General features: G+C 38.1%; 1 pseudogene; it reads right to left on the minus strand.

Moving 5' to 3' along the window:
* Positions 1-8097: 8097 nt before the first annotated feature.
* On the minus strand, positions 8098-23443 carry LOC118660700 (annotated as a pseudogene).
* Positions 23444-72089: the final 48646 nt, after the last annotated feature.

Raw genomic sequence — 72089 nt, forward strand, 5'->3', positions numbered from 1 at the left:
CATTGACTGTTTCTTTTTGCCATATGCCTATATTATACTTTTTTCTTTTTTTTTGCAATAATTGTTAGAATGTGTAATGATATCATTATTTGTGTGATTATTTGTCTATGGTTATTTCTTCCTCTGAACTGTGAGTTTCCAGGGGAAAGAGATCTTTGATCATCATTGGATCCCCAGTAATATGCTCAGTGTCTGACATTTAATAGACACTTGATTGCATGTAAAATAATAATTTAAAATGCAAATATAACATAACTTAAAAAAATATAAATATATCTGCATAGTAATTGTGGACCATGACCATATGCTAGATTCCATTAGAACAGTTAAATAAAGTTGCTCTTCTGCTAGAATTTATAATCTAACTAGAGGCCCAGTGCACGAAATTCGTGCACAGAGTGGGAGTCCCCTCAGCCCAGCATGCACCCTCTCCAATCCGGGACCCCTCGGGGAATGTCCGACTGCTAGGCCCCCACAGCCAGCCTGATCGCCCCTCACTGCCTCTGCATGCCGGCTTGATCAGACCTAACTGACCCCCTGCCGGCCTGGTCACCCCTTACTGCCCCCCCCCCGCTGGCCTAGTTACCCCAAACTGCCCCTCTCTGCCAGCCTGGTTGCCCTAACTGCCCCCCCCCACCAGCCTGGTTGCCCCTCATGGTCCCCCACTGGCCTGGTCGCCCCACACAGCCTGCTTGTTCAGTCTTTTGGCCATCCCTCACTAACCCCCCTGCCGGCCTGGTTGCCCCACACAGCCTGCTTGTTCAGTCTTTTGGCCATCCCTCACTAACCCCCCTGCTGGCCTGGTCACCCCACACAGCCTGCTTTTCATTCTTTTGGTCGTCCCTCACTAACCCCCCTGCCAGGCTGGTTGTAAGCAGCCATCTTGTGAGGGTGTGAGGGTTAATTTGCATATTACCTCTTTATTATATAGGATGATGAGTAGTACAAACTTATTAGGTAGAGGCCTAGCTCTGCCTGGTGTATTATGACATTTATAGGCACATAAGCTCCCTCTGGAGCAATAAGTCTGTTTTTGTTAATTAAAAATGAAAGATGTAAGAAAGAGCATATAACTGGCATTATGAGAAATTCCATTAAGAAAAGGGTGAAGAAAATGTGTATAAATTTTATCTTGTAACTAATAGGAACACAATGAAGAACTTAAAGAAGAGATATGGTGTGTGTGTGTGTGTGTGTGTGTGTGTGTGTGTGTGTGTGCGCACGCGAGCTTTAGAAAGACATTTCTGAGAAAAGGATAACGTCTTATTAATGCAAGTTTGGGCCACATACCTGCAACATGAGGTGCGTAGAAGTTGGATAGAATAGCTTATCTCAGGCCTACCCAGAATTATTGAGTGGGAATGCACATTTTAGGAATACCCCAGTTTATTTTTATACCTCTAAAGCTTGAGAAGCACTGTTATAGAGGATGGTCTAAAGATAAGAAAAAAATTATAGATATTTAGAATAATCACTGAAGATTTGAGTTTCTTGTTGGAGAAAGTGTGATCATGTGTCCATTTGTACACAAAAGTTAGTTAAAACTTCCTAGATGCATGCATTGTTTTATTGTTGTGGTTCAGAAGTTAGATACAGGTAGGAAGGAGTTTATTGATAACAATAAAGGAGTGTACTCTATCATATTATCTTGGGAAGTTTTGAATTCCCCTTTTTATACCATTTTTCTAAAAAGCATGAGAGAAGCTAGAAAATCACAGTCCCTAAATTGTTTTGTGAGCAGTTGCAACTGTGATTTTGCCAGTGAGAGGTATTTGTGGAAGATTTGAAAGACAGAATAGAAGTTGAAAGGATCCTTAGATGAGAGCTGGAGACAACTGCATGGAAAGTTGGTGAAATGCAGTTTGTCGTTGCTTCTGGGCAAACATCCAGATCAATTCTCTGTTACAGTCTGGGAGAGTCCGTGCTTCTGGATTTCCTGATTTAACACTGTTTCAGTACTGTGCTCTTCAGCCTACCAGTCATTGCAAAAGTCTCCACTGCCCTGTGTTAAATTCTTTATTACTGAGGTAACTGAAACTAATTTCAATTTTTCTGGTAGATCCTTGCCTGATCCAACACAAAAACAACATATGTCAGAAAATGGTAGTAGCATTTACAATTCATGAGGATATCAGTGATAGTTTCCATTATAACTTTTTCTCAGGTCGATCCAAAAGGCTTAGGACATGCAATTGACACATAATTAAACAACACAAAGTAATGTGAATATAAAAATAAGCTCATCTGAAAAATCTCAACATTTTTGTCTATTCTCTATTCATACAATTCTTTTTTACCTATATTCCCCTTTTACTTCTTCCAAATGCCTTTTATTTTATTAAATTTATTGGGGTGACATTGGTCAACATGATCATATAGGTTTGAAGTGTGGATTTCTATGTTACAAGATCTGTGTATTTCATCATGTGCCAATGCCTCTTTTTAGCTAAATGAATATAGGTGTACATTAATTCCTTAAGTAAATTTTAATCTAGTTTTATATAATTAAGGCATTTGTATTTGTAATTACATACCCTTGAAATACCTTATTTAGTTTCTAGAATATGAAATATATGCATACACATATTTTTCTGTGAGGACAAACTACGTAATTTTTATAGAAATAAAATGCATGATGGAGGATTAAAGTTCCTGAGAATCTTACATCAACTATCCCATGACAACTTTGCTCCAGCAGTGTCCCCAAACTGTTTTTGGTAAAGAAATTCTGCTAAACAATTCATCTTAGAAAAGGCTTACACAGAATGTTTGATCAGAGCTGTCAAGCATTCTAAATAATTAACAGAAGAGATTCATTTATTTTCATTTTTTAACTGATGTCGACACTATCCAAAGTCATCACATAATCATTGTGCTGTGAAAATAAAGTCAAATGCATCATTAAATGTGTGGATCAGCCACTGTTAGTGTGAGAAAAAGGAAGCGTTGTAGGGAGAAAGACCAGCTGCTTTCTCAGACAGAGAGAGATGCAGAGAGAAATCAAGAGGAAGAGTGACAGAGAATGAGGGAGCAAGGGAGAGGGAAAAAACAGGTCTATTTATTGGACACGCGGAATTCCCACAAGGAAACTAAAAACATATCTTAAAATGCAAATATTCTAATATGTGTAAGTATCCTAATAAAATTACCATTTACATAGTGCATATAAAATGTTAATTTGATATCAAAGCTATTCCTTAACCTAATGAAGTTATTAAAGTATGAAATTTCATAATCATATTCAGAGTCTCACATTCTCTGAATATGATTATGAAATAACAGCCCAAGATTCATTAACTTACAATTCTGCTACTCATTTTCATCAATTTGAAGTCTCAATTGAGAGATGATATTTCACTCCTGCTACTATGTCAATCTGGAATCTTTTCAGAAATAAATTAAATTAAAATTACAAAGCCTTATTGAATAAAATAATTTATGGTATATTAATTAGTATCAAATTAAAATTAAACTATCTTTGTCTTTTGCAAATATTAATTATAACTGATCCTTCTTTACTCAAGATTTTAAAAATCAAAATTGTTCCTGTACTTCAAAACCAGAACAGGAAAGAGAAATGTTAGCAAAGTGTTACAGGATGAAATAAAATCTTATTTGGGGGAGAAAACTGATGGTGTCCCTTGCTAACCTGATGCACTTCACATTAAAATAATTTATTGTTAAATACAGTGTTTTATCCCATAAAACAATATTCTATCTTGGTGTTCAAAATTCTTCCCAAATGTCAATCTTATTTGGTAGTCTGACAGAGATGATGTTGTGCATTCAACAAGTCATTTCCTTTTTCCCCTGGCCATACAGAAAAAGTACCTTGCCTACTCTTCAGGACTGTCAGGACTATTTGACAATTCTGGACATTTGCATGTACATATAAATCATGTTTACCAATTCTATGCCCTAAAATGTCTATAGAATTCTCCACGCTCCTGTCCAGCTTACTCACTTTTTTCAGATAGATGATATCAGGGTAACCTTGAAGTCATGTGCTGACAATGGTAGATTGAAGTATAGATGACACCTGTTCCTTGAATAATAGCCTGGAGCAGAGCCATCTTTTCCTTTCCCCCACTCACCACAATGGGCTATGTGGTAAATAAGTAAAACATGTTCATTGGGCAAAGAACCTTGAAATGCATCTATCAGGTGGAGTAACTCATATTAAATACTTTACTACAAGGTTCCTAATTAGAACTTATGTTGACAGATATTTGCTATCACTCTTTATGGTAATAATATAATTGATTGGCCATACTTTAAAATAAAACATTGATATAGTAATAGTAACAAATTTATGTATCAAAGTTACATTTTCTTGAAATTATGATAAGTTCCTTAATAAAGAGAACGCATCTTGATTTAACCAGCAACAGAAATGATTTTCAGAAGAAGATAAGAACTATTTCAATGTCAATAAAATATATTTTTATTGATTTCAGAGAGGAAGAGAGAGGGAGAGAGATAGAAACATCAATGATGAGAGAGAATCATTGATCGGCTGCCTCCTGCATGCTCCCTACTTTGGATTGAGCCCACAACCTAGGCATGTGCCCTGACCTGGAATTGAACTGTGACCTCCTGGTTCCTAGGCTGATGCTCAACAACTGAGCTACATGGCTGGACTCAAGGTCACATTTTGCAATAAGGCATACCTCATTTGATTGCACTTTGCTATGTTCTTCACAGATATAGCATTTTTCCCAAATTGAAGGTTTGTGGCAACCTTGCATTCAGCAAGTCTACTGGCACCATTTTTTCCAACACACTTGCTTATTTCATGTCTCTGTGTCACATTTTGGTAGTTCTCACACTATTCCAATTTTTCATTATTATTATATTTCTTATGGTTATCTGTGATCAGTGATCTTTGATGTTATTATTGTCATTGATTTGGGGTACCACAAACCGTGACCAAATAGGAGGGTGAACTTAATTGATGAATGTAGTGTATGTTCTGAATGCTCAACCAACTCTCTGTTCCCCCTTCTCTTTCCCTCTCCTATGGCCTCCTTATTTTCTGGGGTACCATAATATTGAAATTAGGCCAATTATTAACCCTATAATAGCCTCTAAGTGTTCAAGTGAATGGAAGGTTACATGACTCTCAATTTAAATCAAAAGCTATAAATGCTTAAGCTTCACGAGGAAGGCATGTGGAAAGCTGAATCATGCCCAACGCTAGGCCCCTTACACCATAGACTTAGCCAAGTCGTGGATACAAAGAAAAAGTTATTGAAGGATATTAAAAGTCCTAACTCTAGTGAACACACCAATGATAGAAGATCAAACCAACCACAACATTTCGCTAAAGTCATGGTTTAATTCAGAGCAAGGGTCTAACCAGGGGTCCTCAAACTTTTTAAAGAGGGGGCCAGTTCACTGCCCCTCAGACCATTGGAGGGCCAGACTATAGTTTAAAAAAAAACTATGAACAAATTCCTATGCACACTGCACATATCTTATTTTGAAGTAAAAAAAACAAAATGGGAACAAATACAATATTTGTATTTGCATGTGGCCCGCGGGCCATAGTTTGAGGACCCCTGGAACTCTCTTCAATTCTATGATGGCTGCAGAAGGAAAGGTTGATTTATGAGGTTTAAGGAAAGAAGCCATCTCTATAACATAACTGTGCAAGGTGAAGCAACAAATACAGATGTAGAAGCTGCAATAGGTTACCCAGAAGATCTAGCTAAAATAATTAACAATTATACCAAATCATTTTTGCTTGAGCTCACCAGGGCCTGTATGTGAAGGGGCTTTTGAAGGTGTGCCTATGCATGAGGGCTTCTGTTTGTGTTTATGTGGGAGTGGGTGGGGCATATGACATGCCCTGCAGAGTTTCCAGTCTGAGCAAGAGTGCCCCCCCCCCCAACCATTGCTAACCCCAGGGAGATTTTGCTGAGAAGCAGTTGAACTTAGTGTGTTTTAAAGTGGGGGCCTTGGATGGATCCACAGGCCAGGGAGATCTCACCCTGTGTTGTGACCAAATGCTAAATGACCAAATACATGTCACCTGTGCATGGATGACAGCCCTCATCTGTTTGGCTGAAGTGCCCCTGTGGAGCATTTCATAGTGAAAGCTGCTTCTGAGTTTTGTGTTCAAACTACATTTTGAATGGGCAATTTAATATAACTTTGTGGCATGTAAAACAATTTGAATAAAGCAAACTTGATTTATTTTTTTCCCCACCGTTAAGGTTTCACACAATGTTGAACCTCCACAAATGGTTGAAGGGGTAAAAAGTTACAAAATTCCAATTATGAAATAAATAAATCCTGGGGATGTGATGTAGAGCCTGGTGACTATATGTAATGATACTGTATTTTACATTTGGAAGTTGCTAAGAGAGTAGATCTTGAAAGTTCTCATCCTAAGCAAAATAATAATAACTATTTATGGTGACAGGTGTTAAATAGACTTATTGTGGTGATCATTTCCTAATATATACAAATACTAAATCATTATGTTGTACACCCAAAACCAACATAATGTTATATGTCAATAATATCTCAATTTAAAAAAGAGGATTTTCACACATCTATTTAATTGCTGTACAGCCTTCAACTATTAAAATTAATATCATTATGGACACATAATGGGAAAATGTTCCTCAAAAGAGGAAGGTGAATGTTGACCTGAATCAATAGCACAAAGCTATCTTCAAATATAGAGATGTGGGAAATCATTTCAGTTAGGTTTATGAGTACCTGAGGAGAGAGGTTATTATGATACTAGTGCACATTGAAAGGAAATTAATTATATGAAATATTTTAATATCGCTGTCCACCCTTTCTCTATAATAGAAGTGTCAAAGATGAAAGAACATTAGTAAAATATATATGAAAATAATATATAAATTGATTAATAAATTAACAATAACAACATGATATAACAACAAAGACATAATATAAAAACAACAAAAACATGTATATTAAAACAACATTGATAAAAACAATGACTGATAAATTGATTAAACTTATTCTAATACTCCCTGTACACCACATTAAGAGTAAAAACACTTTCAGAGTGCTTGACTAATTTCCCTTGTGATGAAGTATTTACAACTTTAACTTTAACATCTCACACTCTTTGAACTCGAGAGAAAGGAACATATAACTGACCATGACCGACAACGGGTTCAGGTAGGAATATTCCTACTCTGTCTAGAGTTTGTCCTTATGATTTATTAATAGTCATTGCAAATGGGGGCATCACAGGAAACTGTCTTCAAATTATTTAAATGGGAAGCCAGTGTCAGATGGGGACAAATCAATTCTTGGAATCAGAACAACCTCTCCTTTTGCAGATCCTGTTAATACTTCAGCTCCAAATATGTTAGGTCGTAATATTTTGATAATAAATCTAGTACCATTACGAAGACCCTATTTACTGTTAAGATTTCTCAGTAGCATGATGATGGCACCCACTTTCAATTTTAATTTATGAATTGCCATTCAGACATATTGGTCTTCAGACATATTCTGTAGAGGATGCTGCTCTCTTTCAGCTTGAAAATGTCAACAAAAACAACCAAATTCACAATCAACAATGTCAGATCAAAACACACACATGTGATTGGCACCAGCAAGTGCTTTATATGTATCACACATGCACGAATCAATGTTTATTTTTAAATTGTCAGTGCACATCATATGTACCGGCCCATCTGTTGGACTTCTGGTTGTTCACTTAGCCTTTTTTATATATAGACTAGAGGCCCAGTGCATGAAATTCATGCACTCAGGGTGGGGGTGTGGAGTCCCTCAGCTTGGCCTATGCCCTGTCACAGTCCAGGAGCCCTTGGGGGATTTCCAACTGATGGCTTAGGCCCGCTCCCCGTGGGGAGCGGGCCTAAGCCATCAGTTGGACATCCTTAGTGCTGCCGTGGAGGTGAGAGAGGCTCCTGCCACCACTGCTATGCTCGCCAGCCATGTGCCCAGCTTCTGGATGAGCATTGCTTCCCCTGTGGGAACGCACTGACCACCAGGGGAGAGCTCCTGCATTAAGCGTCTGACCCGTGGTGGTCAGTGTGCATCACAGCGACTGGTCGTTCTGCTGTTTGGTTGATTTGCATATTAGCCTTTTATTATATAGGGTATGTACCAACAGATACAAGATTTTGGATGAGGAGCCTCAGGAATATCTACAGTGGCACCATCATTTTGCACATGGTACACCAACTTTGGCAAGTCAAGCCCTGTTTCTGGATTTCCTTCTAAGTATTCTTCTAAATATAGCATTTTCCCACTGTATCTCTGGGTATGGCATGAGCAGCATGAGAGTCCCACTCAAAAGAGGTGTCTTCTGAAAAGATGGGAATGTCAACAAGACCTTGGACAATGCAAAGGCTCCGGTAAAGAGCCCTGGCTGCCTGGAATATGCTATCTCCACACACACGTGAAAATGAGACTTTGATAGTCTCCTTTTCAATTGTACTAATGATCCCTGGAAGCTGGTGGGCAAATTCTACCTCAGAACTAGTGTTTTCAGTTAGTTGGGTCCGTGTTTCATTGCTGTTTCTTTTAGAGTGGAAAATTGAAATGCATGGATATTGGCTCCCATACAGGAAAGGCCCCAGTAGAAAAGTCCTTTCAGCTGAGGGTTTTTAGGTCATGTGACTCAAAAGGTTGTTAATGACTCCCTTCAGGGGCAACCTTGTCTGTATCTCATGGACACCAATTAGAATGGTGACTGACTGAAGTCCACATCAGAAGATGCCTTGGTTGGATTCAGTGTCAGCAGAACCTTTTAGTTATATACTAACTAGAAGCCCAGTGCACAAAAATTTGTGCACTTGAGGGGGTCCCTCAGCTTGGCCTGCACCCTCTCACAATCTGGGACCCCTCAGGCAGGGTCCCTAGGCCTGGCCTGAGATCAGGGCCTATTGGGGTTTTCCTTTCCCAGGCTGCAGGCAGCTGGCCCACTGCTTGCCATCTGTGCAGTGCTGCCCCCCCCCCCACCTCTGCAGGCAACAGGTGTAGGTGTGATGGCTTGGTTAGTCTGGGCCTCCCTCTGGGAGGTGATTGCTGGCCAGCTGCTCACCTGCCTCAGAGTCACTGCCAGTGGCCTGGGCCTCCCTCTTTCTTTGCTGAGGGGCATGGCCAGTCCTGTGAGGTGTCGTCTGCCTACCTGATCACCCTTAACCACTCTGCCTGCCTACCTGATCACCCCTGACCCCTTGTTTGGGGGTGGAGCCAGCCTGGTGAGGGGCCATCTGCCTACCTGATTGCCCCTCACCACTTGCCTGCATACCTGATCACCCCTAACCACTTGCCTACCTATCTGATAACCTCTAACTGCTGGTCTGCCTACCTGATCACCCATAACTGCTGGTCTGCCTACCTGACCCCCCTAACCTCTGGCCTGCCTGCCTGATTGCCCCTAACTGCTTGCTTGGGGGCAACGCCAGCCTGGCGAAAGGCCATGGTGGTTCTGATCTCTGGTTGTTCTGGTCATTATGCTTATGGTGGCTGGCCTTTTATTATATAGGATAACTTGAGGTGTGGGATCCACCCAAATTCCACCAAATGTCCTGTGGAATGGTGGTCTCTATTTAATCCAGAGTTGAGTCAGTAAAGGTGATATCCTGATGAATAATCTTGGCTAGTACTCATACAGTTAAGAACTTTGCTAAGAAACTCTACTGTTTCTTTCCCTGTTGGACACAGTTTCAAGATAACCTTTATCCCTAAATTGTTAGTAAACTCATTGGGTTCTTATCCCAAAATATTGTTTTCCAAGCCTGGATACTATTCTCTATATTCTCTTTCATAACTTTCTATACTAGTATATCACTCAGGATTTTGAAATCAACAGTGAACTTGTTTATTTCTCCCTCTTCCTATGATGGCAAATCTCTCAGAGACAGGCAGCAGCTCTTGGAGGTTATCTGACATTTCTGAATTTTGCTTTTCAGTTGATCCTGCTTGTGGAGTTGGAACCTGCCTCTGGGTCTTTAGAATTCTGGAACCTAGAAGTCCAAAACTAAGATGTCAGGCTATTTGGTTTCTCTTGAAGCCACTTTCCTTGGCTGGTGGACAGTTGCCTTCTTGCGGTGTCATTATATGGTTGTTCCTCTGTGCACGCCTTTTTAAAAATCATTCTTTGTTTTGTTCTTTATTTTCTATTTATTAATAATAAATTAATAAATCGTTTTCCATTTTACTTTGTAAATTAATTATTAATTTATAATTAATAAAATTAGAAGTATAAAAATAACAAAGAAAAAATCTCCAAGCCATATAATAAAAACTTGGATGTGTAGGTAGGGGTGTGTGTCTGTGTTTTGGGGAAGGGGGAGTAGACAGATGATTGGCCATCAAGGATAAAGTGTAAGTGTTGAAGTTGTCCTCAGTAATGAAAGAACACTATGATTCTCATTGTAACATTGTATAAATTAGTTTTTAAAAATTGTAAGGTTTTGATGATACTTCCAAAATTTTAAGAATATCAAATAGATATTCCAGGTAAATAAATTATTTAAAATATCCCTATACTAATTTAATTTTAGCATTTTCATGACATGTATAGAGATCAGAGAAAATATTATTTGTATATTACATATACTTTGTTCTCAAAGTTGTAAGTAAAACATACAGGGAATTAATTGTTATGACAATCAGTTTGTAACAATTATTTTATTCAAGTAGAAGTTGAAATAGTAAATAGAACTATTGTAACAAATGTAATTTTTAATTAGAAAATAAGTAATGATAATAAATAATAAATGAGCTGAATCTTAACATGATGAATATTAAACATTATTGTCTAAGAAGATTAATTCTGGAAGTAAATGATATATTCTAAGTTATGATCAGAATATGCTAAATCTTGGATATAAATACAAGGAAATAGAAAATATATATATATATGTTTTTTTTAAAAAAAAAAAAAAAAGCTTACCATACTCACAAGTCACATGTTTTAAAATGGATTAGGGAGGAACTAGGCAAAGAGGAAAAACATGCTGTGTGTATAAAATTAAATATTCTTATTTGGTATGCTTTCCTAAGAAAAGTTATAATCTGCTAACTATATCATTGTGATATTTTAAATCACACTTATTGATGCTATGCAAATCATAAGAACCTAACTTCCATAAAACATAGCAGCAGGAGTCAGTCAAACATTTTATAAAACATCTTCCCAATATTCCCAATTAAAGATGGTTGCTAAGAAAACAAAGGCAATGAATTAATAAAACAACAAATCTGACTTCATAGAATTTAAGTTTAAATTTCAAAGTGAATACTATTTTTTGGCATCATATAATAAAGTTCAGACATTTAAACTGTCATTGAATAAAATTAGTGTAACTATAATCAACTTCACCTCTCCCTGGCTAGGTATTCTAATAAAAAAGGGATTGCATTGTACCAGCTTTCAATGTTCTTAAAAAGGTTAGAAACCAATTGGGATACATAATTATTAGAAATTTAATGAAAATATATGGATGGAATAATAAATTATTTAGTTATTCTCCTAATTAACAAAATTAATATCTCTCTATATAAAAGCCTAAGTGATCATCTGACTATTCGACCATTTGCCTGGTAGCTGTGATGCACAATGACTACCAGGGGGCAGACACTCTGATCAGTAGAGGAGGGAGCCTGATTCCTCACGGAATTGACCCTGGGTTAGGTTGCTGCTGGGGCACTGTTGGCCCCAAATCTGCTTCACCCGCACCCTGGACCCAGAGATCGGTTTTGGCTCAATCCCCACAAGCCAGGCCAAGGGACCCCACTGCTGCACAAATCCATGCACCACGCCTCTAGTATTATATAAATAACAAATGAAAGGACCAATACAGAAGCTATGTACATATAGAAGTTATATGTTAAGGACTTTACATTCACTGAAAGATTAGCAGTAATAAGAAACTAAAATATGATTTAACTTTCTCATTCTTGATTTATTTCATTGTAAATTCAAAAACCAGGTAAAATGCACTACACAGAGAAGAGAAAACAAAATAGTATATATTAAAGAAGTATATAACAACAATAACAACATTTGATTAAGCCATATTATTATAAAACTAGAGGCCCAGTGCACAGATTTGTGCACCAGTGAGGTCCCTTGGCCTGGCCTGCACCCTCTTGCAATCTGGGACCCCTTGGGGGATGTCAGAGAGCCAGTTTGGGCCTGATCCCTGCAGGCTGGTTGCTTAGGCTTTTATATATATAGATTCATCCAACACATGTACATTTAGACCCAACAAGGATGGTTAAAGTCAGTTCAAATTAAATGTTATAGAATTACTAGAATAAAAAGGATTATAAACAAAACTGTATATTATGAGGGTTAAATTTAACCAGATAATAAAATACTTTGAATGTCATACAAAGAAATTTTTACTTCCTTTAGAAGGTGATAAGGTAACAAAATTATTTTAATGATTTGAAATACTCATTTAAATTTTGAAAATTATTTTTTGTATAGGTGATTAATACATTGAAGTGGTAAGGGAAATGACAGATATAGATATGTCTTTTAAAAGAATAGTGCAATAGTGTAAATCTGACTTATGTGAGGTTAAAAAATTCAGGATAACTGAAAACTAATAGTCAAATGTGCATATGCTTCTGCCAAAAGTGCCATTTATTAACTCATCAAACACTTGAGCAGGTACTCTTTCCAGAAAATGTACTATGTTTTGCATATGCAATGAGACAGCATTTCCTTTGCCCAAAATTTCCTTACAGAAAAGGGAAAAATAATATCCTGATTGCCATTTTCTTGACACTGGGAAATGTTTTGGTAAAGTACTACACGTGAGTAGCTTTCTTGTGTAATGAAATGATACAACTAATTGGGCTAAAACTATAGAATATTCCATAAATTATAGGGACCATTTGCAGTGTAGGATTTTTCTAGAAATGTAAAGGAGTTAGAAACCCTAGTTATCATACTTCCTATAGTAGGGAAGTATTTGTACATCCTAAGAAAAAATACTAGCTCTCCAATATTGCAGAGGTAGGGAGAAGATACTTGAAATACTAATAACAATTATAATAATAACAATGCAATCATTAATGATGCTATAAAATAGTTGTTCTCAAATTATTTGCTCTTAGGAGCTCTTCACAATCTTAGTATTGAGTGTCCAAAGTATTTTTATTCATATGGTAGATGTATTAACATTTATATTAGTAACTAAATCAGAAAAATATTAACTCACTAAATAACAATAATGGACCCATTGCATAAATAACATACTTTAGTAAAACAATCATTCCTTCTAAAGCAAAAGAAGGTTAAAATAATGACTGTTTTATATTTCAGCAAATTTCCTTAATAATTGCTTAATGAAGGCAACTGACTTTATATGTCTTTTTGCATTCAGTCTGTGGCAATATCACTCATTCTGCAGCCTTTTGAAAAATCTACTATATACTCATGTGGGTGAAAAAATAACTATCCCACCAATGGTTTTGACCTCTGCAGTCCCTGGAAGTTTCTCTGGTGTTAAATTAGATAGGCATTACTGTAAAAATACTATACTAATACTATTAAAGGAAACGCTGACTCTCAGAAGATTGCTTAACTGTTTTGTAAACCTTGATAGAAGTAGAAAAGATGACTATTTAGAACTAGTCAATGCAAGCTGATATCTTGGACTACCTCAAAGATATTTGTCACTATAGTCTCAAATTCCATGGGTAATCTTGACAAGTCTTTCCTGTATAGTCTAAAGTGAGAACATGATTCATTACCTAAACTAGGAATCCTCATCAAGAACTTTCCTTACATTGATGGGCATAGTTAAATGTAAGCTTGACTACCACCTGTAGCCTATTTTATTCTTATAGAGATAATTACGATTATAATGGCAGATTTGAGACTCAAGAAAATGACCAGATGAACTATAATCTGCCCCAAGTTTCTTGTAGCTCAGGATATATAGTGAGTAACAATTTTGTAAAAAGTATCACCTAAAATACCCTCCAAAACTTGTTTGTTTTTTTTCTCTAATGTATACTCTTCAAAACACCATTTTATTATTAATTAAAGATGAAGTCATTTATATTTGAAACACTTGTCCTTCATTTTCAAGGAATTATTAGTAAAAATTAAGCAACCACACTGGTATGTACTATAGTTACCTATCATTCAGTTATTTGTCAACCATGCTAATTAATGCTTAATTTTCTTAATAACTTTTAAAGGATATTATTTTAGCATTATATGTCTTTATTTTTGTATATACCTACTAGTTCTACAAATATAAGTTAACTTTATTTGGTATATCATTTAATGAGAAAAGAATTGATCTGTTGACCAAGAATAAAAAAAATACCAAAATGTAGCAAGATTAGATACTGTACCAATTGTAATAAAGTAAAATATTTAGCTGACCAAGTACAATTGCTGTCTACGTTTTGAATGAAGTATTTTACAATCATGCAAATCAGAAGGATGGTGGTTATCTCTGGACTGGTGGAAGCTGAGTATTAGAGACACATTATTCTTAGAAATAATAATATGAATAAAAAGTTTGTAGTGATATATGGGGATAATTAAGCTTATTTTAATAATATAAAATAACTTCTATTCATTCCTTTCATACTACCTCATTAAATATTATTAAGTTAGGTCCTGACATTTTACTCAGAATTATGTTTCTGGCATTTAACTATTCAGCTCTAAATGTTAAGGATGTCAATTATATAAGCATCCATCTTTTTCACTATGGTCTCCCATCAAACATTAATGATAGAAGTGTTAATTCAATTCAAGTAGTCTCAAATATCTGCCCCGAAGAAGGTTGATACTCTACAAGTGCTCTGACAACCTCTGGTAAGTAATTACTTTAAAAAATATTTTCAACTCACACCTAGAGGCATTTTAAATTATATGTCATTAAAATGTAATGTTTTCTCAAATGACAGGGTCATGCCAAAAGCAAAACTACACTCTATTTTTATCTGAAACACACTCACTCCAATAAAAATGTTACAACTTATACTTCAAAGAGGATAGATAAATTATGCTACACTGAGAAACATGTAGTAACCAAGGTAAGTTGTTATACATACACTAACAATAAATCAATACTATGGTATAACTCTATGTGACAAAATGATCACTTTTTGTGAAGTGTAGGATAGTTCACATTTTTATATAAATTGGGTCAAAATGTACTCACAAACTGGATTTTAAATTGTCTCTACCTAACATTTCCTCCTTATATTTCTACAGATTTGCTTTTCTTTCAGACATATGATTTCTAAGTATGAAGGTGATATAAACTCTGAAATTAAAAAGATAATCTTTCTGAAAAAACTGGTTCTGAATAATTGAATATCCATAAGAACATATTGAATGTCAGCATTAACAAACCCACTATACAGTAGACCTAATATGAAAGGCAAAGCATCACAAGCTCTTTGTTAGCTAAACACTTTTTGAAAAAGACAGAAGTTGGGAATAATAGATCTGAAGTTAATAAACTGTTTATGATAATGCACTATTAAGACAATGAAAGGACCAAACACAGAGTGGGTGAATATATTGCAATATGTAGGTCCAAGAAAAATTCATATCAAAAAGACAAAAAGCAGAAGGCAAATGACTAAATAAGAAAAAAGGCATCTCGGAAAATTTTATCTATAGTCCAATAAATATGAAACAGCATTCAACTAAATTAGTCATTATGAAAATGCAAATTTTATTCAAAATACAATACTTTAACACACCTTGAGAATGACTACATTTTTTAAAACAGACAAGTGTTGGTCAGATATGGAGCAAAAAATGCTCAAGCACCTCTGGTGAAAGTGTAATTTTTAAACTAATGTGGTAAATTTCTTAACAGCATCTTTTGAGCTTAATTTATGTATATTACATAAGAAGTAATTGCATTTCTTGTTACAATTCAAGAGATTTCTTATGGATATTTTCCATGATATATGAACAAAAAATATGAATAGAAACTCATTGTAGGAAGCACAAACAGGAAATAATATCCACAGTTGAGTGGACAGACACATGTAGTATATTCATACAGTGAACCTTTATATGACAATGAGCATGAACAAGTTACATATACATGTAACAAGATGGATGAAACTCAAAATATAGTATGAAAAAATGGAGATTAGATTCATAAAAGTCATATGCTTTCTTTGATATACAGTTCAAAAGATAAGCAAAAATCAATCATTGTGTTAAAGTCAGCATAGTGGATACCCTTTTGGAATAAGTGGTGATGAGAAGGATACTCAGAGGATGGGATGCTGTTGTTGCAGTTCTAGATTTAGGTCCTGGCTATATGGGTGTGTGCAGGTAATTGAGCTTTGTTCTTTTGATTTGTGCATTTCTTTATGAAGTTCCTTAAAGGAAACTTATAAAATATGAAACATATGTTGGGAAGGAAAAAGTTAATGAGTTAATATATACCTTTTTAAATTGTGAAAAAGTGATAACAATGGATCTAGTCAGAAATAAATGTGTCTTACTTTGCAAGGGTTTGTAGGTAGAATTGAAAACCTGGACAGCAAGAATGACAAAAACTTCTGTGTTATAGTTTGTGTGTAAAAAGTAGATTTTCTTTCTGAATAAGATTTTTGTAGCCGAAACTGGTTTGGCTCAGTGGATAGAGCGTCGGCCTGCAGACTCAAGGGTCCCAGGTTCGATTCCGGTCAAGGGCATGCACCTGGGTTGCGGGCACATCCCCAGTGGGAGATGTGCAGGAGGCAGCTGATCGATGTTTCTCTCTCATCGATGTTTCTAACTCTCTATCTCTCTCTCCCTTCCTCTCTGTAAAAAATCAATAAAATATATTTAAAAAAAAAGATTTTTGTAGAGACTACTAGAGACTCTTTTCAGAAATGATACTGAAGTATAGACACAGAAATTAAAATGGTGGTTGCCAGGGCTTTGGGAGATTTTTAATTTACTTTTAGAGATGAAGATTAAGAACTGAAAGAATGACAATATGGATGCCAATAATAAAAAGGAAGTGGTAGGTATGGCTGTAAAGTTAAGCAAAGTCCTGGCAATTTAAAAATCCTATAGAATATTTTAATGATTTTGGAATATCTTCTAAAATCAACATTGAGTCCCTGTAAGATTTAAACAAAGTTGAAAGACAAGTTTTGCGTTTCTGAAAGAGGACTCTCAATGCAATGATAAAGATAAGTAAGCATTGATACAGATCAAATGGTAGGAGAATATTTCTTTCACACAAACGAAGAACGATGTAAACTTGATGTTAATAGTAATTTAAAAAAGTAGGTGATTCTAGGGGAATTTAGGAGGAAGACTAACTGTTAATTTCTATAATTAAAATTTGATGTAAAAGAGTCATCTGGAATGAACCTTAAAATTTATAGTCTGAGAAAAATATTGTGTAATAATGATGCTGATTTCCACTGGAACTAACAGAAGAACAATGATAATAGAAGGTAGGTTACAAGTTCTCACTCTTTTGGGTACATTTGTTTGAGGCATTTATAAGACATTCAATGGATAATTCAATTATGTAGTAGTTATATAAATTTGAAGTTCAGAAGTGTGGTCTGACTTGGAAATAAATATGTGTGGAGATTTCATTATTAGATGGTAATTGAAGAGAAAAAAATGGTGGAAGAATTGAAGTAAAATTTTACTTTTATCCAAATGTGGTTAGATTACCAAAAGTATTTATATTTTAAGTTTTAAAGACAAATTTAGAAAGATTTGGAAGCAACCCAAATGTCCATCCGTAGGTGATATTTGCAAATTCAATATATTAACAGCTTCTTCAGCAATGAGTGATATTTTTCAGTCTCATTAGTACCTCTGCTTTTCTTGAGTTTGTCATTTATCAGATATTATAAATTTAGATATTTAACAATCCTCATTTTTTGTAAAGCATTTAAAGATGTTACATAAGTACAGGATAATATAAGTCTAAGATGTAGTTCCCATATTAAATAATGGCTCCATTGTGCATCACTGGAGATTTTATACGTAGAGCAATGACTTTGCATATTACCAATGCTCAGAGTGCATCAACTTTTAAATATGAAGATAAATAACCACAACTGTGAGGACATTAATATGTATCAAACATTGCAATACTACATCGCACTGAAACATGATTAATCTCGCACATACTGATGGTGTTTAAAGCAGAAGCACTATTGAAATTAATCTTGTCCTGTGGGAGAGTAAATGGTGCTGTGTTTATCATTTCAATTTCTAGGTAACATACTGAAGCTTTAGCATTTGTAATTCCATATATTTTGCAAGGTTTGACACTTTTTTATACTAAAGGTTATTCTATTTTTTTATACTAAAGATTATTCTATTTTTATAAAACTTTGTATAATAAAGATCCATGTAAAATGAAGGAATATATTGGGATTTGGGATATACCTTATACTGAATGGCAACAATGTAATATGCTTTCTTTTCTGGTGGAGAAATGTTGATAATGGGAAAGCCACCTTGTGAACATGAAGCTCCAAAAACCTGCAGTGTCAAATGTCTCTCCTCACATTAAATTTCAGATGAAAAATCTTTTCTATACTTATTTTTTAAATACTTTATCATGTTGTAAAATTATTCTATGTGCATAGTAGAAAAGCAAACCAATTACAGGTATGAAAACTACAACTAAAAGTTCTTTTCTCATATACACCAGTTTCCCAGAGGATAAACTATGAAAAGTATTTTTTTAACATTTTATAAAAGCATATTTGCATTTATTATTTTGTTTATAAAAATCAAGTTTATAGATATATATTAACTCTGATAACTAAATTACTGACTTAACAATTTACTTTGGATATCTTTATGCATCACCAAATATAAATATATATTTCTGTTTTTTAATAAATGTAGTATTTTAACAAATAATAGAAGGTTAATTTGACAAAATGAAGTTTGTGGGGCAAGTACTGGATTAAATAAAATTGGAAGTTATGCAACAGCAAAATTTAGAGGATATTTAAGATTTAATTAGAAATTTTTATTGATATGCACAATTTGAGGTATATAATTATGGAGCTCAAGATAAGATTATTGAAGAAAGGACAATTGTGTTAAATGATTTATAATGAGTATCTTGGAAGTGCTATATTTAAAGAATACAGATGTAATTTGATAATAACATAGAAAAATGAAGTAGAGAGGAACATGGGCATTGTGGGTGATTGAGATTTTTTTTTTAACAATGACACTTAGAGAAGACTTTGTTTAAATATGAGATTTGTGCAAAAGTGAAAGAATGAAGAAGCTAGACAAGTGGAAATTGGGTAGAATAGCAAAGCAGGTAGAGTGTTTAGCAAACGCAGACCATAAAGTGTAATGTGCATCATTTGTTTCAAGCAAGAAAAGGAAGCCCAGGTGCCTGGAACTGAGGAAAGCAAAGAAAAAACAGTAAGAATTCAAATAATGACTGGAATGATGGTGACAGATCATGTATAGCCTTGTAGACCACAGTAAGGATTTGAAATTTTATTTAGGATGATATTTGCATGCTGGAAAACTATAAACAGTAGTTTCAATATTTTAAGGGAAAAGATTTGAAGGTAAAAATATACTTTCAACTGAATTATAATAAACTTCATAATGGTTTTACTTTACGCTAATTGTTCTAATTGTAAAACCATGTAATTTCAGTCTCACTTCAAAGTAATTCTTCCCAAAATGCAAATGTGATCATGTCACTCCCAATTTAAAACCATTCAATGCCTTTCCATTTATTTTACAGTAAAAAATTAATTTCTAAAACTTATTTTCTAGGTCATTAACAGCACAACTTCTGCTTAGTTTTCTTTTCAAGTCTTGTGGCAGCTAGTGTTAAATTTCTTTCATTTTATCAAAGAAGCCTTTCCTCTAGTCTTAACTTCTCTAAACGTATTAGAACTTAAAATTCTATAATGAGGAAGCCTACAACTCGATTAAAATATGGGCTAAAGACATTAACAGACACCTTATCAAAGAAGATATACAGATGGCAGCTAATCAGATGAAGATGACTCACATCATATGTCATTAGCAAAATGCAAACTAAAATAACAATGAAAAATTACCACAAAACTATCACAAATGTCAAAATCCAGAACACTGAAAACACCATATGCTGGCGAGGACGTGGAGCAAAAGGATCACTCACACATTGCTGGTGGAAATGAAAAATGGTATTGACAGTTCAAAACACAGTTTGGTGGTTTCTTACAGCATTAAGCATATTTTTATACAATCCAGCAATCACACTCCTTGGCATTTACCCACATCAGTTGAAATCTTATTTGTAGACAAAAAACCTGAACATGGATATTTATATGTTAACTTTATCGAAAAATTGTTAAAACTTTGAAGCAACTAAGATGTTCTCCAGTAAGTGAATGAGTAAATGAACTATGGTACATCCAAAAAATGGAGCTATCAAGCAATGAAATATATAAAAGAAATTTCAATGCATATTCCTATGTGAAAGTAGCCAGTTTGAAAAAGCTACATAGTGTATGAGTCCAATGATATGACTTTCCAGAAAAGACAAAGCTATTTATATATCTAAAAGCCTAAGTGACCAAACAACTAAACAACCAGTTGCTATGACTCGCACTGACCACCAGGGGACAGGTGCTCAACACATAGGACTGGGCTCCCTCCTGTCTGAATTGGGCCTGTGGGAATCAGGCCAAAACCGGCTATCCAAAATTCCCCAAGGGGTCCCGGATTGCGAGAGGGTGCAAGTCAGGCCGAGGGACCCCACTGGTTCGCGAATCTGTGCACCAGGCCACTAGTAGAGTCAACAAAAAGATCAGTGATGTCCTGATTATAAAGGGGAATGACAGGCAGAGCACAAAGGAATTTAGAGTACTGAAGGTTTTCTGTATGATAATAAAATTGTGGATATGTATCATTATACATTTTTCCAAACTCATAGAATGTACAAGAGCAAGAACAAACCTAATGTAAAATATGGACTTGAGTGATAATGATGTGTCAATGTAGGTTCATCCTATCTAATAAAAGAGAAACATGCTAATTAGCGTACGACCGCTACCCTTCCCATTGGCTAATCAGGGCGATATGCAAATTAACTGCCAGCCAAGATGGCAGCCAGCAGCCAGGCAGCTGGAAGCGAATATGAGGCTTGCTTGCTTCAGTTATGGAGGACTCCAACGTTCCCCGCCTGCCTTGCCGGCCTCTGAGCTTGCAGTTTAAGAAACATTGTAACAAATATAGAAGCTAAACAAAACCCCAGAAACCTGCTTTCAGCCAGCCAGAATCTCAGAGCTGGAGTTATACATTGTTTCGATTATAGAACCCAAACAAACCAGATACCTGCTTTCAGCAGCAGAGACCTCAGAGCTGGAGCCAGAGCTAAAGCTGGCCCAGAATAAAAAAAAAGAAAAAAGAAAAAAAGGAGCAGTTGGGAGCTTCAGTCGGCCTGAAAACAGCCCTCAGCCCCTCACCCAGACAGGCCAGGCACCCCAGTGGGGACCCCCACCCTGAAGGGTGTGTGCCCAGCTGCAAACAGCCATCATTCCCTCACCCAGGCTGGCCAGGCACCCCAGTGGGGACCCCTACCCTGATCCAGGACACCCTTCAGGGCAAACCAGCCAACCCCACCCATGCACCAGGTCTCTATCCTATATAGTAAAAGGGTAATATGCCTCCCAGCACCGGGATCAGCCGAGCCGAGAGGCCTCCCGGCACTGGGGTCAGCATGACAGGGGGCAGTGCCAAAACCCCCTGATCGCCCTGCAGCTCTGTGTGTGACAGGGGGTGGGGCCATAACCTCCCTATCGGTCCTGCTCTGTTCCTGACAGTGGAAGGCACCCCAATCCCCTGATCAGCCCTGCTCTGTGCCTGATAGGGGGGAGCTCCCCAACCCCCTGATTGCCCTGCGGCTCTGTGTGTGACAGGGTGCTACGCCCCAACTCCCCCCCCCCCCACGGGCCCTGCTCTATGTGTGATGGGGTAGAGCCATAACCTCCCCATTGGCCCTGCCCTGAGTGTGACAGTGGCAGCGCCCCAACCCCCTTATCGGCCCTGCTCTGTGCATGACAGGGGGGAGCTCCTCAACCCCCTGATTGACCCTGCTCTGTGCGTGACAGGGTACGGAGCCCCAACCCCCCTCATGGGCCCTGCTCTGTGTATGACAGGTGGTGGCACCGCAACCTCCCCATCGACCCTGCCTTGAGTGTGACAGTGGGCGGTGCCCCAACCCCCCAATCGGCCCTACCCTGAGTGTGACTGAGGGTGGCATCGCAACCTCCCAATCTGCCCTGCTCTGTGCATGACAGGGGAAGGCGCCCCAACTCCCCAATCGGCCCTGCTCTGAGCCTGACCAGGGGCTGCACCTAGGGATTGGGCCTGCTCTCTGCCACCCAGGAGCAGGCCTAAGCCAGCAGGTCGTTATCTCCCGAGGGGTCCCAGACTGGTAGAGGGCACAGGCCGGGCTGAGGGACCCCCGCTTCCCCCCGAGTGCACAAATTTTTGTGCACCGGGCCTCTATTTTATTATAACAAATGTACCACTCTGGTAGGAGATATTGATTAAGGGGGTAGCCATGCATGAGTTGGGACAAGGGGCATTTGGTAAATCTCTATACCTTCCTCTCAAGTTTGCTGTGAACATAAAACTTCTCTAAAAAATAACATCTTATATGTATTAGGCTTTCTATCATATATATACTAGGGACCCAGTGCATGAATTCATGCACCTTGAAAGGAACTGTGGGCCGCGAGGCTGCGGTGGGCACAGGGGTGGGTCTCAGCGCATTATCTGCGCCCTCTCCTGGCCCCTCCTGCTTCAGCCCCAATGCCTGTCTGCCAGCAGCTCTGCTCCTGCCACTGCGGCTCCCACATGCAGATGGCGCAAAGCGATTGGGGCCAACACCAGCAGTGGATGAGAGTGGGGCTGGAGCCGTCAGTGGGTGCAAGTGGAGGCTGCTGCCAGATCGCCCCTCAGGAGCAGGGGGAGGGGGAGAAGCCCTAAGGAGTGATAGGGGCCTGCAGCCACTGCTCACAACCACTGACGGTGCCAAGTGATCGGGACCAGTGCCGGGTGCTGGCAGTGGGTATGAGCAAGCGGCAACTCTGGTGCCGGGTACAGGTGCAAGTGGTGCCAGCTCTGGCAGTGGGTGCGAGCCGTAACTCTGGCGCTGGCAGCAGGTGCGAGAGATGGCTGCTGGCACCATAATGCCTCAAGAGCAGGGGGAGGTGGAGAAGCCCTGAGGGGAGATCGGGTCCGGCAGTCACCACTTGCACCCACTGACAGCGCTGACAGCAGACATGAGAGGGGCCAGCTCTGGCAGCGGGTGCGAGCACTGGGCGAGACCACAGCGTGCGGGAGCAAATAATTTTCAGTAACCACCAGAGGCTCACTTCAATGACAGTGACCAGTGCCCTGCCTTGGTCTGGCAACCCCATTTACCTGTTCCACCAATCTGCTGTGGCCAATGACCACCATGTTCCACACTCTGCTGCCTGCTGCTGACAGCCACCATGTTCTGTGCTCACCCCCTGGTGGTCAGTACATGTCATAGCAACCAGTTGTTCAGTTGTTTAGTTGTTGTTCTGCCATTTGGTCTATTTGTATATTAGGGATAGATAGATGATAGATAGATAGATGATAGATAGATAGATAGATAGATAGATAGATAGATAGATAGATAGATGATAGATAGATACTAGAGGCCTGGTGCACGGATTCATGCACAGGTGGGGACCCTCAGCCTGGCCTATGGGGATTGGGCTGAAACCAGCTCTCCAACATCCCCCCAATTGTGAGAGCGTGATTCTCAGGTGATGCACTCCAGAATTGGGCTCCCTCCACTTTGGTTCTGGGTGTGTTACCTGAGAATCACAGCTGCCAAGTCACTGAAGATCAGCAGCTACTGCATTGAGTGTCTTCCCTCTGGTGCATGTCATATAGCTACAGGTCAGACAGTTGGACAGTCACATAGCTTTTTATATATATAGACTAGAGCCCCGGTGCATGAAATATGTGCATGGAGAGGTTCCCTCAGCCCAGCTTGCACTCTCTCCAATCAGGGACCCCTTGGGGGATGTCCCACTGACAGTTTAGGCCCGATCCCACAGGTACCGGGCCTAAACTGGCAGTGGGACATCCCTCTCTCAGTCTGGGACTGCTGGCACCTAACCGCTCACCTGCCTGCCTGCCTGATCACCCCTAACCTCTCTGCCTGCCTGCCTGATTGCCCCTAAGTGCCTCTGCCTGCCTGCTTGATTGCCTCTAACCACCTCTGCTTGCCTTCCTGATCACCCCTAACTGCTTCCCTGCTGGCCTGATCGCCCCTAACTTCTCTCCCCTGCCAGCTTGATCACCCCTAACTGCTCTCCCCTGCCTGCCTGATCACCCCAACTACTCTCTCCTACCAGCCTGGTCACCCTCAACTGCCTGCCCCCGCAGGCCTTATTACCCCTAACCCCCTGCCAGCCTGATCTTGCCCCCAACTGCCTTCCCGTGTCAGCCTAATCACCCCTAGCTGCCTCTGCCTTGGCCCTCACCACCATGGATTTGTTCAAAAGGAAATTGGACATCTGGAAGATGGACAGTACACCTGATCTAATTAGCATATTACCGCTTTCTTACACCTTACACCAAACAGCTGTTGCCCTTAGAACCCCTCCTCAGCCCCCACCTTAGGTTCTGCCTTCACAGTTCACCCAGATTAGGTTCTGATTAGTCAATTTCCTTTCCAGTCAGCATCAAAAGCTCCACCTCCTAGGCAGACATTGGCTCTTCAGGGAAATCCAGAATGCCCCGCTGAAGCTGTCTCTCCCCCAGGCCTATCTCCAGGCCTGATCCACAGCCTCTGCAGCAGCTGCTGATCAGGCCCTGCCTCTCTCTTTCTCCGGATATATATATATATATATATATATATATATATATATATATATATTCCCAAAAATATATATACAAACTTTGGATAATTATAAAGACAGTGTTTATTAAAATGCATTTCATTTTTCAAAATTGACCTATCAGCTGTTAAAGTATGTACACATTTCTTATGCACCACCACACACCCACTAGAAAGCCCAGAATTTTAAAAAAACAAAACATGTCAAAGCAAAAATGTGCTGCTCCTAAATCTCTCATATTCTCTCATATACAAATGAAGAGAGTAAAGTGGTAAAACATTCATTTAGGGAGAATGTTTTGCATTACTTACTAAAGCTTAACATATGCAAAACCTATTAATCAGAATTTCCATTCCTGGGTACAGAGCCTACAGAACAGTTATGTACATATTCTCTAATGACAGCTGTATGAATGTTCATATCAGCACCATAGGGTACAGAAATTGCTATACAGTCACTTGCTGAAATATTGTAAAGTAATCAGAATGAATGATCTATAACTACATGCCACAGTATGCATGTATATCACAAACATAAATGTCGAGTAAGACTCCCTCCACGTTCTGCGTGGAGTAGGGTTCGGTATGTAGAGCATGAGACTCTTAATCTCAGGGTCGTGGGTTCGGGCCCCACGTTGGGCGCCAGATGTCGAGTAAGACTCCCTCCTCGTTCTGCTTGGAGTAGGGTTCGGTATCTGAAAGAGGAGCCGCACAGCAAATGAGAGAAAAAGACACGAGATAATTTTGCAATATTGGGGGACCAGGCGGCAAGTCCCGAAGGACTTCCTCTGTGCTCAGGCCTCACCAAGCTTTTATTGATCTTGGATGCACCCATAGCATAGCCCTTAGGCAGGTGACCCCCTAGTAACAAGCAGACTAGCCCATCAGCAAGGATTTACATAATAATAAATGGGGGAGTAGTTTCAGCTACCACTGTCTGGACAAACAGAGGTGGTGCCTAGCTCCAACCTCTGCTAGGGCTTCAAAGGCACCCACCCTTCGGGGGGTTTCGGGGAGTTCTCTGTCTATGCTTATGAGATAGTGAAGGCAATAAACAGTTTCCCACAATAAAGGTGACTCAAAGCAGCCAGATACAAATGTGTACTTCGTATAAGTCCATTTATGTAAATACAACACAAAGTTAATACATACTGTAAGAAGTTGAAATATTGGTTGTGTAGGAGTAGGTGGTGGTTGTAACTTTAAGGCCATGATGAGAAGGCTACTTGTGTGCTAGTAATATCTCTTTCTTTATCTGGTCCCTAATTTCATAGCTGTTCACTTTGTGAAAATTCATTGAACTATATGCTTAGGTCTAGTTTTGTATAAAAAGTCATAGAAAACTAGATATTAATGCCAGTATATAATACCCTTTAATATATGAAATATGTATATAACATTCATATTTTATTTAGTTTTATTTTTTAGTAAAATAGTGTTTTCATGTGCTTTAAAAAATGTTTAATGTTGACTTTATTGCAGGTGGCTCCCTTCCCTCCCCCTTTGCCATCCTCCACCCACCCATACCTCTACCTACCTAGCCCTCCCCACATTATTGTCCATGTTCACCTGATGTGCACATATGTTCTTTAGATAATCCCTGCATCTCCTTTATTCACGTTTTAAAATTTATATATCTAGACATATATATTTAACTATAGGAATATCAAAATACTCTGTTGCCTCTGGGATATAGTATCTAGATGTATTGTTGGAAAACTGCAATTTTTACTTTTTCTCTTTTACGTTGATAAAATGTGAATTTCATTGTAATATAAAAATGACTTTAAAACTTAAATACATTGCATTTTAATATAATATAATATGTTGATACAAATATATAAAATTTTAAGAGAATTTTCATTTAAGAATTCAGCACCTAATCCACCGAACCAGCAAACTGAATTTATTTCTTTAATAATTTTTCCCTATGGTGAAACTATTCTCATCAATTCTTTTCATATTATTGCCATTATTACTTTTCCCCATATTAAAATATAGCAAAATAAAATTTATTTTAGATACCCAAAATATCACCACCTACTATAACATAATTTTCAAAATACCATATTTCAATATACCATAAGAGTACAGTGTATTCTTATCACTCCCAAAGATAAACTGTCTAATCTATATGTCCATTAGAAATCTTCTACTTTAACTTGAATTTATTTTCTGTCTGCTCATGAATTTCAAAACATTCATCTTAATGACTTCATATTATTTGAACTAACAAACTGCTGGAGTACACACAAACATCTATACTAATAAAAGGGTAATATGCTAATTAAACTGGGTTGACTGGACATCTTCCGGTCGTTCTGCCTTCCTTCCAGAAAAAGCCACAGTGGTGGGGGCTGAGGCAGAGGCGGTTAGGGGTGATCAGGCTGGCAGAGGAGAGCAGTTAGGGGTGATCAGGCTGGCAGGAGAAGGCAATTAGGGGCAATCAGGCTGGCAGGCAGAAGGGTAGGGGCAATCAGGTAGGCAGGCAGGTGAGCAGTTAGGAGCCAGAGGTCCTGGATTGTGAGAGGGATATGTGACTGCCGGCAGTTGGACATCCCCTGGGGGGTCCCGGATTGGATGAACACCCCCCTCCCTTGCACAAATTTCATGCACCAAGCCTCTAGTTTCTCTATATTGGTCATTTGGGGCTAATTCTTTGATTGTTTCTTCCTCTTCTGTTCCTTTCTTCTTTTCTCCTTTCATTTCTTTCATCTTTTTTATTCTTTCATTTTCTTTTTATTACCATTTTCTTTTTCTTTTTATAGATGTTGATGTAAATATTTATCTCTTTTTTCAAATATCCTATGTAATAAAAGGGTAATATGCAAATTGTCCCCAAAACTGGGAGTTTGACTGGAATTCGACCAGGGGGTAGGGCCATCCCGCCAACCACCTGTGGCTCCTCCCCGCAGCCAGCCCCACCCCCAATAGGCCCCCCCCATCCCAATTGCGGTTGGGGCCAGCCAGCCAACCTCTTGTGTCTCCTCCCCCCATGCCAGTCAGGGCCGGCCCGATCCCACCCATGCACAAATTAGTGCACTGGGCTTCTAGTATTTATATAATGAATTATTTTATGAGAATAAATGTTAGGTGTAGTAATAAGATAATAAGTTAAAACATGTACATCTTGATATATTTTGGTTTTTTAAAAATTTAATTAAAATATTAAAGGAAGCCATATACTTATGCAATTATTTATATCAAATATACATTAAATATATAAAAATAGATGTAAACAATATGAGTGCCTGTTTTATGTCTTATAATTTTTTTAACTGTTTCACACTTTTTACTAATGAGAGCAGGGTTACTGTTGCTTGGATAATTTCTTTAAAATGCTCCTCTCTTTGTGCTTTCCTTGCATAGGACCAGTTTTAAAGATTAAAAGCTCACCCAGTGCCCTCCTCATCTTATAATGTTCCTTAGTCTTCTGTGTATATAAAATAAACAATCTGGTGGCTTGGAGCTGTCTCTGCCCATCATGTATGCATTCCTCCCCTATAGATCCCTGTTCCCTAAAACTGCCTCTCCTATCTCTAAAATCCTTTCAGTAACTTTTCAATATAATTAAAACTTTCCAGAATGTAGAAAAAATATATAGAAATTGTACTTGATGACATTCGCTTAAGAAATATGTTGAAAGTGTTTAGCATAAGATGTCAGATATAAGTTAGACACACACATGAACACACAGAAAAATCAACATGTTAAATAATAATAGGCATTATTATAGGGATAAATATTTTGGGCTCTGATTTAAAAAATGAATTAAAACATTTAAATCTAAGTAAAAATAAACACATTCACTAAGCAAATCATTTATAGCAGAATACATCTATGCTTACCAATTAATTTTCCAATTAATACAATGTAATTCTTGATTTTGTTATAATTTCACTTTCTATGCTGTACGTTAGCATAGAACATCAGCTTATACTTGACTACTTTTAGTCCTGAATCTGAAATATGTAGGGCAGGCTAGAAGATTGGAAGCTAAGGCTGGGTTTCTATGTCACGGCCTTGGGGAAGAATTCCTTTTACTCTGTGAGGATAATCTTTACTAAAATCATCTGATTATGAATGTGACTCATGTCCACAAAATATCTTCCTGGCAACATTTAGACTATTGTTTGAGCAAACTACTGGGCATGAAAGTCTAGCCAAGTTGACACATCACTTCAAGTCATATGGGGAAAATAAAGACTGTGAGTAGGAACAACAACCTGTGGATGCATTGAATGAATGACATTCACTGTGGTACATTCTTCAGACTTCAGACCTTGAGGCTTATTTGGAGATTATATAAACCACTGTAGACAGAAAATAGCACTGAATGCTTCACAACTTTTCTGTTTTCTTGTGGCATTTTTCATCGCTCTGTTTTCTAAATGTATTGGGAATATGCTAAAAATAAATTACTGGATTTTTTTTTTGGGGGGGGAATCATTAAGAGTCAATTAGCACAATAATGAGTTATTTAATTACTACATATAAGAAATTTCTTCTGTCGCTTACATTAAACTTCTTTAGATCATCTAAACTTCCTATTTGGTTTTAAAATTCATTTCCCTTGAAAATATATTTCCTCTTTCTGAATGTCCTCTAAGGTTGCCATAGTTAGCAAATAATATTCCAGGACCCCAAGCCAATTTGAATTTGTAATAAATAGCAGATATATTTTTTGTGTAAATATGTCCCAAATATTGAATATGACATATTTATACTAAAATCTATTTGTTGTTTATCAGAAATGAATATTTTAACTGGGTTTCCTATGTTTTATATGGCAACACATCCTTGTCTTCTCAGCCTTCAAATGCAGACCCTCTGCTGGTCTGGCACATATTCCCTGCTCCTCAAAGTGCATCACCTGGTCTCCCTTCTTATTAGAATAAATGCATCCACATCATTTTGTCCTGTAAAGTTTATTTTCACTCCTAAAAAAGTCATTTAATAGGATGATATCTGATTATATTTGTGAGATTCCTGCAGACAGAGATAATGTCCCACGTATCTCTGCACTCACAACACATACAAAGGCCTTTACCTTAAGGAGCCATTGGCTCATCTTTATTGACTAGATCAGTATTTTGTTTGTTCCTCCTTTTGATTTATGACTAGCCTTTGAAAAAAGAGCACCAAAATAGTAACAATAACTAATATTACTTGAGTGTTCTCTAAGTTCCAGGCTCTATCTCTCTGTAATGTGATTTGTGACTTGCAACAAAACCTCAGATTCTTCAAAGTCATGCATTAAGTATAAGGTGAAAAGCAGAGAAATCTAATCATGTGTAGTTTTGTAATCAGAGATTCAATGACAACAATTCTAACTCTAAGAATTATAATAGTTCATATAAAAGAAAGATTACATTCCTAATAAGCGGCAAAATGTAGTACTTTACATTGCAATAAGTAAAAAAGGGAGGGATTTAAAATAAGGGTATTAGGAAGTACCATGGTTGTTTAGTTATGGAGATGTGAGAAGTGTCCAAATCTTGTGGGACTGTGAAATAAGAATATCCAGAAGTGAATGCGGTGTCAAACTAAACGATAAAGAAAAGCATGAGGTAATAGGGCATCATGTACAACACTGTATTGTGTTATGATCTGTTGTTTCCTGTTATGTATCACTTTGAGTATATCTGCTTTTATCTGGATGAACAAAAATAAATTTTATATAAACACCATCTCTTATTTACCAAGTGCATATAAGCTATTTACATTACAGAAATCCAATAAGGTGCTGCATTTCATGAGTTAATTTTCCAAAAAGAAAATATGCACTTAGGAACTAGTTTTTTATGCTTTTTACAGAGAAAATATCTGAGGGGAAAAACAACAACAAAGTTTTGTAACATGTCCATGGGAGCACAACTAATGAAATTGGAGCTAAGTTTCCAAAGTAGACCACTAGAGCACATAATCCCCACCCTTGTCTATGAAGACGTTTTGCATTTTTGTCTGGCTGCTTTTCTATTGAAGTTGGGACTATTGATGCCAGTGTTTTAAAATTCACAATTCATAGGCCTAGAAATATAAAAAATGCTAGTTTATGCTACATACAGAATAGAAGAGCATACAAAATTCAACATGTCAAGTTTTATTTCTAATGTATCCTTTTTTGAATTATAGCATTTTAATATCAAAATACTAAAAAAAGGTTTGATATGGCACTTCAACCTCATTTATCAAATTTCTATTCTATGAGATATGTCCTCAGATCTATAGAGATAAGCTCCTGACATGCATGTGTAAATTTTATAAACTTTTCTTCTCTGCCCTAAGACAATTGGGACATATTGGACATATTATTATTCAAGTGAAGCAATTATATTCTTTCTCTCTGAAATTCAGAATTGTGATCCATGGCTCCCACTCACTATTTGATGACTAGCATTATATAATAATAATAATAATAATAATAATAATAATAATAATAATATCATATGAATAAAAAAGCAGAGATGTCGATCTGCAAATTGGAGGTGACAGGAGACAATGCAACTGTATTTTCCTACTTACTGATATTTTCCAAATTCCTGGTTTCATCCAAGATTTAGATAAGCTTTTGCTCTTAGTTTATGAGAGCCAGCATACATTATTAAGAAAAGCTCACATTCAAATCTGCTAATTTCTGTCTCATTATAAGATAAGAAGCAACAAATGACAAGTGCTGGCAAGGATGTGGACAAAAAGGAACCCTCGTGAACTGCTGGTGGGAATGCAGACTGGTGCAGCCACTGTGGAGAACAGTATGGAGTTTCCTCAAAAAAACTAAAAATGGAACTCCCATTTGATCCAGTGATCCCACTTCTAGGAATATATCCCAAGAAACTAGAAGCACCAATTAGAAAGGATATATGCACCCTTATGTTCATAGCAGCACAATTCACCATAACTAAGATTTGGAAACAGCCTAAGTGCCCATCAGCAGATGAATGGATTAGAAAACTGTGGTACATCTACATGATGGAATACTATGCTGCTGTAAAAAAGAAGGAACTCTTACCATTTGCAACGGCATGGATGGACCTGGAGAGCATTATGCTAAGTGAAATAAGCCAGTCAGAGAAAGATAAATATCACATGAGCTCACTCATTTGTGCAATATAATGAACATAAACTGATGAACAAAAACAGATCCAGAGACAGAGAAGCATCTTTCAGACCATCAAACCTCAGAGGGAAGGTAGGGGAGGGTGGGGTAAAGGGAAGAGATCAACCAAAGGACTTTTATGCGTGCATATAAGCCTAACCAATGGACACAGACAACAGCGGGGTGAGGGCATGAGTGGTGTGGGGGGGCAATGGGGAGATAAGGACACATGTAATACCTTAATCAATAAAGAAAAAAAATTCACACGTAAAAGAAAAATGCATGATTTATTCCAACACAAATGAGTAGAACATGGCATCTCTAAAGCTGATGAGGACATTTTTTCAACAGTGGTAGGCAGTAGGTGTCTCCCAGAGGCAACATTCAAGTAGTCCCAATGCCTGCTTCAAGACATTGTTTACAAAATAAAATTTCAATGAATTCAACAAAATGGGTTATTTTTTGTTCTGTTTTAAGCTATCTTTCTATAGACAGTGTGATTCTCCTCAAGAAGCTCTATCAGCTAATAAGAGCTTAAGCAATTCAGAGCTAAGCTTGTTTTCCGATACATTAAACTCCTATTTTTGGTTTTAAATAACAAAATTATTATCATAACTCCCAAGGTCGATGACTTGTATCTTTGCTCTACAGAAAGCTTTTTTCTGTTGCATCCAAGTGCAAGAATTCTATCTTCTAAAAATATCCAAACTTATGTTTAGATGTAACACAGTTTTCTTTCTTAAAATTTGTGCATTTATAATTAGCAGCCTTTTATTCTATCTAATGATGAAGGCCTAAATTAAATGTAAACATTTCAATGGCTGGTCATGGCATTTATTTGAAAGTCTCTTTTATGCAAATATGTGTAAACTAATTTGAATATGAATTTACTGCTATTTTTATAGTTAAAAAATAGTGTAATTGCCACAGTCTTCCCAAGAGGACAAGCAGGAATATTTTTAATGATTTTAAAACCCCAGATAATTTTGAGTGAAAGAATATGTAAATTACACCGGAGCCTCTCTAGGCTTTTTCATATGGCCTATGCTGCTGAAATGCTTTGAAGATGATGCACTGCTTAATAGTAAGCATTTATTAAAATAATTAAAAAACAAACAAAAAATCAACATCAATTCTATAAATACTGATAATGGTTCTGGTGTGGTAGTATGGTATCTATATCAATAGCTCTTACTTATACATATCATTGTCAAAGAGGAAATACATTTTAATTGCATTGAGTCAATGATTTTTTAAAAGTACTTTATTCATTTATTCATTGATTGATATTTATTAAACACAATTGTGTGCAAGACACTCTTTTACTCCCTAAGGAGATAACATTAACAAAAGAAATAGATATTATCTTCTCATGTTGCTTATATTCTATTGGGAGAGATAATAACACAGAAAAAGTAAAATATGTGCAATGGTAGGTAGTAAGTGCCCTGTAGAGAACTGATATGGAAAGTTCGATAAGTTTCATAAAGAATCCCAGGGTAGGAAGTATTTCATATTAAATATGGAGGAGAGAGGTTGTAGTTCATATTAAATATGGAGGAGAGAGGTTTTCACACACACAAAAGTAAATTTTGAGTAAAGATTAAATGAAGGAAACAAATTTTTAAAGGAAATATTTTAAGAAGGAAAAAGCCTGAGGGAAGTGGAGTATCTGGTATGTCTAAGGAACAGCAAAGAGGAGAGAATGTCTCAAGAGTGGGGGTCAAGTATCAAGAAATGAGGTCAAATAGGAAACAAGGTGGTGGGGTCAGATGGGTAAGATTGCATTGGAACTTGCATAGAGTTTGGCTTTTCTCTAAGTGAAATGTGAAGTTTTTCTGGGTTTAGTAAAAAAGAGTAGCATACATTTTGACAGAATCTCTAAAGTCGTGTTGTGGCTAGCATGAAGGCGAGCAATGCTGAAGTAAGAAGACCGGTTAGGAGGCCATTAACACAATGCAGGTGAGAGATGATGGCAACTTGGACCAGATTTATGAAGTGCCAATAATGGTAGCAAATTATGAATATATTTGGAAGCTAGTGTCCACCAAATTTGCTGACAAATTGAATGGGAAATGTGTAGTAAAGAAAAAAAAAACACTAAAAAATACTGCAAGGTTTTAGATTAAATGACAAGTGTACATTAATTGCTAATAATAACAAACAGCTGAAACTGTGGAAATACAATATTTCAAATCAGTGTGTGTGGGGAGGGGTGAAGGGAGCTGAGATAAAAGAGTTTAGTTTTAAATATGTTAAATTTGAGTCCTTATTTGATATCCAGATAATGACCTGAATTAGATGGAAAACCTTTTAAGTCAGAGATAATCCAACTAATCCTATCTAATAAAAGAGAAACATGGTAATTGGAGTACGACCACTACCCTTACCATTGGCTAATCAGCGAGATATGCAGATTAACTGCCAGCCAAGATGGCAGCCGGCAGCCAGGCAGCTTGAAACTAACATGAGGCTTGCTTGCTTCCATGACGGAGGACTCCAACGTTCCCTGCCTGCCTTGCTGGCCTCTGAGCCTGCAGTTTAAGAAACATTGTAACAAATATAGAAGCTAAACAAAACCCCAGAAACCAGCTTTCAGCGAGCTGGGATCTCAGAGCTGGAGTTGATACAGAGTTTCGATTATAGAACCGAAACAGACCAGATACCTTCTTTCAGCAGCAGAGGCCTCAGAGCTGGAGCCAGAGCTAAAGCTGGCCCAGAATAAAAAAAAAGAAAGAAAAAAAGAAGCAGTTGGGAGCTTCAGTCACCCATCAGCCTGAAAACAGCCCTCAGCCCCTCACCAAGACTGGCCAGGCACCTCAGTGGGGACCCCCACCCTGAAGGGTGTGTGCCCAGCTGCAAACAGCCATCATCCCTTCATCAAGGCTGGCCAGGCACCCCAGTGGGGACCCCCACCCTGAAGGGTGTGTGACCAGCTGCAAACAGCCATCATCCCCTTATCCAGGCTGGCCAGGCACCCCAGTGGGGACCCCCACCCTGATCCAGGACACCCTTCAGGACAAACCAGCCAGCTCCCACCCATGCACCAGGCCTCTATCCTATATAGTAAAAGGGTAATATGCCTCCCAGCACCGGGATCAGCGGAGCCGCAAGGCCTCCAGGCACCGGGATCAGCGTGACAGGGGGCAGCACCGAAACCCCGATTGCCCTGTGGCTCTGTGTGTGACGGGGGCGGGGCCACAACCTCCCTATTGGCCCTGCTCTGTTCCTGACAGGGGAAGGCGCCCCAACCCCCTGATAGGCCCTGCTCTGTGCGTGACAGGGGGCAGCGCCCCAACCCCCTGATTGGTCCTGCTCTGTGCGTGACAGGGGGCAGCGCCCCAACCCCCTGATTGGCCCTGCTCTGTGCGTGGCAGGGTGGTGCCGCAACCTCCCCATTGACCCTGCCTTGAGTGTGACAGGGGGCGGTGCCCCAACCCCCCAATCCGCCCTACCCTGAGCGTGACTGGGGGAGGCATAGCAACCTCCCAATCTGCCCTGCTCTGTGCATGACAGGGGGCGGCGCCCCAACTCCCCAATGGGCCCTGCTCTGAGCCCGACCAAGGGCTGCACCTAGGGATTGGGCCTGCCCTCTGCCACCGGGGAGCAGGCCTAAGCCAGCAGGTCGCTATCTCCTGAGGGGTCCCAGACTGCGAGAGGGCACAGGCCGGGCTAAGGGATCCCCCTCTCCCCCTGAGCGCACAAATTTTTGTGCACCGGGCCTCTAGTATTTTATATAACAGCATAATCACACTACTTTGTTAAGAATAGGCAAAAGTGAAAGAGGGCAGCCCAGGCTAATGAAGTTGGGAGTTAGAAATTAACTATTATTGACATAAATATTATACATAATGGATACACCATCCATGTTCCAACTAAATTGTGTGGAGCAGAAATACACTGGTTACTAATAGGATCTGTAAAAATAAGCAATAAATAATAAAGTCCTGAACTGAAGACTTTTTGAGTTGTGGACTTTCTCTAACATCACTTCTTCAGGAAACAAGTAGCACTCAGAAAGACCATGACCTTCTGTTACTTATTCATAATCCTGGCTAGCATTCATAGCAATGTGTTTCACCAGCACACAAATGATCATTTTGAAGTTTGCTCAGAATTGTGCTAGAAGATATAGAACTTTCAGGTTATTTCAGTTTAGAAGTTGAGTTTGCCTAAGGTGGATGAATGTTTCATACATTTGAATTCTCTAGTGAATTTTTAAGGGGGTTGCATGAAAATAAATATCAGATTGTGATAGTGGAAATGTTTCAAATAATTCTGTTCTTGGAAGCTCATTATATTTTATCTATTTTTTAATGTTCATATTGATTTTAGAGAGAGAGAGAGATTTTAGAGAGAGAGAGGAAGGGAGAGGGAGAGAAAAAGATAGAAACATTGATGAGAGAGAAACATCAACACCAGATATATATTGATCAGCTGTCTCCTGCACACAGATGGAGAATCCAGCCCACAACCTGGGCATGTGCCCTGACCTGAATCAAATCAACGACCTCTTGGTGCATGAGTCAGTGCTCAGTCACTGAGCCACATAAGCTTGGCTGGAAGCTCATTATTGATTTATGATTGTTGATTTTCCTGGATAAAATCAAATTCTGCAGATTGTTCATGCATTGATAACATGAAAAAATATGAAAATTTCTTAAGTCATCTCTAATCTCTATGAATCTTTATTTTACTATATTTTTATACACCTGTTACAACTTGGTTAATGACTTACGTTGTTCTAACAATAAATTGGTTAAAGTCAGCCAAAACTTCCATATAAATAGACTTATGCTTACCCATTTAAAAACAATTGGTTTCAAAGGGAACCGTAAATACAGGTCTGAAGGACAGTCCATAGATTTAGTACGTTTAGAATTCATTCTGGCTAGATTGGTCTCCCAGGCTGCTGAATTACCTCTGAGCTATTCCCAGATTTGGTAGGCAAACCTAGGAGTCAGGCAGATGAAAGGTTCTCCATTGAAATATGCAAGAATTCCTACTTTTACTCTTGCCTGGATGCTTCCTAACATTTTTTGCAAAATATGTTTTATTGGATTTTTATGTTAAAAGAAAGCAATATAATATGTTTCAAGTAAATGAACTTTATTAACTTGTATCAATGCTATAGTGGCAGATTTGGAAGAACTAAGAGAGTTTATATGTGGGAAGATAATGACTCTAGTAGGAGAGAAGCTGTATCAGATAATGTCCTCACTGAGCCACTAGTTAAGATCCATTTTGCACACTTTCTAGACACGCTAAATTATCCAACTCATCTTGCTCTCATTTTATAGCTATTCCTCAGCAGTATGTGTTGCTATTGTTTCCACTGCTTTGCCTTCACTTTGAAGGACTGGAATCTCTTTAAGTGGACTGTTTCCTGACATAAAATTTCTAGGAATAAAAACTGTCAAAACCTAAAGCCCCACACATTTGCCCATTCTTGCCCATTAAGCCATGCATATCCATGCATACCAAAATTTGAGCCTTAACACAGAAGAAAAGAATAATTATTAAAGCTTGCTCTCAAATTAAAATATATGTATCATTAAGCTGTTTCTAGGTACTCAGCCACTCCCAGTTTCCCCTCATTTCAGTGGAGGGGGCTATAGAAAGAAGCACATGTGAAACTGGGGATCCAAGAGCAAAAACTTTAATTTAAATTAAATGGTGACTTACATTATTTTCTGTGGAAAATATGTAAGTGCAGTCATTGATTTTGTAATTTATGAATGTGTGACACAAAAATTTTCAATAATAAATTTAGCTATACATGAGAATTTTAATGCGTGACTATGTCTCTAGTACATTAGGCATGCATGGTGTGTCAGTCTCAGTTTAGTCAGAAAAACTGACGACTACCTATATTAGGGGAATAAAAGGAATAAATATAGTACTGTATGTGGACAAAGCCAAATGGGTGGTGGGGTGGGGAGTCTATTCACATAGTTCTTCTCAGATCTTATTATCAAATTTCCAATCTTTCTCCTTCAAAGTCCTTGACCCTTCATCAAACTATTAGCCACAGTTCATGAGTTAATGTAGGTTTACACTTCTGCTCATCCTTCTCTCCAAATAAAGTCAACAACCAAACATGTAGTTTAATGTTATACTACTGGGAGGATTTTCTTGCATTTGTCCACCTTTGTGCCGGCAGGCTTATTAGCACCATCTGTAAACTAGACCTGACTTTATTTTTTCCTTCAGTCAAGCAATCATAGCCAAGCTTCATAAAACAATATGGGTTGAGGTTCCATCAACCATGGGACACTTTTTTTGTAAATTTAGTTATACCTCCAATACCTGCGGCCTTGTAGACTCTCTTATTTCCAATTTTAACTTGACAATAGAGTGCTGCTAATACCTGAAAATGTATGGCTTGATGGCTCAGACATTTAGAATTCAAGATGGGACAGTTAGGTTGTGTGGCAATATGGAGGGTCCATGCTAAAACACTCAGTCCCTGCAAGGCACAAATGTTAATACAGATACATATTTCAACCAACAAAAAAAATAAAACAAATCTTTACATCAGATGGCTTATATAATCTAATCCTTAGGTTATACCTTATATTTCATCTACAGAGACCTTCCTAATGCATTCCTATTTGTCAGAGGCACTTAGTCTACCATCGGATCTGCAGTAGCATTTGCCCAGTGTGAGAGCACTAGCCGGACGGAATCTCTTGCAAAGCTTTCTATCCTGCTGAAGTTAAAGCACATAGACCTATGGGTTACACTATAAATAGGCTTATAGAAACATGATGAAAAAAATAGTAAAACCTGATTTATTCCCCCTGTTCTTTCCCTGCAGGATTACCCTAGTTGCTGTGTCATGTGGTCTTTGGTCAGAAGGCACAGCTTTTTTCAAGTGGCACTTTGGCCTACAAAACTCTCTCTCTTTAATATGGATATATCAGAGTCCTGGTGCATGAGAATTCTGCGGGGGGAGGGGGGAGGAGGGGGGAGGGGGCGGGGGGAGGGGAGTCCCTCAGCCCAGCCTGCGTCCTCTTGCAATCTAGGAACCCACGGGGGATGCTGGGCCTAAACCGACAGGTGGACATCCCTCTCGCAATCCAGGACACTGCATGCACCAGTGACCATACTTTTTATACAGGTGAAAGGCATCCAGCTGTTGTATGGTCTAAACAAGCATGTCAAACTCAAAGGCTAACAGGGGCCAAATAATCAAGGTTTATGTTCAGTGGGCCGCAAAAAAACAAATGCTTCAATTTTCATGGAAACATAGGTTTATTTTGATAGAGACATGCTGGATACAAAGGGCTGAAATAAGTGAGTATATGTTTACATAAAATAATAGAACATTTTAATAAAAATTAATTTTTCTTGAACAGTAAGACACTGAATAACTTGCCAGACACTGAATAACTGCACAAATTAATAAGTGTAACACAAATAAACCTATTTTTCTTGTTCTCTGAAAGTGAAATATTTCCTGTTGCGCACACCAAACAAATTAGTCCAAGACTAATGACATAGCAATTGGCAGCTAAAATATTTGCTGCTAGTATAAATGGAGAGAAATGGTGCACCTGCGCATGAGCATAAGAGAAATGAATGCAGCACGATTATGGTAATCAGTCATTAGTGAACATTGTAGTTTGTTATTAATGATTATGTATAACAGGATATTGTAAAAATTAAGTTACAAAATTTTTATTAAACTATTTCTTAGATACCATTATATTGGCTGGGCCACAAAAATATTCATGGGACACATGCAGCCCACAGGCCATGAGTTTGACATGCTTGGTCTACAATATTACTGATAAAAGTCCTATTTCAATTTTGGCTTACTTTGCACTTACTTGACAAATAACCTTGTTTTTTTATTTTATTTTTTTTTTTTTACTTTATTGATGCTATAATCTTTCTGAACTATTATGTTCTATAATATTTCAAAACTATAAATTTTCTAAGTTATTCTCTTGCTTTGATATTTTTGTTATGGAGGGATTTCAGTGATTGCTTTAAGACAAATGTATGAGGGTAATTTAGATAATGAAATTATGACTTTTTTGTCATTTGAATTTTAAATAATTTTCCTTTGCATTGTGTCTGCATTTACAGCTCAAGTATTTGTTTTTCTCCAAGAAAATTTTTGATAATGATTTTTCCACTATTTGTTCAAGGTTATTATAGATTAACTGGAGGCCCAGTGCACAAATTCATGCATGGGTGGGGTCTGGCTGGCCCGGCCCCAATGGGGCAGATTGAGGCTGGGCCTGCCGGGAGGAAGAATGGCAGGGGGTTGGCTGGCAGGCTGCCCCAATTGGGGCCAGATCAGGGCTGGGACAGCTGGGGGGAGGGACTGAAGGCAATTGGCTGGCGGATCCCATGCCCAATTGGGGTGGGGGGCAATTGGGAGTCAGCAGCTGGGGGGGACCATGGGAGGTTGGCTGGCCAGCCCTACCCCTGATTGTTGTGGGGGGGTCAACCAGATGTGGAGCTGGCTGGGAGGAGGGGCTGTGGACCAATTGGAGTGGTGGGGACAGATTGGGGATGGGGCCAGCTGTTGGAAGGGGCTGTGGGCAGTGAGCCAGCCGGTCCCGCTCCTGAATGGGGTGGGGGGTTTGATCGGGGCCAGTGGCCTAGGGGAGGGGCCATGGGTGGTTGGCCAGCCAGCCCTGACCCTGATTGGAGTGGGGGGTTGATCATGGGCAGAGCTGACTGGGGAGAGAAGCTGCAGGCTAATCGAGGTGGTGGGGGTCCATCAGTGGTGGGGCTCCCCAGGGGTCGGGGCTGCAGTCAGTTGGCTGGCCAGCCGTGGGTTGACCTGGGTGCGGCGGGGGGAGGGGGAGGGGCTGCAGGAGATTGGCCAGCCTACCTTGCCCCCTATTGGAGTGGGGGGCAATCAGGGGCAGGGCTGGCCTGGGGGAGGGGCTGCGGGACAATCAAGGTGGGGTGGGCCAATCAGGGGCGGGGCTGACTGGGGGGAGGTGCTGTGGAGGTTGTCTGGCTGACCCCACCCCCTGATCTGGCGGGTTCACTGACCACAGTGGATGTCATAGCAACTGGTCATTATGGCGTGCTGGTAGCTGGCTTTTTATATATATAGATGCCTCCTACTTGAGAATTAGATTTCTATTTTGTGTGCACATATCAATTATCATTACTCATAATTTTGAGTACTATGTCATTTTCTATTAAATATCAAAAATGTCTTTTATTTTATTTTTGAAATATGGATTACATTTTTTCTATTCTCAAATTTGCTGTCTTTGATTTTTAATATAGAATTCAAACCTGCTACTAAAATTTAGATTCTGTTGGATTTTACTTATTATTGTTTTTTTGCATTTCTTCTCAGGAATTTCTTTTGTCTTTTCAATCTGTTTTACATTATAATGAATTCTTATTTACAGGGATATCATAGGCTATTATTTTACTGACAATAAAAAACAGAACTTTCTATTACTTTATTTGTTTTCTTATAGTAAGAAAATTAAGAGAAAACCTTTGTTTAAAAGTCCTGAAACTAGTATTCCTTTCTATTTTAAAAAGGTTTTATTGACTAGAAAAAAGGGTCTCTGGCTTACTTTCTGCCAGGGTCATTCTCAGCATCTAGAAGGGTTCAGGAATCTGGAGAAGGGGCTGCATGTAAATTAATACAGAGACTAGACATGAAATATAAATTTGGAAGGCATTTTGGGGAGCCAGAGGAGACCTAGATTCAGTAAACCCAGACCCCTAGATTTTTATTAACACAAACTGCCCTAAAGCAAAGCAAATATACATATCAAAAGGTAAGGTTTGGTATACAGTAGGCATTGTCAGTTTGGGGGAAACTGCCTTTGGCTGTTCCAGTAGCAGGCAATAACATATGCAGATGTTTAGGTTTGGGGAAATGCCTTCAGCCATCCCAGCAGGCAATAATATGTATTCAGCCCTGCTGAATATAGAAGCCTACAAACCTTTTGAGGACTTCTTGAATTTTATTATGCCCTGCTGGAATTAGCTTCCAGCAACTTTCCTTTCCTCCTTCTTATTTATTACAGAATATAAATCTCTCCAGCTTCATGGACAGCCCTTCATCTCCATCTGACCATGTCCCTCTGAGAGAATTCTCTTTTCTTACCTAAAACTGTATCTCCCTACTTCAGTATGCAGCCCACAATGGGGATATAGCCAGGGTTAATTTAGTGTAGTTATAAACTTGGACGATGTGGGTGTCTCCTGCTCCATTACTTGTTTCTCAGATTTTTGAGAAGCTCGTGGAATTACTCTGTATGGACCAGGTATAGGCAGCAGAACTATATGAGGTTTACAGCTTCTAGAATCTTTTAGTCTCCATTTATTGTTATAACCCACACCATACATTTTCTTCTAGTCACTGACATGATAGAGATTAGCATTGGTATTTTTGTAATAGAGGCCCCAAAGGAAAAGCTGAGATTAGAAATTATTCTGGTAAATCTGAAATCCATTCTCCTTCTCCTCCTCCTCCTCTTATTTTTCTTCTTCTTTTTAATGGATTGGATCCAAATAAATGGCAGCTTTGTATTTCCAACCTACGGTAAAAGAAATGCAATGCAGTGTATCTTATTTTTCTTAACTTTATAATTACTTTTTTTCTGATTTCTGATACTGAATGAATAATAGGTACCTATTCTCTTTTTTGCTTTTTCTATTCCAGTAACATTGTACAATATAATATGGCAATTATTCCCATATTGTAGCATAACTCAGACTCTTTTCTATTGCTTTAAAAATTTTATTTGTGTTTGTCTTGGCAAGTTTTCAAGGATGTTTTAACAGAGAGAAGTCAAACAAGAATTACTAGTTTGCAAAATCTTTAGTTCTAACATCCACCCAAGTTTTTGTCAAGCTAACATTTGTGTTTGTGACAGGTGTCCAAATTTTCAGCACAAGTCCATCTGTCTATTTCCACAAAAGGTGTTGTGCAAGTTACCATTAAAAAGCAGACACATAAAAGGTTCATCCAAAAGTAGTACAAAAACTAGGAACCTTATGTTCCCTAGGATAAATACCATTAACTATTCCAGGAGCATTTAAGTCAGTGGTTCTCAACATTCCTAATGCCGCCACCCTTTAATACAGTTCCTCATGTTGTGGTGACCCCCAATTTCATTGTTACAAATTGAACATAATTATAGCATAGGGATTAATCATAAAAACAATATGTAGTTATATATGTGTTTTCTGATGGCCTTAGGTGAACCCTGTGAAAGGGTCGTTCGACCCCCAAAGAGGTTGTGACCCACAGGTTGAGAACCACTGATTTAAGTTTTTACAGAATGAGCCTAATGCTATAAAATGAATACTAATTGTTACTTTTGCAGTGAAAGTTAGAGATTTGTGGGTTGTGACTGCCTAAAATGTCCAGTTTCTCGGCCTAAATATGAGGCTATCACAAAATATTATCATCTCATAAGAAAACGAATCTTTTGAACATAATAAATGAAATCAGTTTATTTTACCTTAGTGCAGCAAGATAAACTGTCTAGAGAGCAGAAACTTCAGACTGATGCAAGTCTTGGCTATGCTTTTCTTTGGAGAAGTAACTGGGGAAATCAACTTCAATATTGTATTTACCACTTGCAAAATGATATAATCCGCTTGGGGATTTGTTTTCCAAATGAAACTAAACCATAGATAGTATTGACAAATATTTTACATATCAAAATATGGTATCTAAATGTCACTGGCAGAAAAAAAATTTGACCAATCTATACTAATAAAAGACACAGATGCTAATTGACCATACCTTCACTACACCCAAGCCACGTCCACCAGCCAATCAGAGCCACTATAGGCAAAATAACCCAACCAAGACGGCAGCCGACAGCCACAGAGCTAGAGTAAGCAGGAGGCTTGGTGGCCCTGGTGATGGAGGAAGCCAAGCTTCCTGCCTGCTCTGGCTGGCTGTGGCCTCCGCTAAAGGCAACAAAGTTTCAATTATAGAAGCTAAATAAATCCCAGATACCTGCTTCCAGCCAGCCTCCACTGGGAGTTTGGGTGGCTGGGGCTGTGGCCAGCCTGCAAACAGCCATCAGCTCCTCACCAGGCTGGCCAGGCACCCCAGTGGGGACCCCCACCCTGAAGGGGCTGTGGCCAGCCTGCAAAAAGCCATCAGCCCCTCACCCGGGCTGGCCAGGCACCCCAGTGGGGACCCCCACCCTGAAGGGGCTGTGGCCAGCCTGCAAAAAGCCATCAGCCCCTCACCCAGGCTGGCCAGGCACCCCAGTGGGACCCCCACCCTGAACTGGGACACCCTTCAGGGCAAACCAGCCAGCCCCCACCCATACACCAGGCCTCTATCCTATATAATAAAAGGGTAATATACAAATTGACCCTAACAGCAGAGCAACTGGGAATCACTGGTCACTATGACACACACTGACCACCAGGGGGCAGACGCTCAATGCAGGAGCTGCCCTCTGGTGGTCAGTGAGCTCCCACATGGTGGAGCTCTGCTTAGCCACAAGCCAGGCTGATGGCTGCCAGTACAGCGGTGGTGGTGGGAGCCTCTCCTGTCTCCTCAGCAGCACTAAGGATGTCCGACTGCAGATAGGCCTGCTCCCTGCTGGCAAGTGGACATCCCCCAAAGGTTCCCAGGCTGCCAGAAGGATGTCTGACTGCCAGCTTAGGTCCAATCCCCCAGGGAGTGGGCCTAAGCCAGCAAATGATCATTCCCCGAGGGGTCCCAGACTGGGAGAGGGCACAGGCCAGGCTGAGGGACCCTCCTGAGTGCACAAATGTTTGTGCACCGGGCCCTCTAGTATTAAGTATATTAATCATAAAATTAACAATTATATTTGACCTTTTTTTCTCAAAATATAATCTTAGGAATCTGCATTTTAACTGTAAAAGTAATTATCCCTAATGTCTATTACTAAACATAACTCCTAACATTGTCATAAGCTTTTAAAGAAAATTATAGATTTGAAGATTTTTCTGAATATTTTTCCATTATTTCTAAATCATAGACTATTCTAAGAAAGTTGTGAAAAGTAGAGTCCCTTTAAAAATTATTTGGAAAAATAATAATAAATACTAAATAAGTATAACATATTCTATAAATTTATATTACTGTTTATGCCTTCACTAAATAAATATTTGAAAATGTATAATTATTTTCTAAAGTATAGTTCATATTCTAAGTACTAATTATCTAAAATAAAAATTTAAATAAAAAGAGATATCAAAAATATTTAAACAAGAAAAGAAGTCTCTCTTGAAAAGAAAAGATAGAAACAAAATGTTTCCTCTTAATTGAGACTTTGGAATGTGCTTTAGTGAGAATCATTGGAAAAAATATTTCATTTCTAAAAGAAAATAAAACACTAAAGGGCAGTCTAATTCATTATTAGCTGTTACAAATACAAAGTATAATTACTGTTAATGGGCATGTGGTACTAAGTAGAGGAGATGGAATCATACATATTCAGGATTTTCCTGATCTCTAGAAAATATTATATATGTAAAATAAATTCAGAGTGAGACTTTCATTCTAGTCAAATTATTTTGTAATTTAAATTAAAATATTCAATATTTTTACACATGGAATATATATCGATACCTTAATTATTTAGTACAGAGGTAAGCAAACTATATTTACAAACTAAATACAACCCAGCATTGGTTCTGTAAATAAAGTTTTATTGGAACACAGGCACATCTACTTATTTAAGTATGCATGACTGCTTTTTTGTTACAGTGGCAGAGCTGAGTCCTTACAATCCAAATTATTTACTATCTGGCCTTGGATAAGAAAAGTTTGCTAAAGCCTGATTTACAATATTGTGGGGAACATAGTAGAAATAAAAATTATCTACTGTTTTGAAAAATATTAAATAAGTAAAATATCAGTATATAAAGTCAAGTAATCTGACTTAACAAAAAGCCTTCAGAAAATGTTGTAGAATAAAAGTAATATTTTAAAGAAAGGAAATAATATATCAACAGTGGTAGACATATGTAAAAATTTTGTTCTAATAATTATTCCTTTAGAAGAAATTGTTAAAAAATTAAATGTATAAAGATATTTATAACAGTATTTTATATATTTATAGAAATAGTAAATAAAATTGTATTATATTTTATTCCCCACATGGAATAGTATATAGCCACTATAAATTATACTTAATAACATACAATTCTTAAGTATATTAATATAAAGCCATTATATATAATTCTATGCAGACAATTATTCTTACATGGTCAATAATTTTATATAATTCAATTACTACTACTATAAAATAAATAAAATGGAATGATTATGTTACTTATGAGGCTGGTGATTTTATAGATGACTAGAGGCCTGGTGCACAAAATTCATGCACTCGGGGGGTGGGGATCCTTCAGCCTGGCCTGCGCCCTCTCACAGTCCAGGAGCAGTCAGTCAGACATCCTTAAGTGCTGCCTGGCTTCTGGCTGAGTGGCGGTCCCCCTATGTGAGTGCACTGACCACCAGGGGGCAGCTCCTGTGTTGAGCATCTGCACCCTGGTGGTCAGTACATGTCATAGCGACTGACCAGCCAACTGTCTTCCCCTTGGTGGTCAGTGCACATCATAGTGAGTGGTTGAGCAGCCTTAGCATATCATTAGCATATTATGCTTTGATTGGTTGAAGGACAACTGGACACTTGGCATATTAGGCTTTTATTATAAGGATTTTTTTTTTGTTTTTTCAAAGTTCTATTGTATACTTAAGATTACTCCTAAAATAAATGAGACATATCATTATGTTCCCAGTGTTTATAATTTTTATATTTAATATGTATAAGTATATTGACATTTGGACTATATACATTAACAATCACAGGATTTTGTGTTAGAAATAAATGTATATGTTAACTGGTCTAATATTCTAATGTATGTAAAACTTTTTGTGGAAAATAACTAGTAAAGTAGTTTTTCATCCTCCCCTTCCCCATTTCATGGACAAGAGCTTATAATCAAACACTAGGATCATAGCCAGAAAATAAATATATTTTCTATATATCTGTTACTTAAATCTTATGTTGCTTATTTTTCATAGAGATGATCTTTTACATTATGATTAAAATAATGTATATAACTCAAATTTTCCAGTTTCTTATCTATGACATCATTGTATTTCAAGACACATTCCATGTTTTTCCTCAATGTTTATAAGTGGATAGCATTGCAGATTTTGATAAGACTCCTTCGGCCCCAGTCATGTCTCCAAAAAATGCAGGTGATAGATGGCATAGAGGTCACTGCTATCGATCACATCTTCAAACTTACTAATGTCTACAAATCCTATTTACTGTTTTGAGATGCTTGTGATATGGTTTTCTCTTCAGAAAGACTGGATTCATGTCCTTTGTAAGTATCCATATTTGTTGTCTGGTTCTGTAATTCAGAATGTAATTTTACTTATTTTTTTTTCTTCCTCCTTTGACACATGAGCTCATCCTAAAATACTTTATGGACAAGAGGGACTTTTGGCTCCTTATAAATTACAGAAATAGGATCATGGTTGAAAGTATCATATATATCTATTTGTTTTAGATATCCATCCTTTAAATTCTCAAGGGTATTTCATTAAATCTGAGATTTTATGAGGAGAAAATGATTGAAAGGCCCAAACCCATAGTATAACATAAACTTACTTCAAGTTTCCAGAAGTTAATGTAAACATATTGACATAGAACAAAATATAGATGTTGAGCAAATCACTAAAAACAACTTTAAAAATTATTGTGAATCTGCTATATACTCCATTTTTTTCAATGACAGCAAAAGACAACTTTCAGTTAGTTGCTGTATTTGCTCCTTTCTTGTCCTGTTCAAAAAACTACACAATATAATATACAGATGATTTATCATAGAATGGTACACCTAAAACCTTTATAATTTTAGCAACCAATATCACACAAAATTTTAATCCTATATAATAAAAGCCCAGTGACCGAATGGCAGAATGACTAGAACAACTGCTCGACCAGTTGCTATGACCCACACTGACCACCAGGGGGAAGATGCTCAATACAAGAGCCACCCCTCGTGGTCAGAGCGCTCCCACAGTGGGAGTGCTGCTTGGCTAACCGTGATGAGCGGCTGCTCCCACAGCAGGAGCAGCCACTCAGAGGGCGGGTCCACAGCTACTTGGCTGACCAGGATGAGCGGTGCTCCCACAGTGGGAGTAACCACTCAGTGGTGGGTCTAAAGCCACTCAGCTGACCAGAATGAGTGGTGGTCCCAAAGCGGGCTGGGCCCCATAGGCCACACCCCCCCACCAGTGCACGTATCCCATGCACCTGGCCTCTAGTAAAAAAAATGTATAATAATAAAAGCATAATATGCTAATTAGATGGGACAGCCAAACAACCTTCCAGATGTCATTCCAGATGTTCTTCCAGACTACCTTCCCAACGAAGCTGCAGTGGGCAGGGGCCGAGGCAGAGGTGGTTAGGGGCAATTAGACCGGCAGGCACGTGGTTAGGGGTGATCAGGAATGGAAGCAGGCAGAGTGGTTAGGAGCTATCAAGCAAGGAGGTGAGTGGTTAAGGGCAATCAGGCAGGCAGGTGAGTGGTTAGGGGCAATTAGGCAGGCAGGCAGAGGGGTTAGAGGTGATTAGGCAGGCAGTCAGAGTGGTTAAGGGTGATCAGGCAGTTAGGCAGAGCAGTTAGGGGCCATCAGGCAGGCAGGCAGGCAGAGTGGTTAGGGGTGATCAGGCAGGCAGGCAGAGCAGTTAGGGGCCATCAGGCAGGCAGGCAGGCAGGCAGGCAGAGTGGTTAGGGGCCATCAGGCAGGCAGGCAGGCAGGCAGGCAGAGTGGTTAGGGGTGATCAGGCAGGCAGGCAAGGGAGCAGTTTGGAGCCAGAGGTCCCGGATTGTGAGAGGGATGTCTAACTGCTGGTTTAGTCCCGATCCTGTAGGGATTCCTGGGGGGTAGGGCCTAAACTGGTAGTCGGACATTCCCTGAGGGGTCCCAGATTGCAAGAGGGTGCAGGCTGGGCTGAGGGAACCACCTCCCCCCCTCCAGCGTGCACAAATTTTATGCATTGAGCCTCTAGTAAAAATAAATAAAATGAAAAACATTACTACATCCTTTCACTTCTGCTTGTGCAATGACAAGGTTAAACTTGTTTGTTTTTTTATTAAATATCAGACCTGTTAAGGGATTATGAAGTGTCCTTACTCTTGTTTGAAACTGTGTAATGCTGATCCTTTAAGTGTGCATATTTTGCCTTATTTAAAAAGGCTGAACACTATCACTATAGTGTTTGCAATGCTATTGTCATTGGTGTTAATGTTAAGTTAGACATCCAACTCAGATATTTGTAATCCTATATAATAAAAGGCTAATATGCAAATAGACCAAATGGCAGTACAACCGGAACAACTGACCAACCAGTAGCTATGACGTGCATTGACCACCCGGGGGCATGTGCAGAACATGGTGGGTGTCGGCCATGACGGGATGGTGGAGCAGGTGAGCGGGGGTGCCAGACCAAGGCAGACCGCTGGTCATTATCATCGGGGCAAGCCTCTGGTGGTTACTGGAAATTCTTTGCTCCTGCACACTCACAACCACTGCCAGCACTAGAGCCGCCACTTGCACCCACTGCTGACTTCCGGCGCCAGCCCTGATCACTCAGCACCGTCAGTGGGTGTGAGCCGTGGCTGCCAGCCCTGATCACCCTTCAGGGCTTCTCCACCTCCCCCTACTCCTGAGAGGAGATTGGGGCTGGCAGCTGCCTCTCGCACCTGCTGCCGGCGATGGCCCTGATCATACCCACTGCTGGTGCTGGATCTGCTGCTCACACCCACTGCCAACACTGGCCCCACTCGAACCTGCAGCCAGCACTGGAGCTGCCACTTGACCCTGCTGCCGGTGCCCAGCACAGGTCTCGATTGCTTGGTGCCATCAGAGGATGTGAGCGGCCTCGGCTGGCTCTGATCTCCCTGAGGCCTTCTCCATCTCCCCCTGCTCCTAAGGGGCAGTTAGGGCAGTAGCTGCCACTCTCACCCACTGTCAGAGCCAGCCCAGTTTGTACCCACTGCTGGTGCCTGCCCCAATCACTCCGCACCTTCAGCAGGTGCAAGCTGGTCATGTGCTGTCAGCACATGGGAGCGGCAGCAGTGGTAGCAGGGCTGCAAGTAAACAGGGGACCGGGGTAGGGGGGGCTGCAGTGGGAGGGGCTGGGCGGGACAGGGAGGATGGGCTGAGACCCACCCCTGTGCCTACCAAGGCCTCATAGCCCACGGTTCCTTTCAAGGTGCCTCAATTCGTGCACTGGGCCCCTAGTAAAGACATAAATTTTTGTTGCATATGAACCAATTCTTCAGTTTACTTTTCATTAAGTAGATGTATTATTCACTTTTGGAGATGGTGGGGGAAACTATCTGCACTAAAATAGTCCTACACAATTTGTTTACATTAAATTGACTTTTTAAATATATATATACTAGGGGCCCGGTGCACGAAATTCGTGCACTGGGTGTGTGTGTGTGGGGGGAGTGTCCCTCAGCCCAGCCTGCCCCCTCTCACATACTGGGAGCCCTCAGGCGTTGACCCCCATCACCCTCCAATCGCAGGATCGGCCCCTTGCCCAGGCCTGACGCCTCTGACAGAGGTGTCAGGCCTGGGCAGAGGACCCTCATTTCCCCCCATCACTGGTTCTGCCCCCAGCCCAGGCCTGATGCGCCTGCCAGCCTGATCATCCACTAACCACTACCCGGCAAGCCTGATCGATGCTTAACTGCGCCCCTGTTGGCCCGATCACCCACAACTGCCCTCCCTCACTGGCCTGATAACCCCCAAATGCCCTCCCCTGCAGGCTTGGCCCCCCCAACTGTCCTCCCCTGACGACCCAGTCACCCCCAGCTGCCCTCTCCTGCTGGCCTGGCCGCCTCTAACTTCCCTCCCTCCCCTTTAGGCTCAGGCTCCCCAAACTGCCCTCCCCTGCTGTCTTGGTCCCCCCCAACTGCCCTCCCTCCTCTGCAGGCTCAGTTGCCCCCAACTGCCCTTCCCTGCAGGCCTGGTCCCCCCCAGTTTCCCTCCCCTTCTGGCCTGGTCAACCTAACTGCCCTCCCCTGATGGCCTGATCACCCACAACTGCCCTCCCCTGATGGCCATCTTGTGGTGGCCATCTTTTGACCACATGGGGCCAGCCATCTTGTGTGAGGGTGTTATGGTCAATTTGCATATTATCTCTTTATTATATATGATATATTTTATTTCAGAGAGGAAGGAAGAGAGAAAGAGATAGAAACATCAATGATGAGACAGAATAATTGATTGGCTGCCTCTCATATGCCCCCTACTGGAGATTGATCCTGAAACATGGGCATGTGCCCTGACCAGGAGTCAAACCTGACCTCCTAGTTCTAAATTTTAAATTACTAGTTGGGTAAAAAATATCTTAACAAGCCAAGTAGAATTACATATATTGATATGTGTATATTTATTATATCTGCATGCATTCTAATTTATTAACACTGACAATGAATACATATTAGTTTCCCCAATAGCACTACCTGTGTGGTATACATTATCTACAGCCTCTTTCTACATACATAGATATTTAAATTAAATCTAGATTTAAAGCAATAGTTTTATCAAGTTTTCTCAGTGTTAAAATTGTGTTTGTATTACGAAATGAAACATCACTCTATCCTTTGAACAAAAAAATAGAATATATTAAATGCAAAGCAAAATTTATATTTTTTATGAGGACACTCAGTTTTATAAAATCTAAATACAAGTTTTATTAAATGTGAAGACCATATGTCAAATAATTTTGTAAAATAAGAAAAATACAGGAAATACATGTGTCGTCTGCTCTTTTTGCACATATGTACAGAAGAGATTGTTTAATATATCCAAGTGCATTTAATTTTGGTTCAGGCCTTATAAGTCAATGAGTTTACAAATTAAATTAGAAACAGACACCATCATTCCAATATTTGGGATATGCTGAACAGCAACAGACAAATAAGCAAAATAGCAAACACTTGGGTGTTTGGATTATAGGTATAAGTATATATTATAATTCATTGACGCTGGGTTTAAATGGACACTCATACATCCACCTATTGTCAACTTAGCATTGTAGTTAAACTTATAAACATTAGAGAAAATATTAAAGAAACATATAAATGGTACAGTGGTGATTTTCTCTCCTATATACCTCATACCTCAGTATTTAAGGTATTCTCTTTGTTTTAGATATAAGGTTGGAGGCAGTAGAAGTTTTATTTTGTTTTAAATCAAACATACTAGTAGTAGATCACTGAAGTTACTAGTACTTGGCTACTTTCCACATCTAAAAATATTATTTTTGGTTTAAATTTCTATATATTTTATTGAAAGTAGAGATGTTCTCTTCAAAGTCTCTTTAAAATTGTCTTCATCATGCATGCTTTTACATATCAATTAATAATAACATTAATCTCTTAGATGGGGATAATATACAGATAGGTATGTCCAACTACTTTCCTCATCATAGAGAACTGTGAACACCATATTTTGGATATTTCTTTCTATTATGTCTTTTCTTAAAATAACCAGATTTATATCTTAGGAAGCCCACATATTTACTTGCTGAAATGTAAGAATATGATAATGACAGATATCCGTTAGTGAGTGCTAACTATATATTCAGGCTCTTTATTATATAATTATTATTTAACTTCATTTAATTCTCACAGATATTCAATGTAGGAGCAAATGTCTACATTAGGATTTCCTAGATAATGAAAATAAGAATTAAAATTAAAATGTTAATTCATTAGCATTACATAGTTTATAATTCATGGTGCTGAATTTCAAATCTTGACAGAGAAACTCAGTGGGTATATTTTAAATGCCATGAAATGTGCTCTCAAGTAGGTTGTGATGATAGTTGAAGATTAGAAAGTACATAAAAATAGTATTTCACTACTCCAGCACCTTTATGGAAGAAGAAAAAATTCTACTGTATAAATGATCTCTTTATGTTATGATTTCTATAGAGAGCTTTTCTCAATTCCTTCCTTCACCCACAACTATAAAAGTTATGTTTCTTTTCTCTTACATTCTTGGAATTAAAAAATATTTCATAATATAGGTGATAAGAACATCCATCAGATAATTAACTCAAGTATTTTTATTCTATGGCAAGCCACCTAGTGATTAAAAAACAAACATTATTGATATTATTATTATTATTATTAATTATTTGGTTCTTATTTATGGTCCATTGTGCCAAGTGTACATTTCTAAGTTACTATTGCATAGTAATGAGAGTATGGTACATTCATGGGTTAACTTACTTTTCTCCTCACTGAGTGTGTTGCTTAGTCATGGTGACTGATATTTTAATAAACTTCAAGTGGAAGTGCATAACAGAATGTCAGAAGCATCATGTATGTTCAATCAATGTTTGCAAAGCAAACTCACACTTATACTCTCTTACAATAATACTATTCATGTAGCTACATAATAGGTATTTACACACATGTGTTATCTTCTTTTCTAATAGGTATATTTATAGGTGAAAAAATCTAAACCTTCCTAGAATATAGCATTGAAAAATAGAGAGCACTCATGTATATTTATCTAGCACCCTCTTGGACAAACTATAAATTTTGAATTAGTGGCACATTTCTGTATAAAATTATACAGAGTTGAAGTAATATATTTTTAAAAAATCAATGTTTTAGGAATACATATACTACTTTAACATAAACTGTACTGTCTATGAGATGGAACAATGTTTTTATTGAAACCACACCAAAATTAGACTTCAATTTTCTTAATTTTACATACAAAATTAATTCTTTTTTAAAAAAATATACTTTATTGATTTTTTATAGAGAGGAAGGGAGAGAGATAGAGAGTCAGAAACATCGATGAGAGAGAAACATTGATCAGCTGCCTCCTGCACATCGCCTACTGAAGATGTGCCCGCAACCCAGGTACATGCCCTTGACCGGAATCGGACCTTTCAGTCCGCAGGCCGACGCTCTATCCACTGAGCCAAACCGGTCTCGGCCAAAATTAATTCTATTACTCATAATAGATAGCAACTTGAAGGCTATTATGTAATGTTCTGAATAATAGTTTAAATAATTAAATCTCACTAAAATTATGATTCAATAAACAATATGTTTCAAATTACAGAACATCAAGTATAAAAATGAAAACATTCAGATTTTTAAAAATATCAAAATGGGATATATTATAACAATATTTAAGATATAAGTTTTTTTAAGTCAAAAATACCCTTCTATAAGTAAGTGGGAACTCTCTAAACTTCATTGTGTATTTATGTGAGCGGCATTGAAAATGAACAGATGGAGTGTCTTGAAAATAAAATAATAAAAAAATAAAGTCCCTAGATCAAAGGAGCACATTCTCAGATGTGGAACAGAAATAAATTTGGGTGCGTCATTCAAAATGATCAAAGAAAAAGGTCTCCGAGGTAAACAGTGTTATTTTTGTTTGGTTGCCATAATATTCCTGGTAACGTGTCAGTCTTGCTAAGAAAAAAGTATAAAAATCGCTCTGTATGACACAGAAACATCACTACTATACCTGAAGCAAAGTCACATTGAGCAAAAACAGTTTCAAAAAGAACTCAAGGAAGGATCAGAAGCTTTGGCCAGATTGAATCTGAAGGTTTAATAAAAAACTTGCCTGTAACAGAGTGTTCAAACTCTAAGAAACAAGCAAGAAAGTTTTAAGGCTCAGGGATATTATATTTTTCAGAATATTTATTATTTTGGCCAGCTGAAGTCTCCATAAACTTTGAGTTGAGGAATTGCTCCAAGCTTTATCTCAGTTCTAGCAAATAAAATTCTACTTTTATAATTCAAAAATGCTATGTATTGGATTAAATTCTAGGATCAAGAAAATAATAATTTCTATTACAGCATTATTGGAAATACATATGAATAAATATTTAGAAAGAGAAGTCCTGTTATATATATTTCACTATGTTTTATAGAAAATTGGTATGAGAATGATAAGTATTTTGACTAGCTAGGTATACCTTATTACTCCAACATATGCAAAAGAATATCTGACTAATAAATATTGTGAAGTCAGATTTTTATTAATTATTAAATGTGTTTCATTTCTCAAAGATTCTAAATGGGTAAAGTTTTACTGAATTATTATTTTCACCTATCTTCTCTCAAAATATTGACTCTAGCATTACCTATTAATGAATCTCAGAAACATAATATCATTAAAACTATACATGTTTCTCTTTTAGACTAATATATGTGGATTATCCTTTTAAAAATATTTCAGATAATTCTCATTGAGCCTTGACTGAGTAGGTTCACAGTCTTTACTGTAAAACTATAAATCAATTGAGTCCAATAAGATAATACTGGCTACATGAAATCCATTCTCAATCATGTCACTGGTGAAAATGAAAACAAACAACAACAACAAAAAAACACGCACAAATCTGTGCCAAAGGTAATGCTGTAAAAAACACCCTTAAATAATGCCAAAATAAATATGCATTGTGTATTCACAGTTCAAATGAAATCTTCAGAACATCTGTGAGCAATAAAAATTGTGATAGAATATAGCTTGTGACATTTCAATACTATTGTTGAGAACAATAAGGAAGTTGGATAAAATATTAAAACCCTCTTCCATATGACATCTATGGAAACAGTGAGAACCAGAAGGGTCAAGACTTTGCATAGTGCAGAATTATAGAAAGCAGGCTAAATTTCTAACTATTTTCTACAAGTCCTAGCCATTTTCCCATGAACATTTGTCAAATCTGGTAATATGCAAGAGATTAAAACTATATGGTTGTGGTTTTTTGTTTGTTTTGCCTGGTACAAGGCTGTTACTGAAAGATAGTAAAACCAACTGTACTTTAGGTAGTTTGTGCATTCAGAGTAAAGAAATTGATTACTGATAATTATAAATTCCACAGTCATTTCTCATACAGAAAGCTACCAAATTCTGATAATATATGGGTTAGAATCAAAGACCTCAGACAAATGCCTCTAAAAATAGACTAAATGTTTTATCAGACAACTTTCGGGAGTTAGAAGACAGACAATAGAGAGTGGAAGCTAGCTGAAGAAAGGGCTCCAAAAAATCAGATTTCCATTTGAAATGTGTAATCCTAGACACAAGAGAAAGGTATGCAAACTGGAATTAGAGCAGGCATTACCCAAACTATAATCCAAATACACATCTCTATTTCTGACTAGTTTAATGTGATAACTTCCATTATATCTGCTTAACAAATTACAGAGTGAACCCTTTCTAAATACAGAATCTGTCACTTAGAATTTCTACAAATTTATATATACAGCATCTTTCACTTAAACCAAAAGGATTAGGCAAAAAAAATAGAATGAAAAAAAAGAGAAAAAACACACACTTAAAAATGACTACAGGCTATATTGAAAAGGCACTATGTACAAGTAATCTATCATAATGAAAACACTTAGAATAGCAACAAGTAGAAAGCCAGCAATCCTACCCTCAAGTGTATGTAAAATTTGAGCTACATTAATAGAGTTATCTATAATAATAAAAACATAATATGCTAATTAGACTGAGCGATGTTCAGACTTCCTTCTGGATGAAGCTGAGGCTGCGAGGGCCAAGGCAGGCCGCTGGGGCTATTAGGGCTGGCCAAGGCAGGCAGCCTCAGGGAGCTGCGAAGTCCAGCTGTGGCAGGTAGCCTGGCCTGCTAGGGCCGAGCCCCTAGCACAAATTTCGTGCATCGGGCCTCTAGTGTTGTAATGGTACTATAATGAATACAATGTGCTATTTACCAATGAATTGAAAAACTGTTATATGAAAGATACCAAATGACAATAACAGATCCATCCATTAACGACCACTGAATATATAACAAATGTGAAACCTCAGTGTAGAGGGAAATTGCATTTTTCCCAATTATTATTAAATTATTCATTGAATTTTATTTTCAATACTCCATGGTATATAAATACATATAAAACATATGTGAATATGCTTTCTTGATGCATAAAATAATTTTTGATTAAATATCAAAATATATATAATAAAAATTATTTCTACAAGTAAACATAGAAAATGAATCTTATATCCTCAGGGTAGCTATATATTCTTTTAGAAGAATCCAATAAATGCCATATAAAGAAATAACAACTAGGACAAAATTAATATAATGAATTGCTACTTATCAAAATATTTCTTTAAATAAATGAAAAAATAAGTCAGAGTGAATTTTATTTGCAATATCAGTATTTGAAAAAATATTTAAATGCTAAGAACTTCTACAAATTTTTAAGAAAACTAGAGGCCCAATGCACAAAATATTTGCAAGAGTAGGCCTTCCTTCCCCTGGCTGTCAGCACCGGCTTCCCTCTGGCACCCAGGACCTGGGCTGGCTTCCCTCTGGCCGCCTTCAGGCACATGGGACCTGACTTCCCTCTGGCCCGGCTTCATCTGGTCTCATTATCATATTACCCTTTTATTATTATAGACTAGAGGCCGGATACACAAAATTCATGCACTGGGGGAGGGTGTCCCTCAGCCCAGCCTGCACCCTCTCCAATTTGGGACCCCTCAGGGGATGTCCGACTGCAGATTTAGGCCCTATCTGGGACAGCTGGCTCCCAACCACTCGCCTGCCTGCCTGATTGCCCCTAACTGCTTCTGCCTGCTAGCCTGATCACCCCCTAACCACTCCCTGCCAGCCTGATTGATACCTAACTGCTCCACTGCCAGTCCGATTACTCCCAACTTCCTTCCCCTGGCAACCCGGTCACCCCCAACTGCTCTACCCTGCCAGTCTAGTTTCCCCTAACTGCCCTCCCCTGCAAGCCTAGTCACCTCTAACTTCCCTCCCCTGCTGGCCATCCTGTGGTGGCCATCTTTTGACCACATAGAGGCGGCCATCTTGTGCAAGGGCGTGATGGTCAATTTGCATATCACCTCTTTATTATATAGGATAATACACTAGCCCTGGCCAGTGTGGCTAATTAGGTTGAGCACTGTTCCATACATCTAAAGTTTTGATTCTGGGTCAGGGCACACACCCAGGTTTTGGGTTGGATCCGAGATCAGGGTTCATATGGGGGCAACCAATGGATGTTTCTCTTACATCAATGTTTCTCTCTTTCTCTCTCCCACTTCCTTCCTTTTTCTCTAAAATCATAAAATAATTTACGCTCAGGTAAGGATTAAAAAAAATAACATACTAAACAAATGAGCAAAACATGTGAACAAATACTTCAAAAATAAGATATTCAATCACTTACTTCATGCAAGTTAAACCAAACTGAGACATTACTATGTAATCATCAGAATGGTTAAAAGGAAAACAAATAAGCAGTGATAAATATTACTAAGGATTTTCAGAAATTGGTACTTTCCCAGAGCACTTTTGAGAGAGTTCATTGGATCAATTTTTGGGGAAACTTTTGGCAATAACTACAGAAACTGGCCATATGCACACATGGCCCAGGAATTTGCCTTTGTATATGCTCAATTGAAATGTGTTCATATATTAACAAAATACATGAAAAAGAAAGTTCATGGTAGCATTATTGTTAACAACAAAATTGTAAAGCACCCAAATATCCATCTACAGTTTATGAATGGATGGATTATCCACATGATATACTGGAATAATATACATTTAAAAAATGAACATGATGCAACTACACAAGAAACATGGATGATTTCTGTTTTTCAATCAGAAATCAAACAAAAATTTCACAAATAGAACAAGACAAAGATGTACAACTGTCTGTGAACATCTTATATAATGTTCATGGGACATCCCATTTAAACAGTTAAATGTCTGGAAACTGTTTAACCTTATGAAGTTTAATGAAGGGTTGCAGTTCGACTCCCATCAAGGGCACATACCTTGGTTGCAGGCTCCATCCCCTGGCCAGTTGAGCACCTGTGGGAGGTAACCAATTATGTGTCTCACACCAATGTTTCTCTCCCTCTTTTTATCCCTCTCTCTTCCACTCTCTCTAAAAATAAATAAATAAATAAATAATCCTCAGGTGAGGATTAACAACAAAAAACCTCAGTATATGCCACTAGTGACACTCCTTATATAAGATCAGACATGAGTCAGGCAGAGTTGTGAAAATATTGAGAGATTGTAAAAGTGTGGGTTTTTTTTTTTAACATAATTCCTGCCATAAAAATAGAGTTTATATCATCGTCACTTTAAGGCTTATATGGTAGTACAAAAACTAATAACTAAGATGTTGCTCCTAACAAAAATCTATTCAAAATCAGAAATTTTAACTTAAAGTCAAAACTTCCTCATACTGATAAAAATAAGGAACGGAAATTTAAAATCTCACATTTACGTTTATGAAAAATCAGTCACCTTGAAGTATTGCTATGTAAAAGTATTTTTAGTGTTGTGATAATAGGTACAATTTATTGTTCATTAATTTTCAAGGAATTGTAAACAAAAACCATCATCAGTAATAAATTGTGATTGTTCTATTCACATTAATTTTATCCTTATTTTACAGTAAGTTACAGAAAAGTTTTACATCATGATTCAGATTCAGGCAATCCATTAATTATTCTTTGTTATTTCATTCATTTATCTATTTATTTTCATCACAAAGTAAACCTATCACACAGGATCATTTTTCAAATGCATACCATGGATAAATGGAAGTGTCTTTTGCATATGAGAGAGGATTTTTGTAAATAGAAGAGTTTATAACTAAATACCTAGAGTTGTTAGTCTGCTGGAAAATGTTCTCTGGCCAACCTACAATGATAAATGACAAAGAGATGATGCATACAATGGCAAGATAATCAGTAGCCTGCAGAAGCATAGGGATGCACATGTAGGTCACTTCCTTTATTAGGAACTTTCCCCCCCTGAATATCATTACTTGCAGCATTAGCCAAGTTGTTTTTGAGCTCCAAGTCCTTGAGCAGATTTAATTTCCATGTCACCCAGTGTTCCTTTTGTGAAATTTTACAAAATTTAACCCAGTAATATTTTTAAAGTGCTACCACACTTTTTCTTTCTAAAGTGATGATATTCAAAGACCAGACCATAAATACAATTTCTCTCTAAAATGCAAAATGAATTATGAGTCACATTCAAATGAAACAATTATCTACATTTGAAAACATATCAAAGCATGTAACCTCATGTTCCCTATTCTATCCTATTTATTTATTTTTATTATTTATTCATTGTTTGTCAATTCATTAATTCATCTATTCTTTTATTCATTCATTAGATGTAAATAAATAATGAAATAGTTATTTTGGAAGTGGGCATTTATCATCTGACATGTAGTGAATCACAATAAGCCAAATGGGAATTATTTTCCTCCCCATTTATTACATCTTCAACTCCTGGGAACCTATCTCATGCTAGTCCCAGTCTTGCCAGAAACTTTCCAATTCGAAAGATAGTTTTTGGCTCCTCTGTGCTGAATTAGGGCATCAGTTCACTGAGCTGCTCCTATAATTCTTCCACTAGACCTAAAATTGATAAGAATTTATGAACATTTTATTAGACCAGGGGCCATTTTCCTAGCATTAACCTATTGCATATACACAGTATAGTCCTGGAGTGAATGCAGTTGTCTTGCTTCATTTCCTCAGAGTGACTGAAAACAAACATGAAGTTAAATCATCAGAACCCAGTTTGCACATTCACTCCATGATAGTGCAGATAAATAACACTTGGCAAATTATTTGACTTTGTATTTTTCTCATTTATAAAATGTGCACTACAATACCTAATTGTATGAATGTTGAAAGGCTTAAATGAGATTATGTATGTAAAATGCCTACCATGCTTTTAGGTTCCAGGGAATCCATTATCTCTATAGCCACATGAGTTGCCTCATCCATAAAACTGTACTAAAATTGCCTCTCCTGGGTGAGAATTGAATGTGATTGTGTATGGATAGATGATATTCAGACTAAAAATTGCTATATAAATGTTGGTCATTGTTATTCCAGGAAGTAGCATGTGGCCTGAATGTTAAAATTGTCAACTTCATTTTCTTTTATTTATAGAAATGATTTGCACGTCAAGTATGACAATTGCCCAAGTTTGATAGCTTTCTATGTTAATTAGAACCCCCAAAAATCAACACCATTATAAATACATGCCATGAATTTGTTGACTACTTATTGCCATTTAATCTACTTTCTCGGCTTGTGAATATTAGATACAAATATCATTAGATTTTAATAATTCTTAAATCATATTTGATTTGATATTACATTGTTTATATGTAAATGAATTGTCTTATTACTCAAAACATCAAATATTCACCTTCTTTTGCTATAATAAGTTCTTTTAAAATGACATATTTAACAGACACTTTTTGATAATAGATTTCTTTATACACACATAAACTCTTTAAATACCTATACCTACTACCCAAGGTATTAATGATCTCAAACACGTATACAGTAAAGGATAGGCAATACTCTCTCTTGTTTAAAGAATGTTCTTAATACCCTGGCTGTTGTGACTCAGTTAGTTGAGTGTCATCCCACGCACCAAAAGGTCCCTGGTCAGATTCCTGGTCAGGACACATGCCTGGTTTGTGGGCTCAATCATCAGTAGGGTATGCAGGAGGCAACAATCAATGTTTCTCACATCTATATTTCTCTCCCTCCCTCTCCTTTCCTCTCTCTCTAAAATCAATACAAAGATATATTTAAAAAAAAACAAAAACAATGTTCTTAGAATGCCTAGTAAGGCATAGCTTTATCAGTGAGGTCAACAAATAGCAAGGTTATTTTGGTAATTATGTGCTTACATTTTCTTCAGAGGATTTGGAATGTACTTGACTTAGATTGCTTTCTATATTACATTGAGTAATAAACAGTTAGGTTTTAATGCAGCTTTCTCTTCTACATAATTTATGATTCTTAGCTTAAAAATACGCCCTGGCTTATTCTCACATGGCAATATTTTAAACAAAGGCTTGAGCTAATGGCTTTTTCTTGATTTTCCTTTTTGGTTTTTCAACATACTGTGGTAAACAGAATTCTAGTAGATTAAAAAGAACGGAAGGATTTATTTTATATATATAAGTAAATGAGACAAGGCATTATTTTAGATACATTGTGGAGAGTACAAACATAAAATTTTATAAAATATATATGAAAATGTGCCGAACCAGCTCAGCTAAGGGTTCACAAGCCTGAATGAGGGCGGTGAAGGGATGAAGAAATGACAAAGAGAATAAGCTGGGTCTAGGACCTAGGTGGATCTTCCTGTGTCTGGCTGAGGCCACAGAGAGAGAGATCCAGAGGCAACCTGAGCCTTTATTTTATAGCGAGAGGTAAACAAGGTAGTGGTCACCATAGTTACAATGTTCTTGTGAGTTTCACTTGTTTTGGCAGCACTTGCTCCATCTCCCTCAGCCCATTAACTACCCAGATAAGATCTAGGGAGCATCATAAGGTCAAGCCTAATTATGCTAAGAGGGCTGTGCCCTTTAAGCTGGCTTTGCCAACAGGTTAGTCCAAGGCTTAACCCTATAGCCGTGCCCTACATGAAAAACATTTTACCAACTAGAACATTCATAATTACCTATAGACCTATGGTATGTTTCAATGGTTGAATTTTGACCTATGAACTAGGAGGTCAGGATTTGATTCCACATCATGGCACATGCCTGGGTTATGGACTCCATCCCCAGTAGGAGCAGCCAACTAATAATTGTCTCTTATCATTGATGTTTCTATCTCTCTCTCCCTTCCTTTCTCTAAAATGAATACTTTTTTTAAAAAATCACCTATAAACCAAAGTATATTACTGACTGTCTAAAGTAGAATTATGCATGGTCACATTTGAACTAGCTAGATCACCCTCTTGAGAAGATATAGTCCTTTCTGTGCCAGATACTCTGACCCTATGCGACCTAGATCATTATTAAACTCAATGCACCACATATTGAAATAGGTCTGCCTCTAATGTATCATAAAGGAAAACATATTCTCCTTGATGACATTCAAAGACAAAATACATACTCTGGAGCTCATGATGACCTAACACTTAAAAAATATTGTGTAGGATTTGAAATCTAAATACATCACACTCAATTCATTGCTGTACTTTCAATTAAATGCACAGACCCATTTTCATAATAGGTATATTTAGATCTAGGAAACATAAGTAAGTGATGACGTTTATATTTTTCACATATTTAACTAAATATTTGTATAAAGTACATATGAGACTATAAATCTAAAATTTTATATAATCCTGTATCACCCAAGTTTCTTCAGAAACACAGAACCAGTAAAATATTTATACATAATGAAATTTTTAAAAAGAAATTTACTTTCACAATTTTGAGGTCTAGCAAATTTGAAATCTGTAGGACAGGCAGGCAGCTGACAACTAGGAGAAACTAATGCTGCAGGCTTTTTATTTTTATTATTTTAAATGTGATAAACTATACCACATGTATTTCTACAGATAATAATTTACCATTTTAACCATATTTAAGTGTATAGTTCAGTGGCATAAATTACATTAATTGTGTTGTGTTGACTTTCTTACTTCAGTATTTCCTAAAATAGAATTTTCAAAAGTATTTGCCAGTTTCAAAATATTTTTTTCTTTAAAAAGCATTTGTATATTACTCAAGTTGAGAATCATTATGCTAAGTATTAGGTTCCTTTAACAGTATAGAATTTTTTTCTTTATAAATGAGTATTATTTTCTTCTTAGATAATGAGAATGATATATCATTATGGTTTTTCCTTGGAAACAGAACAAAATTCAATTGTTAATTGTGTTAACCATATTCTTGTTCTCAATATAATTATTTGTCCACAAATTTATCTTTCTTTAATCATAAATCATGCTATCTTACATTTTATATTGTGCCTTGCTTCATATTCTCTTTAGGAAGTAGGTAATCCTATATAATAAAAGCCCAGTGACCATAACAGCAGGTCGACCAGAACGACCGCTTGACCAGTCACTATGAGATGCACTGACCACCTCTTGGTCTCTTTCTCCAGCCAACAGGCTACCATAGCCTGATGGCAAATGTTGAACCGAAGTGTGTGTGGCGGATGGCAGGGGTGGGACCGGCTAGCAGGCAGGAACGGCTGATCTCTCGGTCCCTCTCCCCAGCCATCAGGCTCCTGTAGCCTGATGGCGAATGGGGAACTGGGGTGGGAGGCAGCAGGGGGGGACTGGTGAGTGGGCAGAACGGCCGACCTCTTGGTCCCTCCCACTGGCCAGCAGGCTCTGATCGCCTGATGGTGAATGGAGACCTGAGAGTGGGTGCAGGCAGCACCAGGCCAAGGCCCCCACCCTGCCAGTCACCCCGCACACAGAGGGTGACACATGGAAGGGGTGGGGCCATGAGCGAGCAGAACTGGCCAACCTCTCAGTCTCTCCTCCCTGGTTGTCAGGCTCCAATTACCTGATGGCAAACTGGGAACCCGGGTGGGTTGTGGCAGGGGGCAGGGCTGGGTGCCGGCAGCCAAGAAGATGGCCCTGATTGCATGAAATTCATGTGCCAGGCCTCTAGTAGCCTATATAATAAAAGCCTAATATGCTAAGTGTCCCATTGTCCAGTCATCTGTTCAACCAATCAAAGTGTAATCTATATTAATAAAAGGGTAATATGCTAATTAGACCAAATCTTCCGGGAGACTGGCTGGGGAGGACAGTTGGGGGCCATCAGGCTGGCCAGGGAGGACAGTTGGGGGTCATTAGGCCAGCAGGGAGTGTAGTTGGGGGCGAGAAGGCCAAAAGGGAGGAGCAGTTGGGGGCGAGCAGGCTGGCAGGCAGAGTGGTTAGGGGCGACCGGGCAGGCAGGCAGGTGAGCAGTTAGGAGCCAGTGGTCCCAGATTGCAAGAGGGATGTCCGACTGCCGGGCCTAAACCGGCAGTAGGGCATCCCCCGAGGGGTCCTGGATTGGAGAAGGTGCAGGCCCGGCTGAGGAACATAAATTTCATGCACCGGGCCACTAGTGTGCTTATGCTAAAGCCACTCAGCTGCTTGCTATGACATGCACAGACCACCAGGGGGCAGACACTGCTGCTGGGTCAGGCCGATCAGGACTGAAAGAGATGGGCCGGACATGCTGGCCAACCTCCCTTGTCCCTCCCTGACCATGATCATGCACTGGTGTGGTCCCTCTGCCTGGCCTGTGCCCTTTCACAATCCAGGATCCCTCAGGGGATGTCAGTGAGCCAGTTTCGGCCTGATCCCATAGGCCAGGCCGAGGGACCCCACTGTTCCACAAATTCCTACACCGGGCCTCTATTGTAACTTTTAAATGCACAATGAAAATTTTGGCTTAGAGTAGTAATTTTCAGACTAAATAAACTATAGCTGAATTCAACCTAAATTATAGAAACTCCTTTCTTCAATAACAGCAACTAACATTTTAAAAATTCTTAAAAAATACTGGGGCATTGTGCTAATCAATTTATTGTAAATGTTCTAGATAACACAATATAGATGTAAGTACTATTATCACCCCCACTTTGCATAAATTTTAAGTAATTTTGAAGAATCTTCCACAATGTCATGAAGTGGTCCTGAATCTGAGCTCAGGCTCAGGCTCTTGACCATAATACCTATTGTAACCTAAGCTGCAGATTCTACTTTGCAATCTTGATGCTTTTTTGTTTGTTTTTATTTTTTTTAGATTCTCTGTGGGAAAATGTTTTCTGCTCTCCCCAATTAAAAGGAGCCCTGCCTTTTAACAAATTTTGCTCTTCTACTAGGTCTCCTATCACATTCGCTCTTAGTGGAGTCCTAACCCATCCTCCAACTCTGGTCCCTGCAGACCCTCTATCCACAAGGGAATCCCTTCCTCTCACACCGTGGTTACCCCAGCAGCTTGTGCCTTCACATACTGGTCCCCTAGCAGATTCTCTGCATTTCTGACACTGATCTCTTAGCAGGACCTTAACCCCTCAGAATGATGATTTCTGTAGAGCCTCCTTGCCTTGTCCCCAGAAAACCCTCAGACCCTACCTTTTCAAAAAAATTGCTATTCTTGTATCCCAGCCAAAATCAATACTCCACGGTAAACTTTTGCAGAGACATCTTACAAAGGACCCGTCTCAAATTGCAATTAGGGCACGCTCTACCTCTCACTTCCCAGCCTTGTCCCAGAATAGTGTGGGTTTTGTTTGTTTGTTTTGTTGTTGTTTTTTCCTCAGGGAAACCTAAGTTTTGCTCTTGAGAATTTTCAACTGATTCGATGAGGCTGGCCAAACTATGTAGGAAATCAACTTTATTTAAAGTCATCTGATGGCAGATGTTAACCACATGTGAAACCATCAACCATGTGTATTATAAAAGATATTTTACAGCAACAACTGGATTAGTGTTTAATCGAGTTACTGGTGACTGTGTGGATAAATATAACTTATTTATCTTATTATTCAAATATTTTAAAGATAACTGACTTTCAAAAGGAAAGTAATAAGAATGTATTCAGTGACTGATTAAAAAATGAAGACAAATTGCCTGAGAGCAATAAAGGCCAATACAAATGAAAAGAAAGTATGCTCTTGTAAGTTTATTTTTGATAATAAACATGAAGCACCATAATATCATGAAATTTAAATTGTGAAAAGTTAAAAAATAAAAAAGTGAAATGATTATAGGATAAATAGATTTTGCCTTGTTGCAAGCTGGATATACTCCATTTTTATAATTTAAAATATTTTTATTGGCACAGCTAGGATATTTTGGAAGAAAATGAATTTATGCTAAAAGTAAGAAGAAACAGAATGCTGTGATTTGCATACATACAAAAATAACTAGGCTTTTTAAAATTATACAAATTGCTGTATTCTTATAGTAGCTTGCGTGATTATAAATTGATACCCAGTACAATTATTTTGAATATCTTATTGTTGTGCACATTTAGAGAGAGATTTAATTTTGCAGAAAATTTTTATAAATAAAAGAGCACATAAAACAATATAAAAGGAAAATGAAAGCTTTAGGATTTGGTTTGTATGCTGCTTGTTTTTTTTATCTGTCTCCATCTTGTGCTGATATTGTGCCTGGTTATGCAGGGCCACAAAAGTAACAGTGTTAAGAACCTGCAAGTTATCTTGATAGGGATCAATACATTTTTAGCATGAGCTAAGTAGACTTTGGTATCTTATAGAAATGAATATTTTCTACATAGGTGTTCTACTTTTAGAACAAAGTTATTCTTAAATGTTTCTGCTGAGCTTTTAAGTTTCAAATTTTGAACAAGTAAAAGATCAAAATGTTGAACTGCATTTAATATGCTTTTATTACTCTGCTTATCTATTTTTACTTTGTGCCTGCATTAACAGTACTCAGATTCTGTTGAATAAAAACCAGTTGGATAGTAGCAGTCTATATAATTTAAATTATACCCTGTAAGTAATAAAGTGATAATTTGAAAGAAATTCTTATAAATGGTGTTATATTAAAAGTAGGTTATTTTGTGTTTGCTGGATATTATACTATTTCAGTATTTATAAAGCTTGCTCTGCTAGCTATTAATTCATAGCCCCAAAATACAGCATATAAATTATTGTTCTTGTTGCATAGAGCATGGAAACATCTGTTGCTAATTAAATAACATTTGAATCTGACAGAATTTAGTTCTGCTTTGTAAAGTTTATTATATGAATTGTTTGTATGCTCGATTCAGAAGCTTCAGTACTATATTTCACTAGGTGTCTAAAATTATGCTTCTGAAATTTATAGTTATTTTGTCTTTAGGATTTTAAAAGTACTTCTTTTAGTAAGGTTGATATTAAGACTTTAATAAAGTTATTAAAACCACAAGCCACTCATCTTGAATGCCCATTTTATTTTTATTTACCTTCATTATAAACACAAAATAACACTGTAAAACAAGTGTTAGAACACTCAATTTCCTACAGAATTCTTGGTTACTTTGTGTGGTCTGAGAAAACTGATTACACATTGAGTGACTTGATTTACCAATCTGATAGATAACTTTTAATTATTTACAATGTAAATGGATTTACATATATTTTATAAATTAATTTTAAGTATATATTTTATATTTAACTTTTTATAAATACAATTTGTTCAAATCAACATAATATTCTCAATATGTTGGAATTTAGAATTAAACATCATATAATCTTATATGATAAAGAGCTAATATGCTAACTAGACTGAACAGCAGAACAACCATCTGGATGACCTTCTGGACAAAGCGGGGGCTGCAAGGTCCAAGGCAGCTGGGACCGCCAAGCCCCTTGCACGAATTTTGTGCATCGAGCCTCTAGTATTAAATATTATGTAAGTGCTAGTTATTACTGTACATCTATATCAGATTTACTCTTAAGAAATAAAGTGCCCTGACTGGTTTGGCTCAGTGGATAGAGCGTCGGCCTGCGGACTGCAAGGTCCCAGGTTCGATTCCAGTCAAGGGCATGTACCTTGGTTGCGGGCACATCCCCAGTGGGTGGTGTGCAGGAGGCAGCTGATCGAGTTCTCTCTCATCGATGTTTCTAACTCTCTATCCCTCTCCCTTCCTCTCTGTAAAAAATCAATGAAATATATTTTAAAAAATGAAATAAAGTGCTTGTGAATTTGTCAATGAAGTGTAAAATAGCTTGTTTTAATTTTGGTTTGTTTGTGAACCCCTCAGCTCTTTTTGAGAAGAGTTCTTAGAGAAGTCCTGTCTTGCATCCATGGTACCCTCTTGTACCATATATTACTAATACTGTGCACATCCATGCAGGTGTTGCTTTCATATCTCTGGAAGGTGTAAAATGAGGAAAAATATCAACCTAAATCTCAGTTTCATAGGAAACCTCATTGTATTTATGAAAACTGTTGGCAGCATTGATGCCAGGTATATGATGTTACAAGTCAAAGAGAATGACTTCACAAATAGTTTATGGATACACTATTATTTTTTCAATTACTTTTCAATTGAACTCTGTTCTAGGTATATGACAAAATATAAACAATACCAGCACTTAATGATATCAAAAGGGGTAGGAAAAATTTGTATTTCCACTCAGGAATTTTCTATGATTTTCTTAACTTTTTTTCTTGAGACATTTGCCCCTAATATCTGAGAAAATATGCCAATATTATGAAAATCTCATAAGTATTTGAGGGTTTATAATATTTTGGTGGCGAGATCATATTTGTAGCATTCTACTAGTATAAGGCTTACTTGTTATTAGTCTAAAAAATACACTCATCTGTTATAAGTCATTCTTAAGAATGCAAAGTAAATAATTACCTCATTAACTAACAATAAGGTAAGATAATTATATTTGAATCTGAAACACATTGAAATTTTAATATCTCAAGACTTAATTTTTCTAAACTGAAATTACCAATTATAAAATCATATAACCAAGATAAACAAACATTTTAAAAGCCCAGGTTTATTTTAAAGAATTTATCTCTTAAATCAGAAACCTAACAGACTATCCCAATTCTGTTGTACGGTTTCCCATTTTTAGCCTCCTTCATATTGATCATGTGCTCCTCCTTTCTTTCGTTGGTTACTCTCTAAAATGTAGGCTACATCTTTGTCACACATTAAAACACTATTGTTAACTTAAGCTTCTGGGAAGATAAAGTAGATGTGCTTTTCCCTCTTCCTCCCACTGAGTACAATGAAATATCCTGGACATTATATATAAAACAGAGAAGAAGATTCTGAGGAGTAGAGAGAAGAAGGAAGACAGCTAGGGCAATCAGGACCTTGGGGATTGCAGGGTAGTAAGTTTCATGGGCTTTCTCTTCGCTTCATTTTTCTAAGTCTTGTAGTTGAAGCGACTGATAACCTTGATGTTTCTCTTTCTATCCCCTGCCCTCTTCCCCTCTGTCTAAAATTAATGGGCATGTCCTTGGGTGAGGATTACAATATATTATGAACATGTCACATTGGCTGGGGAGTCCGAAATTAAGCTTGGAAATGGAAAGGAATTAAGGTACTTCCAGGGAATTGAGTAATAGAAACTTCTCAACAGCTTCCTTGGGTACTGCTTCTAGAATGAATAAACCCCATTATGCATTGGTTCTAATATAGATAACTTGAAATAATCAGCTGGATGATTTCCCTATTAGGACCTCAAATGTAATTGTATTTGCTGACATATTAACTACCTCAGTGGTCTTGATAAGGGGAAGTCCATTTTGTTGATCCCATCATAATCTTTAAGTCTGACTCTGTGGATACTGTTTATGTTCCTGTCTGTAAATTCCAATGGCGAGGGAGAATGTTCAAACTGGCATTCCATGATTGGGCTGTTCTGATTTCCAGACTGTAAAGATCTTCTTTAACATTTACACTGGCAGAATGTTCACTTATTCTGGACCTGTCTTTGAACATCCAAGCTGCTCTAGCAGAACGTCATAAACTGGGTAGTTTATCAACAACAGAAATGTACTGCTTATAGTTCAAGGGCTAGAGCACTGGTAGGTTTGGTTTCTGGTGAAGTCCCACTGCCTGGTTCATAGATGGCTACTTTCTATTTGACCTCACATGGTGGAAGGGTCAGGGGAGCTCTCTGGAGCATTTTTTAAATAAATCACGAATCTCTTTCATTAGAGTAGGGATGACCTAATCACCTCCCCAAAACCACACCTCCAGATACCATCACTTGAAGATTGTTTCACCATATGAAGTTTAGAGGGAAATAAACATTCAGTTTCTAGAAGGAGCTTTGAGGTCATTTTAAATTATCACTTTTTAAAAGCTTCTTTGTCATCCATATGCCAAATACACTTTTTCATATTCCCTGTCCAGTGCCTATAAACCTGAATAGATACTACATTTAGACAAACTGGATTCTTTGAAACATACCTACTGTAAGTGTTTCACTTTGGTACTGCCCTTTACAGCTGCTTTCATATTAGACTACAAGGCCAACCGAGCAGTACCTAATGTTCCTCCAATAAAACTAGAAAGGGAAATTCTTACGTATAAAGACAGGTGGAAGAGGCAATGATTGTCCATGAAAGAAATTTGCATACTACCCATGCTTACACACCATTCCTGCAACTTAATTATTCTTTCAGAACCAATTTTGATCTTATTTCAAATACCTCATTTTATTTTAGTAATGAGATGCTATTTTATTATTAAACTCTGTATAGCTAGTTAGAAATCCAGTTCACAGAGAGACACTCATATAGGAGAATGTCCTTGTGTCCATAGTCTTTCAGTTTTGTTAGAGCCTAGCAACAAGTCAGAAATCTTTCTATTTTGAAAAGTGTCTATTTAGGTCCTTTGCCCATTTTTTGATTGGATTGTTTATCTTCCTTTTGTTAAGTTGTATGAGTTCCCTATAAATGTTGGAGATTAAACCCTTATTGGTGATAACATTGGCAAATATGTTCTCCCATGCAGTGGGCTTTCTTGTTTTTTTGTTTTGTTTGTTTTTTCTGTGCGGAAGCTTTTTATTTTGATGTAGTCCAATTTGTTTATTTTCTCTTTAGTTTCCAATGCCCTAGGAGCTGTATTGGTGAAGAAATTGCTTCGGCATATGTCTGAGATTTTGCTGCCTGTGGATTCCTCTAGTATTTTTATGGTTTTCTGTCTTACATTTAAGTCCTTTATCCATTTTGAGTTTAATTTTGTGTATGGTGTAAGTTGGTGGCCTAGTTTCATTTTCAAAAGAGGACATTCAGAAAGCCAAGAGGCATATGAAAACATGCTCAAAGTCACTAATCATCCGAGAGATGCAAATCAAAACAACAATGAGGTATCATCTCACACCTGTCAGGATGGCTATCATCAACAAATCAACAAACGACAAGTGCTGGAGAGGATGTGGAGAAAAGGGAACACTCGTGCACTGCTGGTGGGAATGCAGATTGGTGCAGCCACTGTGGAGAACAGTATGGTGTTTCCTCGAAAAACTAAAAATGGAACTCCCATTTGACCCAGTGATCCCACTTCTAGGAATATATCCCAAGAAACCAGAAACACCAATCAGAAAGGATATATGCATCCCTATGTTCATAGCAGCACAATTTACCATAGCGAAGATTTGGAAACAGCCTAAGTGCCTATCAGCAGATGAATGGATTAGAAAACTGTGGTACATCTACACAATGGAATACTATGCTGCTGTAAAAAGGAAGGAACTCTTACCATTTGCAACAGCATGGATGGAACTGGAGAGCATTATGCTAAGTGAAATA

Source organism: Myotis myotis, unplaced genomic scaffold (assembly GCF_014108235.1).
Source record: "Myotis myotis isolate mMyoMyo1 unplaced genomic scaffold, mMyoMyo1.p scaffold_m19_p_1, whole genome shotgun sequence".
NCBI lineage: Eukaryota > Metazoa > Chordata > Mammalia > Chiroptera > Vespertilionidae > Myotis > Myotis myotis.